We start from the raw sequence: 52,928 nt of genomic DNA, 5'->3' as shown, positions 1-52,928 counted from the left end.
TGTCAGATATCCAAATGAATAAATCCTTATAACATAAACATTATTCTCTTGGACTTACCCTATAAACATCAATGAAATGGCTCATTTTTCTATACAAACCTTTCCTCCCAAAACATCAATGAAGTGGAATTGATCAAAGTGGACCGAAATAAACTGAATGGACTGAACTAGACCGAAATATAGCAAATGGGCCAAATAGATCGAAGTAGACCGAAAAGGACTGAGGTGGACTGAAATGCTAAATTGATGTTGCTTAATAGAAGCGTACATAGGCGGCTTCACATAGAGTTCAAGATGGTCACTAGACCACCCTGACCTCGAAAAAAAAATTATTATGTATAAATTTTAAAAATATATAATTTTTTTATCCTTAAAAAAATTGTGACCACCCTAATTTTTTTTTTTAGGCCCGACATAATTAAAATTTGGACAAAATTTGGCAACAAACTTAGTTGTAGACTAAGGCTACAACTTTATTTAATATTTTTTTATTAGATGTGGATTTTGATAAATCCACTATTTAATTATATTTTCTTCTTATATCCTCCATAACTGCAAAATTTTAAAAAAATTAAAAATTAATAACTATGTCATCAATCAAATGTTTAAATTTTAAATTTTTGTAGTCTAAAATTATACATAAAAAATAAGTTTATGAATCGAATAATAAATAATATCCAATTAGCATAAAATTTGACTCGTGTTTTAAGAACATAAAGAATTAATATGCAATTCAACAGTTAGATTTTCAAAATATATTACAATGTTAATTTGTTTAATGAGAGTTGTAACATTAGGCTACAACTAAGTTTGTCCTTATACTTTGGTTCCCTTAACAATATATTATGTTCTTACAAACAAAAAGAAAAAGTTCAAGAAAAATTTTATTTGATTAAAATTTTGAAAGAGATGCAGCTTTCAACATTAATAACGAGATTATCATGTAACGATTTTAAAATAAGAAAATTCGTAAAAGGAAATTGTAAGACTTTATGTGTTTGTTTGTGTGTATTTTTTTTTTTATTTTTGTCACCAATATATGAAGTTTTCTTTTTTATTTGATTTTGTATAATTTAAGTCTCTTAATGACCACTCTCAAAAAATTTCCTAGAGCTGCCACTGGGTGTATAACAAGTTAGTAACAATAATCACCACACTTCGGTTTTTAGATATTTATAAATTATATATATATATATTTAAGTAAATGATTTATAATATAGGAGTATCAAAATTGAATGTCTTATTATATAGATCATATTGTACATAATACGGCGATACCGATATTGCCCTTAATAGTTTAACTACACACGCTTTGTCAAACCGTGTATTTCATAGCATGATCGATCCCTCCATAGTTAGCAGAACCTAAACCTTTATGGCATGTTTGGATGTTTAAAAAAGGAGGGAGAGTAGAGTAGAGGGAGGGGGAGTAATCTAATTATCTTGTTTGGAAGTTTTTTAAAGAATGAGGGAGAGGGATTTGGAGGGGTTTCAACCCCCTCTAACCCCTCATTTTTAATTCCCCCAAATTGGAGAGATTTGGAGGGAGAGTAGAGTAGATAAATTATTGTCCAAGTAAATTCTCTAATTTACCCTTTCTAAATTAACAAAATTACACAAAGATTATTCTTTGTTTGTTTCCTGAGAAAATTTAAGTTGAATGAGAAAAAAAGACTTGAGATTAATCAATGTTCCGTGCTTGCTTATGCTGTAGATTTAAGAGAAACCAAACAGAAAGCAAAAAAAAAAAAAAAAAAAAAAGATTATAAAAGCAAAAAGAAATAATGGGTCCTTTCAACGAACTGGTTGTCTTTCTCACTGTCTCCGATGGAAATGCTGAGGTCCTCTGAGTCTCAGTTCATGAGCTATGAGAACTCCTCCACTGACTCTCCTCACTACCTGATCGATAACTTCTATACCAACGGTAAAAATCCCGACTTTTTTTGTTTCAGTATTTATAAGAAAGAAACTTATGTCCTGTTTAGTTGCTGAGAAGTTGCAGGAAAAGGATATACATGTTGATACTTTTGTGGAAAGTATATACAAAAAAATATGCTTCCTGTTATGGGTTTCGCAAAGTTTTTATTTATTTTTATTTTCTCAATGGTCAAGAGGAACGATTTTCGCAAAATTTAAGGAGTAGTAGCCATTATTTTTTTTTTTAATTTTATTTATGCTTCACCAAAAAAAAAAAAAAAAAAAAATTCACTAACATATTCCAAGATTTGAACAATGATAATCAAGTTCAAGACTTTATAAAACTAATAAATTAATTATAAACTAATTTTGCAAGTCTTTTTTTTTTTTTTTTTGATGTGGCAAGTTCATTTTCAAATAGGGGTAAATTTGTCTATTTAAATTATTTATTCTCCTCTCCATCCTAATTTATAAAATATCCAAACAAGAGAAAGGGTTAATTACTCCCTTCCCATTTGTTAATTTTAAAAACATCCAAACAAGGTAAAGGGGAATCATTCCCCTCTACTCTCCTTCCCTCTACTCCCCTCCCATCTCCTCTCTCTCTAAACTTCCAAACAGGCCATTAGTTCATTTGGCGGAGTATAGCCATGCCAGTACCATCAAGAGCAGCAGTCTGCAAGAATCCCCAAAAAAGGCTACTTATCTTGGACTGAAATTAGTGTCCATTGGTTTCAAGACCTTAAAAGATTTGCAGCATTATTGTTCCTATAATGAATTATTTGTTGTAGATTGCACCTAAACATAATCAAAGAAATACTTTTTATGGCACTACCTAGTGGAGCCGCAGAAATGAAGACCTTTCTTTTGGATCTACAACTATGAAATAAGAAAAAAAAAAAAAAGATTTGAATTAGTAGAAAGGTTGCAAACGTCCGTGAATATGTCAAAATTTTGTAAGGTTAAACATTTTGCACGCCAGTTACTTACACCAAAGAAACCTTCAACCCCAAACCAACCAAAATTAAAATAACAGAAAGTAAAAAGGAAGCTTCCAAGTTGCCAATATCATAACCTTATTACGTGAGGCTACAACCACCACTTCAAATAAAATAATGTTGTCCCTTAAAATATGGACTTAGTCGTTGTTCCCATTGCACAAAAATACATTGACTTTGGGCCAAAACACAAAAAAAAAAAACAAAAGAAAAAGAACACAATCATCATTTTAATGATCTATTTTCTCTTTGGAGTGTAATAACCAAACGCACAAAATCTTAAATTGATAAAGATATCCAATTTATTATGAATCTCAACCAACCAAATCAAGCATATTTCATCACACACTTTCAATAATGGAGGAACTATATCCAGTTAAACCATCATAATATCTTGACCAAAGCATCACACCTCCATACTTTGGTGACTTCCTAATCACAGGAAGAATTTGAGAAGTCAACACATCAGGTGGAACATATCCACTTCCAGCTGCCTGAGGAGCCGCAGGTAAGCCTAAAAATAATTTCCCCACCTTTATCGAGGTACTCCATCGGTTCCATGAGCTTATAAGATTAGTGGTATTACCCGAACTATATTGGCATTGAGGATTGTTATAGAATTGAACCCAAACATAGTCAAAATGACATGTGTTAAGTGCAGTACCAAGAAATCTATCAGGAAATGGACATTGTGGAGCTGCTGTCAAGTACACCTTCCTTCTTTTCTTGCAATGTTTCTTCAAGTGCTTTGCTAGGTCTTCCCAATATTTTGTTGAACCAAGCTCAATGTCAAAGTCTATGCCATCCAATATGGCATCCCCTAATGGCCGCGAAGATGACTTTCCACCCAAGAAATTGTGCCATAAATATTTTGCTACTTTTTCTGCATCCTTGGGAGAAGCTAGAGAGTAGTTTCCAACTGCACCTCCAATTGAGAGCATGACCTTAATTCCATGCTTTTGGCAGTACCTTATACCTTCACTAACAATGGTGCACCCATTGGATGCTGGGTTGCAATGACCAGCAAGGTTGATTTCTGGGGTTTGGCCATTGCCAAATACGTTTAGGAAGGCTAAGTTTACATAGGAATATCTTCCTGTAGCACAGGTAGTTGTTAGGTTTCCCTCATTGCCATTTTGACCCCAGTAGATAGCGATGCCTCTAGCATGAGAGGTTTTGATTAAGGTCATAAGGAATAAGAGGGAAAAGACTAAAGGTGTAAGTTGAAGATTTCTAGCCATGATTTTTGCTAGTGTCTCAATCTAAAATACTTGTGTCTCCTGTGCTTTCATAAGACTATAATAAGCTCCTTTTATAGGGTTCAGTCGTTCAGATTTTAGAGTTGAGTTTAAAAACTTGACCAATTCGTTTAAGTTTTAATAAAAAACTTAGTCAAATTTGGTTAAAGGTTCTCTGGTGGACTTGCTCCAAGAAGGTGAAAACAAATGCTCTATTGGGAGCTATAATGAAAACTGAAATTAATTATTCTTCTTAAAAAAATCAGGTTAATTTATGAAAAAAGGCATGGGCATGGAGTAATTTTTAGGTACTCTTGAAGCATGAAAATTGTGCTTATTTCTCTCATACTTATGATGGAGTCCACTCATTAAATTTATAGTGGGGTTTACTGTGAATGTGAGAAAATGAAGCACTATTTCTTCGTGCTTTGAAGTACCTAAGAATTTTCCATGGGCATGTCATTACAAGAAAATTTTCTATTTTCAATGGTTGAAAACGTAAAAAATAAGTATTAGAAACTGTCGAAAAAAGTATTTTCAACAGTTTAAGTGACCGTTGAGAACCGCGACTAAGAATTATGTTAAAAATTTTTTTCTACACCCTATGTGACCGTCAAAAAATGCAATTCACCTTTATCAACAATTATTAAATGTCTAAATATTATTGAAAACTGTTGAAATGTATGTTGGCTTGAGATAAATTTCAACCGTTTGAAACCATTGAAATAAGTATTTTTTTTTAATAAAAAAAACCTAATTTATTTTAGGCCGAGAGAGATGTGAGCTATGAAAGAGAATGGGAGTGAGAGCAAGAGAGAACCTACCTTAACATTTTAAACTCTGAGTTTAAAATGAGCTTTTATACAATACAATAGAGTGTTATTGATTTCCAAAGTTTTACAACCGTTGATACAAAAATTTAATTTATTTTATCCACAGTTGATGAAGTTGTTGATAAAATTATTCTCTTTTTAATATTTTTTAGACCCCTTTTACTACGGTGCCTAAAGAAAAAAACTAAAACCAAATACTTTTTAATATTTTTTTCAATAGTTATAACAACTGCATAAATAAGTTTATAAATTTCCTTATTTTTACTCTACGGTTGTACTCAATCATAGAAAATTCAATTTTTATCTACATTTTTTAGTGACCGTGAATATAAATATGTTGAAAAAACTCAAGTTTATTGTAGTGGGTTAATTTGCAAGATCCAGAGTTTGACTTTTTTATTTTATTTTTAAAAATAATCATTCTATCTCTCTCTCTCAATAATTATCTTTAATCATGCCGGCCATTTTTGTATTCGATAGATACTTTCCTTTTTCCATTTGTTTTTCCTTTTGTACGTAGCACTGTATGTAACGTAGTTGTGCTTCTTTACTCTAATTATGATTCTTTATTATCGAATAGTTAAATAAATAAATATATAAAAATTAATTCGTGCACAAGGCATGGAGTCTCAACTTTTGCGCCATACTTCATGGGGAGGCTCCTTTGATCAAAGCTTAGGTTTGACTAAACCAATAGTGCATCTCTCGGTACGCAACGCCAAAACCTCATCACAATCAACTAAGTTGTTTCATCCTTATCAATTTGCTCTCTTGGATGTTATCTTGTACTAAATTTATCTACAGTATTGACCTAACATGATTACCCAATGTGAGGCCAGAATAATTCAATTATAACATAATTGCCAAATATTCATTTGGAATCAAATCTTGGGCAGATGACTAGCGGTACTGACTGATAAAAGTCTTTCTGGCCTTCCCAAGTTCTAGATCAACCTGGGTGGGTTGATCTTAATCTCTCAGATCCACAGTTCCTTTGAGATTGATGGTGGGTTCTATTCTTTTCCACCTAAAGTAATTGGATTGAGTTCAGGTTGACCACAAACCTGACTCGAGCCGATTTGTGGACACCCCTAAATGTAGCATTGGATTAGTCTAGTCCAATTGGATATTGGGTTAAGGCATGAGTCATTTTGTGCACCAGAAATGATTCTTCATCTTTAATGGATTCCCAAAAAATAAAAATAAAAAACAAGTGAAGGACTTCGATGGATTCTCCATTTCTCCTTGTTCTTGTTTTGTTCCTTGTCCATAATGAATTTTAAGTGGGCCTTATAATAACACCCCAATCACCAATTTTTAAGTGGGCCGTTGATGAAGAAAAAAAAAAAAAAACCCACAGGGCCATCAACAGTGAAAAAATACCAAAATTTTAAAACCCACAGGGCCATGAACAGTGAATAAAATACCAAAATTTTAACAGCGTTCTGTATGTAATTCTAGTTTTAATCTTAAAGAAGCACTAATCCTTTGTAGTCATGTTGTAACTTATAACTATCAAATTATATATACAAAATTAAGTGAAATGTAACATAACATGAATGCAATTGTGGTAATATACATGAAATTTAACGAGGACTCAATAGGAATAGTGTGCTTAATATAGCTTACTAAAAAACGTTCTTAATATAGCACTAATAAATATACTGTCCCTGATAGCGTTGAACTGTACACTTTGTCAAACTGTATTATTTCAATTTCAATAGCTTGACCCCTCCACCTCTTATAGATGGACGAATCTGAGTCTTTAGTAGATTTTTCTGTGTCTATTAGATTTTTCTTTAGGCATAAAGTCTACTCTTGAAAGACTCTTAATTAGCTGGTCATTGTGATGCAAAATTTGGCATAATAAATGTCCTATCTTGTCTTAGTTTTGACTGTGTGGCTGAAAATATAGAACTGCTAAGTTCGTTAGTGTCTGGATTAATTACTGCAATCCAAAATTAACCTGGAGCTTGGAAAACCAAATTAATTCCCTGAGATCAGCTACTTTTGAGAGTTTATTGCTATTAATTTACATTTTGTTTAAATATCGTTGAGTCGGAAGTTCATGAATGAGGTCTATTGTCTGCTTGATGAGTTAATTGAGAGTTTGGAGAAAAGGCAAGGAATGTAAATCTAATAGTGTGGCTGATCACGTCACTTTGATGGCCATGCAGGAAAACTATACAACAGAGGCTGGCATTGTATCAAGGAGTGTGTACTCCTATATATCTACATGCAATTCTCAGAAGATGCTGAAGAGACATTTTCAAATGCCTTAGCTTTGCAACAGGTAAAGGTTTTTACAAGTGGATTCACTTGCACCCTTTGACTTGGGCGGTAATGTAGATGTACTGGTCTGCTCAAATTTAGCTAACAAAGATCAGGATTAAATAGTACGATATAATAATAAATTTCAAACTTCAATGCGTTTTTCTCTTTGAAACCCAAAAATAGATGGGTTGTTGTGCATCCGGCTTTCAGGGTCAGAACTTCAACCTGGGAACAATCCATATATTTAAATAGGATATACATTATATAATAACCTTTGGTTTGGCTTTCATCAAATGCTCATGTGCACTAGACGTAAAATATTCTCTACGTACTATAGTATCCAATATCCACTATGATCTTAACAATGTTCCAAGTTTTCGGATGGGCACGTATCAAATTGAAGGAAATATCCAACCACATCCGTACTTTGTGCTTGTTTTCCAAAAAAGAAAAAAGAAAAAAGAAAAAGGGCATACATGAAATCACAACACCGTGACTGAAAAAATAGTCCAAGCCAAGAAAGTCAAGCTCAACATTCAAATCTACATATAGATCGAATCATACCAAATAATTAATCCTTACTAGCTTAAAATTTCCAATTTATTTTATTTATTCTCCCCTCCGTGGCTATTCGACCACATCCACATCTATAATGTCAAACAAATAAAATGAAAAGAATATTCACTGTTGTGTAAATTTTTTGGGCAGAGACATATTTAGTACCCTCAGACACTCCTCTTAATTGATGAAGGAGCTACAACCATCACTTTAAATAAAAATAATATTGTCCCTGGACTTTATCTTTGTTTCCATCCACGTGCATGCAAAAAATTACTTTGACTCTGGGCCAAAACACAAAAAAATAATAAAAATAAGAAAAAGAAAAAAAAAAAAAAAAAAAGAACACAATCATCATTATAGTGATTATTCTCTCTTTGGAGGGTAATAACCAATTGTACATAATCTTAAATTGGTAATAAAGATACCCAATTTATTATCATTCTCAAACTAACCAAAGCATAATTCATCATACACTTTCAAGAATGGTGGCAAAAAATCGAGTTAACTCATCATAATACCTATTCCAAAGCATCACACCTCCATAATTTGGTGACTTCCTAAGCAAAGGAAGAATTTCAGCATTCAACACTTGAGATGGAACATATCCACTTACAGCAGCCTGAGGAGCCGCAGGTATGCCTAAAAATAATTTCCCCACCTTTAATGAGCTACTCCATTGGTTCCATGAACTTATAAGATTAGTGGTGTTACTGTTACTGAAATCATATTGGCATTGAGGATTGTTATAGAATTGAACCCAAAGATAGTCAAAAAGATTTGTGTTAAGTGCAGTACCAAGAAAGTTATCAGGAAATGGACATTGTGGAGATGCGGATAAGTACACATTGGAATGATTCTTTAAGTTCTTTGCTAGGTCTTGCCAATATTGTGTTGAACCATGCTGAATGTCAAAGTTTATGCCATCCAATATGGCATCCCCAAATGGACGCGAAGAGGAGTTGCCACCCAAGAAATTGTTCCATAAATATGTTGCTACATTTTCTGCGTCATTGGGAGAAGCTAGAAAGTACTTTCCAACTCCACCTCCAATTGAGAGCATGACCTTAAGTCCAAATTTTTGGCAAAACTTTATATCTTCACTAAGAAAGGTGCACCCATTGGATGCTGGGTTGCAATGACCATTAAGGTTGATTTCTGGGGTTTGGCCATTGCCAAATACGTTTAGGAAGGCTAAGTTTACATAGGCATATATTCCAGTGCCACAGGTAGTTGATAGGTTTCCCTCACTGACATTTAGACCCCAGTAGGTGGCGATGCTACCAGCTTGAGAGGTTTTGATTAGGATCATAAGGAATAAGAGGGAAAAGACTAAAGGTGTAAGTTGAAGATTTCTAGCCATATTCGCTTGTCTCAATCTAAAATCTTGCGTCTCATGTGCTTTCTTAAGACAATAAGAGGCTCCTTTTATAGAATTCAAATTTCAGAGTTAAGTTTGGAAACTTGACCAATCGTTTCAGTTTTAATACAAAACTTAGTCAAATAGGGTTGTATACTGTCTCAGTTAAAAGTTGTAGCTTTGTTGACACCTTCTGACGTTTTCAACATAAAGCTTAGGGTTTAAATATTTTCTCTCTTAACTATTGAATTATCAAATAATAAAAAATAATAAAAACAAATAAATAAATGATCTAGGATCCATCGCTACATAGAACCTACAAAAGGACACATGTATAAGCAATTTTTTTTCTTGATATTTTAATCTGTTCTAGTTTAATTTAAGTTTATATTTGTGAAGTTCATTTCTAGAAACTTGAACCCTGACCTTTATCCCCTTCCCTCACATTTCAAAAACATTTATACTTGTGGAGTGATCATCACATCAAGGGAGCGCATTAAAAATTTCTCAATTTTTTTGGAAGCATAAATTTTGGGCTTTTAGACTTAAATCATGGATAATTATTAGGAAATTAAGAGTATATTATTTCCTCAGCCTGAATTATATATATTTCTAATATATATATATATATATATATAAACTAAAACCTCTGAAACTACTACAATTTTCCATGTTACTACTATTTTCTTTTTCTTTTTATTTTATTTTAAGTTTTATATCTTATATATTTATTATTTCTCTTTATTTTAAGTAAAACTCTATTAGATATATATTTCAAGAGCTTGAAAATTCTACTTCAACTAAAATCCTATAACAAAATTTTCAACAAATATAAACTCCTACCAAGGTCGAAACCCTTAATACTCACTCAAATTTTCAGCATTATTTAAATAAAAAAAACAAAAATTTTGATTTTATATTTGTAAAACCATCTTTACTATTTATTTTGAAGAACCTGAGTCCAAATTTTTGAAAACTCAACACACGGTGAAAACCTTAAGTGTCAATTGCCACCTTCCTTCTCTCTCACTCCAATCCAATCTCTTATCTACCCAAAAAACCCAAACGTAACTATTCAGCTTTCAAATAGTTGAAATTAGAACAATATTTAAACTAGAACATTTTAACATTTGATCTAAAAGTTTTCCGTACATCACACGGATTAGCAATTAATTTATTAAAATTTCCTTATCACTAAATTATTACATAATATTGGTTTGGGACAAGAGCTTTGTTGGTTTGTTGGCACCTTTTACATTTTCAACATGATGCTTAGCGATCAAATCTCCTCTCCTAACTATTGAATTATCAAAAAAAAAAAAAAAGGTCTAGGATCCATTTTTGCACCATAATTCATGGGGAGGCTCCTTCGATCAAGCTTAGGTTAAACTAATAATGCATATCTCTACAAGTGCTTTGTAGGTTTGTTGACAACTTATGATGTTTTCAACATGCTTAGGGATCAAATCTTCTTTCTTAACTATTGAATTATAAAAAATAAATGAATAAAAAAATAAATAAATAAATGGTCTAGGATCCACCACTGCATTGACCCTACAAAAGGACACATGTATAGGAAATCTTTTTTTGACTGATATAGAACTCTACTTTAGTTTAATCTAAGTAAATATGTGTGAAACTCATTTCTGGAGACTTGAACTCCGACCTTTGTCTCCCCCACCACAATACCCAACAAATATTTATATTTATGGAGTGACCCTCACGCCAAGGAAGTGTAGTGGTAATTTCTTAATTTTTTGAAGGCATAAACTTTGGGCTTTTAGACTTAAATCATGGATAATTATTTAAGAATAAAAAAAGGATATTAATGCTGCAGCTTGAATTATATATAGTTCTAGTTAATTAAAATTTATTGATTGCTACGTTATTACATAACATTAGTTCGAGACAAGAGCTTTATAAGTTTGTTGGCACGTTTAGACATATTCAACATGATGCTTAGGGTTCAAATATCTTTTCTTTTTTACTATTGAATTATTCAAAAAAAAAAAAAAAATGGTCCAGATCCACCATTGCATTGACCCTACAAAAGGACACAACATGTATAAGCTTTTTTTTTTTTTTTTTTTGTCTGATATAGAATTCTATTATAATTTAATCTAAGTGTATGTTTGTGAAACTCATTTATAGACACTTGAACCTCGGCCTCTGTCCCCCCCCCCCCCTTCGTCATACCCCACAAATATTTATATTTGTAAGATCCAATCAAGAGTTAGCCTTTTTATTTTTTTTAATCTCTTTAAAAAAATTATTTTCAAGCGCTTTCTCAATATTTTTTTAAAAGGACCCAAAATTATCTTTGATCATGCTATCCATTTGTATTCTATAGATACTTCTCTTTTTTCCTTTTGTTGCATTGTAAGTAACGTAGTTGTGGTCCTTTATTCTATTATCATTCTTTTTTTTTTTTTTTTTTTTTTTGATGAGTTCTATTATCATTCTTTGTTGAATACTTAAATAAATGTATAAATAAAAATTAAGTTCGTGCACAAGGCATGTAGTTTCAATTTTTGCGCCATAATTCGTGGGGAGGCTCCTTCAATCAAGCTTAGGTTAAACTAATAATGCATATCTCGGTACACAACCCCAAAACCTCATCAGCCTTCCAAAAAAAAAAAAAAAAACCCCAAAACCTCATCACAATCAACCGAATTATTTCATCCTTATCAATTTGCTTTCTTGGATATGTTATCTTGTACTAAATTTATCTACAATTTTGACCTAACATGATATTACCCAATGTGAGGCCGGAATAATTCAATTAAAATATAACTATATTTTTAGATAAATATACATATTTTTTTTGAAAGGGAAGATAAATATACATATTAAAATATAACATTATTAGTTAAATTGAGCCTACATGTTAACAAATTTTTTTATAAATATATTATTATGTTTAGGTTTGACTTGTTTAATAGTTGAGTTGAGTCTAAACCTGGACTTGATATTGAGTTGCTTGCTAGACAGGTAAATATAAACAAGCTTTATCTTAATCAAAGTCGAGTTATTCTTAAACAACTCAATTCACTTATGGACCCGTCAATTAAGCACGCTTACTTGCGCAAGCTTTGGTTCCTGGTCTCTTTTGGGCCTAGGGGTTAATATAGCATTGAGTATGCCTAGTCTAATCGGGTATTAGGCTGAGACATGGGCCATTTTGTGTACCAGAAATGATTCTTCATCTTTAAGTGACACCCCTCCCTATCTTCTTTATAAGTGTGATTTTGGGTTGGGTTAGGTCGTATTGGGTTCACAGCAACTCGCAACCCAACCTGATAAACAACAAATGAAGGACTTCGATGGATTCCCCTCGTTCTTGTTTAGTTCCTTGTCCATCATGAATTTTAAGTGGGCCTTACAATAACACCTCAATCACCAATTTTCAAGTGGGCCAATGATAAAGAAAAGAAAAAACCCACAGCGCCATAAAAAGTGAATGAAATACAGAAATTTTGACTACTGTATATATATATATATATAGAGGATTTACAAAGTTATCAAGTGGTGGTTGCTGGTCAGATTTTTGAATAATTCCATTCAAAATGATGGATTTATTTTTTAGGGGGCCAGAATAATTTATTCATTAGACTGCTGAGAAAGAAATAGTTTAGTATTTTTTTTAAAGTACATGCAATCATGTAAATTACATGGACGAAGTTTACCTATAAAATTGGTTGTATTACTTAATAAAATAAATATTACTAAATATTTTAAAAATCTAATCGTTGAATTGCATGTTCTTTACTCTCTTAATACACATGTCAAATTTTGTGTAAGCCGGATATTTTTTACTATATAATTTATAACTTTATATTTTATGGATAATTTTAAACTACAAAAACTTACAATTTAAATAACTTATTGATAACATGGTTATTGATCTTTAATTTTCTAGAAATTTTGCAAGTATAGAGGATATAAGAAAAAGATATAATCTAATTGTGGACTTATTAAAATTCACTTCTAATAAAAATATATTGAATAAGGTTATAATTTAAGGTTAAAACCTATTTTGTATCTAAACTTTGTCCATATTAGATTATCAACAAGAAATGTAAAATATTTAAAAATCTTATATCTTAATTGCATAATTTGCTCCTATTAAGATAACCAGAGTTTGAATCTCTCTCAAGTTTTAACTTATAATTTTCGATTTATATATACAAAAATGAACGTGACATAACATGAAGGTAATTATGGTAATATAACACTAATAAATTAAAGATAATGTCCCTGATAGCGTTGAAGTGCCGTACACTTTGTCAAACTAAATTTTTTTCATTTTCAATAGCATGATTCCACCCCATCTTATGCACATGGACGAATCTAGTCTTTAGTGAATTGATCTGGCGAAATATATACAACTCAAGATCTGCAGGAATCCCAAAAAAGATAGCTGCTTGGATTGAATATAATTGGTTCCAAGTGGAAATAAGTAAATACAAATACACATAGCCATACAACCATTTTTTTTTATTGGTATGTAAAAACTAAAAATTATCAAATTGACAGCTTTAACATATTTTTTTTTTTATGCTTGTTTCTGGGTTGTCATTATCATGTCTGTAATTTTCGTGTAATTATTCAATTCTGTCTCTGAGCACGTTAAATGCGTGCTGGTCTTCTTTCTTACATATAATAATGGGTCTTACATTGAATAAATACCATCACCTTGTCGTCTATTATAAATGAACATGGCATTAGAAGACAACTTGTCCCGTTCATGTGGGACTCCAAAGCACAGACAAAGGAAGAAAGATTATAACGTGTCTTTACGTGTAGGACAATAATTTTGGGTGGAAAAATCGAAAAAGTATAATGACTGTTGTAAGTTGTGACATATTTTTGCCTGGGATTCAATTGTGTAAAATTGTGTGTCCCTTAGCTTAGGCTAAGCCAAACCTGGTGTATAATGCAGCGTAAATATTTTGTACAAATTTTTAGGGAAACAGACATTTCCTATTCATCAAATTAACATTTAATTGAACGTTTGTGCTTCAATGGCATATGCTTTTTGAAGTAGCATAAATTCCAAATGCTAGCTCACAATTAAAGATGGCCAACTTTCTGCCACTAGAGAGTAGAGATAGACTTTACTTTCTTTCTTTTTTTCCTGAAATGGGAAGCTTTATTAATTACATACTAAATAGTGTAAGTGTCATTTGATTATGCATAACGAGATTCATTATGTTCATCACATCACACAAAAGTTTACAGTTATATATATATAGAAGAATGAAGGAATTCAAGACACATGAGCTTGTAATTTAAGTAGATTCTAATTTTTTATACGAGTCAAATTCTCCCCCTTTTACGCTTTTTGTAATAATTGAATTATGAAGAAACTTTTAATTTTAATTTTTTTTAAAAAGATTATGAATAAAAAATATGAGATATCATAAAAAAAATGTTATTACCACTAAATTATCACTTCAAATATTAACATTGATATGACACTAAATATAATATGAGTGACATAATTAAGGAGGTCCAGAACTAAAAAAAAGTTCGCAGGAGGTTGATAGTGGATCCGTTGACTTCTTCCTAGACTATATATACACATAGTACATCAAAAGTCTGGGCGGCAATATAAATAGGAATAATATAATTTTAATTTAGGCCCAAATATAATACTACTAACTAGAAGGTGTACTGCCCTTTGGGTCCATTTAGAAGCCGAAGCCAAAGCTTTGGAGGAGGCTGTGGACTTTGCTTGAGACATTGGTATAAGGGATGTTCATTTTGAATGTGATTCAAAATTGATTGTAGACGCCGTGCTCGGTGTTAGCAGTCCAAGTGTTCATCTATGACATCATCGCAAGTATTTATCAGAAGTTACAAGCATTCCGAATTTCACAGATCACATGTTAAGCGAACAGAGAATCGGTCGGCTCACGTCTTGGCTTAGCATGCCAAGAGTATTGAGAATTATGTTACTTTGATAGAAGAAAATCTAACTTTTATTGAGTCCATTTTGGCTCAAGATGTAATGAATTCATTTTCTTTTTAATAAAGTTGTAGTCTTTTCATCAAAAATAAAAAATAAATAAACAATGGCCAAGTGAGGAGTTTAGGAGTAGGGACTAGGGAGATGAATTGCTTTGCGGGTGATATATAAGACCCGCCTCATTTAAAAATTAAAACCGTCGTCAATTTTTTTTTTTAAAAAAAATGGTATTTGATATTAGATTAATAGAGAAGGGGCTTAGCTCCTGAATCCTATGGGAATAATTCAACTTCCACTTGAGCTAGTTGTTGAATTAGTTCGACAACTGGTTTATCGTTGTGTTGTGTTTTCGTTGTAGTTGTTATTATTATTATTATTTATTATAGGTGAGGGAGGTCAACTCTGCATAGAAGAATAAGATGATATCATTGAGAATAAGATAACATATCACTGAATTGTAATGTTTTTGATGTAGCGCATGATTGGTACACCATACATAGATTATATAAAAAATAGTAACAACCAACTTATGAATAGAAACAATGAATCTACTAAATCTTTTATTTCCGGTCATAAGGATTAATATTATTCCTAATATTGTCTTTATTCTGTGCATCAAACATTCATTTTCCTAAATCAAAAGCATTACAACTTAGTAAAGATTATCTTGTTTTATTTCTGTGGGGGTAAAAGACCAGTAGGCCCATGTTGATGTCTACATTGGGCTAAAGGCCCAACCCAAGGGAAAAATCCCTCCTCGATTGCGGGGAGAAAAAGCCCCTTCTCGGCCATAGGGAGAATCCTCCTCGGCACGGTGTAGCTGAGGATGAAGGAGGCAACCTGCCACTGGTAGTGACACTCTCTATCACCCCACGGAGTAGGAAAAATACTAAAGCAGAAAAGGAAAACGAAAGTGTCTAAAGGAAAGGCTGCCATTATTGCATTCAGTGTCTTGTGCCTAACACAGCCATACTTCTCTGTCCTTACAACCACTCCCAACAACTGGAAGGAAGGGCTGATGGGATAAGTACCTACTCTAGGGACCCTATTCAGGAGGAAGAAAACTACTATAAAAAGGGAGTAAAGAGAGACAAAGAGGGCGGGGCGAAGACCCCTCAACACACGAGAGGCCCCAAAAAAAGGGCTCCCTAGGCCGGGCCGAGGATCAGTCCTCTCAGATGAACCCAGCCCGTCTCAACGTAACGTAAAGAACGCCGTGACGACCGCTGTCCATACTCTAAAGCCTAACTCTTTGGCCAACTCTCTACAAATTCATTGTATCGGGTTCATTGGTTTAAGGTCCTATGCATATTGGGCTTGGCCTGAAAAACGTGACCCTACAATTTCTTTTTACTTGGATTTAATGCTTGAATATGATAGATATCAAATGTCACATTATTTTCTGCTATATGCACCAAAATTATGAAGTACATGCAACCATGCTTTATTGTCATAGATATTTGTTACAGTTCATAGGTATTGAACCTATTGATGAGTAGCTTATTCAGCATGCCATATTGTTTGCAAGTTTAGGCAATGACCTAGACAGCGCTCTTTATGGATGCACTATACCCATTATCAAAATTTTTGTTCCAAACCATAACCCCTCCGTACTTGGGAGAAGTCTTAATAGATGGAAGGACCTGAGATTTGAGCACATCAGCTGGGATAAATCCACCACTTGGAGCCGCCGCGGTAGCCGCTGGTAGTCCCAAGAACACTTGCTTAGCTTGAATAGCAGTCCATGTTTTCCACGAATTCAAAAGGTTGTTTGCATTGCCTGAGTATTGACATCCAGGGTTGTTGTAGAATTGAACCCAAACATAATCAAACAGACCGGTTTTGATGGCGGCATCTAGATGAGCATCTGGGGATGGACATTGTGGAGCTGCGGCTAAGTACACCTTTTTTTGTTGGCTAAATCCATTAAGTGATCTAGCAAGCTCATCGTAGTGTTGGGTTGAACCCAACTCGATGTCAAAATCAATGCCATCCAAAACTGCGTCGCCCAGTGGACGTGAATTGGACTTACCTCCTAGATAGGTATTCCAAAGGTAATTTGCAACTTGCTTTGCGTCATCAGCTGAAGAAAGAGAGTAGCTTCCAGCACCGCCTCCAATTGAAAGAAGGACTTTGATGCCTCGCCCTTGGCAAGCTTTGATTTCAGAGCTTAAACGGGTACAAGTATTGGCACTGGGGTTACAGTGCCCAGCTAGGTTTAGCACTGCGGTTTGGCCATTACCGAATGTGGATAGGAAAGCTATGTTCACATATTGGTAGTTCCCTGTGGCACAAGTTTCAGCCAAGGAGCCTTCATTGGAGTTTTGGCCCCAATATATGGCAATCCCAGCAGCCTGTGAGGATTTGCATAAAGAGATGATTAAGAGGGACAATAAAAGGAATGATGATTGTTTATGGGCGGCCATGTTGGGATCCTTTTGGGTTCTTTTTTGGCTCAAGAATGGTTGAGGGGGTGCAAATTTATAGCTGTTTGAGTGGAGTCTATTATGTACACTATTAAATCCAAAAAATGAAAAAAAAAAAAAATTATAAAATTGATTGCCAAGAGTCTTTCACTTCAATTGTTCAACCATCATATTATGGCGTCTTCAATGAAAACATTCAAAGTTCAAATCTTCTACCTATAATTATATTTAAAAAACTATAATATATATATATATATATATATGTAGGGACACGTCGTGCAACCTAAGCCCAAGGTGTATGGGATCTTGGACCAGTGAGCCCAGTACAATAAAGTTTGTAGAGAGTGGGTCAAAGAGCTAGGCTTTAGTGCATGGATAACAGTTAATATGGTGTTCATGACAATCAAACAGAGATGAACTGAGTTTACCAAAGAAAGTTTGTTCTTGGCCCAATCCGAGGAGTTTTGTTCTAGTAAATATTGAATGAGAATGGTTCCAGGAGTTCTTGAGATTGCTACAGTGCTTTCTCTTCTCCTTTCTCCCTCTCCATCTCTAGGGTCTCTACTCTTATTTATACTACATATTTTCCTTCATCTCTACCCTACACATGGATAGATGATGGTTTCTCCCGATACTTGTCCCATCAGCCCCCTCTAGAAGTCTTCTGGGGTGGTTGTAAGGCTGCAATAATACTGTGTAGTGGTCACTTCCTCATTAATGCGGCCAAGGAGCTAGCTGGGGTGCATTCAATGCGGTGACAGCAGCTTTTCCCAAGATATTTTGGGATTCTTCTCTGTCTTTTGTTCCTACAAGGCTTATCCATATTTCTAGAATTTCATGGATCGCACCTCTAGATGGCAGGCATCCTTTACGGACCTCGGCCTTGACTAGCCGAGGACAAATTCATCCTCGGCACAAACTCCTAGGCCATTATATTCAATATTGTCTTCCTTATCCACTAGCATGGGTTTCCTTGACTATACTTACCCATCCTCGGACGGCCCCTTATCCTCGGCTAGGACCTTTGGCCCAAAGCCCAATTGTATGATCTGGGCCCACAACCCCACAATATATATATATATTTTAAATTTAAAATAAGGTCATGTGAAGTAAATGGTTATAAGTGTTATGTTTTATTTTGTGTTGCCATATTCCATGTCAAAATTTGCTTGTATTTATCATTAAAATTAAGAGAGTCAATTTCGTACCGGAAGCCGTTTTGGTTTGGCCAAAAGAATGATATATATTTCGATAGCAGTTAATACCGATGTACTGTTTTGAAATTACCGCTAAATATATATATATATATATATAATTAAATAGTGTTCAAAGTCAATATATATAAATTCATAGATTAGACTAATTTGTAATCTTAAACCCGACCCAAGCCCAAGGCTAAACATCTATATCTATGAAAAGAATTAAAAATTAATTTAAATTTAAAATACTAAGCTTACCTTTCACACGTGAACTAAATGAGGGCTTAAAAATTCATCAAAAAAAAAAAAAAAAGTGGAATAACTGGCATTTAAGAGGACTTTTGACAGTTTTTAGGGGCTAGAAAATAATAAAAGAATGAAAAAAAAATCTGACACATGAAAGTTTCTTTTGACTTTAAACATAACTTTTGTAAGCTCTCAAATTTATTGGGCATTTAAAGAAGCTGAAATTCAAGCTATTCGACTTAAGTTGTACGCAACCAAGAAAGAGGAAAGAGAATGTAAATCTGAAAGAGAGAAAGATGCTGAACCGGCTGGTACGGTGTGGAATTAACTTTCTTTATTAAAAACAAAATACCTTTTTTGTGTGGGTCCATTTGTATTTAGGTTGACGATTTAAGACTTAAAATTTTGAAGTCTTAAAATAATAATAATAATAATAATAATAATAATAATGATAATAATGATAAAAATGGGTGTGTTCCAATTATACCGACAGCTCCAATCAACTCTCATATATCAACATTGAATGGTTTTTGTTAGGGGACCACAATTTGATCCCTTATAACCATTCTAAAAACAGGTCGCACATCATGATGTTGAATACCATAAAAGATTTGAGTGTGTCTTCCTCATCATCAATTGGTTTTGAGATAGAATGGCACAGCTCACGGTTCGATAAATGGTATCAGAGCCAAGGTCATGGGTTCGAATCACGGGAGTGTCATTGTGAGGAAGGGATTGTTGGGGGGACCACAATTTGACTTCCTACAACCACTCTAAAAACAGGTCTACGTAACATGATGTTAAATGCCATAAACGATTTGGGTGTGTCTTCCTTATCCCCAATTGGTTTTGAGGTAAAATGGCACAGCTCACAACGCAACAGTATTGATGAGTGTGATGGAAATGATCACCTCTTAAGGATTTGGCTACAGTGAGAGTTGAGAAAGTAGAGAGAATTGATAAATAGGTGTTTGGCTATCAAAGTTCATTGGGTTTCTCTCAACTTTCAGATGTGATTTAGGGGTTAATTTTGTGGGAAATGACTAAATGAGGCTTATAAAGGATGGGTAAAGGTTGGAATAGCAAGAGAGTTCATGATTTCTCTCATGTTCTATCTAGTGTAGCCTCTGCTTTAAAGTAATATTATGTTTGTATGACATGTTTGTATAATCTCAATGATTTAAGGATTTATTTATTTATTTATTTTTATTTTTTTTAAGGATAAGAATTTACATTGCAAATGTTACTTTTAAAGAAAATGACAAAACTTAGGTACAGTACCTTATGTGCTGTTTCTTAAGTTCCCCTTTTAAGATTCAGTCATGTGGCTACTTAACTAAAAAATACATTTCCTTTCCATGAGAAAAAATTCACATGGTAAAATCTTAAAAGGAGAATCTAAGAAACAGTATATAAATACTGTACCTAAGTTTTGCTCGAAAAATGGTTATAGGCTACAGTACAGGTGCATTTTTATTTATAATGGACCAACTCCCATCACATATTGTCACCAAATTCAAGAACAAGCTATGTCTAATTGGTTTTCGATCGAACTTTGAAGCCACCAATCTTGAAAAAGAGCTTACTATCTGATAGCCATGAAAGTGAAACATGACCTCTTACGTGGCAAATAGACACCTGCCTAATTACTTTATCTAATTGGCAGTTTGTAAAGCTTCAATGGCATATGCTTCATGAAGGGACATAAATTTCGAATTGTCTTCCAGAAGATGCCAATATGATGACTGCTTTAGCTTATCTTTTTTTTGTTTAGCTTATCCTTTTTAATTTTTATCCCACTACAAAAAAAAGGGTCTAAAGCTGCGTTTGAAAAACGCAGCTTAAGACCCCAAAAACGTGGCTATAGGCTTTTAGCCGCGTTTCCTATGGCCGCGTTTATAAACGCGGCCTAAAGTCCGCAGCTCAAAGCCTATAGCCGCGTTTTTTGAAAACGCGGCTAAAACTGGACCTGGAGTCGCGTTTTCTAACCGCGGCTATAGGATTCGGCCTATAGCCGCGTTTACTAAAAACGCGGCTCCAGGACAGCTTCGAGCTGCGTTTCAAACGTGGCTATGGCTGCGGACCTATAGCCGCGTTTTTAAAAACGCGGCTATAGGTATTCCAAACAAGCTGAATACGACGTCTGTAGCTGCGTTTTCAACGCAGCTGAAACGGAACCTATAGCGGGGTTTCTAAGAAACGCGGCTATAGACCCAGCGGGAGCGGCGTTTCAAACGCAGCTATAGCTATTTCCCAGCAACATTGATCACGCTATAGCCGCGTTTTAAAAAACGCGGCTATAGGTTTTTTTTTTTTTTTTTCTCTGCTTTCTGAACTTCCTGCTATACACACAACTTCCTGCTATACACACAACTCCCTTCTTTCACAACTTATTACATCCCAAGAATCACATATTCCATAAACATCACAAGGGAATTAAACAACTTCCATGCCTACAAGTTCCATATACATCAAACAGAAAATAAACAAGTTCCATAAACGTCATTACATCACAAGGGAATTAAATGATCAGCCATTCCTACATCACAAGTTCCATAAACATCACAAGGGATCTAAACAACTTCCCATTCCTACATCACAAGTTCCATATACATCAAAAAGAAAATAAACAAGTTCCATAAACGTCAATACATCCTTGGGGTCACAAGTTCCGTAAACATCACAAGGGAATTAAACAACTTCCCATTCCTACATCACAAGTTCCATATACATCAAAAAGAAAATAAACAAGTTCCATAAACGTCAATACATCCTTGGGGTCACAAGTTCCGTAAACATCACAAGGGAATTAAACAACTTCCCATTCTTACATCACAAGTTCCATATACATCAAAAAGAAAATAAACAAGTTGCATAAACGTCATTACATCCCGAGATCACAAGTTCCATAATAAACATCACAAGTTTCATGAACATCACAAAGGAAATACACAAGTTCGCATTCCTACATCACAAGGATTTTTGTACATCAAAAAAAATATACCAGAATGATTTTTGTACATTCTAAATTGCTCTCAAACAGCCACAGGCAGCAACCAGTTTGCTTTGTTGTCCACTTCAAAATAAGTCTGCACAAATTATTCTGGCGGGAGTTAAATTTGCCAAATTTTTGCCCCCAATACATAATACTCTAAACATGAATTTGAAATTGTAATTCCGCAATGCTTAGATGCACAGTTGTATCAAAAGGCCTCACAATGGAGCAATTTGGGAGAATAATGTTATGAGGGAGAGAGCTCATTTGGATTAAAAAAAAAAAAATACAAAGAGTAACATGAGAGGAAGACTATGCAATAGTTCAACTATTCATTAAAACAACCTAGTCAAAACTTCGAATTCAATCAAGTTCAGCAATACTTTATCCATCATAGCATGGTATGTTTATATGAAGGCTACTGTTTGTAGAGAAATTTTTAGAGAAATTTTGTTTTACCTCAGGATTCACAGTTCCATTCCCATCAAGCACTGTCATCCTAAAATATATTAAAGGCATCATATTAATATCACATACCAATGCGTGTGCAAGATATTAAGTTCTTGGCTAAATAAAATTTGTTTAGTACCTGAGAATGACCCCAATTATGTATCCCCTGGCTAAGTGAAGCAAACATGGTTTTCATCGACGCCATCATTTCAGCCATCCGTGCTTGGGCCCTCGCCTCAGCTTCAGCCATTTCCTCCCTATGCCTCGCCTCGGATTGAGCTACTTCCCCCCTACAAATTGCTAGTTCCTCCCTAGATTTAGCTAGTGCCTCCCTTAGCTCTTCATGACTCGTCTCCAAGTCTGACATCCTTTCGTGAGTTCTGCTTGACAATGGAGTAGTAGTCGAGGTAAACTGTGATGCGTTTCTGGCACTTCTTCCTGATGGGGTGATCCCAAAGCCTACCCCACGTACACGACCTGGGCGCTCATCAAGACCTATCACCCGAGCATATGCGTCGTCCTTCGACCAGAGGATTCTATTACCAATCTCTTCGTGTAGTCGTATGTCCTGTTCATTCAAAAGTACTGCCATCCTATCTTGTTTTCCCACAAAAACCAAACAACATATTACACACCAGAATTAATACAAACACAAAATACACTAAAATTCAATTCGATTAAATTGTCCTTACCATCTGATGTTGCACACGGTCACTAACAGCAACCCCATCTTTCGTACTGTATACTTTTTGAAATACATCCGCGCGTTTGACTGCCGCCCCTTTATCTTTCGCCTATATGATGAACAAACATAATTACAATAAACCCTAACTATATAATGTTGTTATGCCACAATTAACACAAGTCCACAATGAGATAGTCATAACATAACAAAGTTACTGAAATAAAGATAAAGCTGAGAGAGTAGTAACATAATGAGAGGATTTAGCTACCTTCCAAATACACATGGGGTTGTTAAATGAAGAGATTAAAAATAAAAATGACATGGAGAGTTAGAAAATAGGCATCATAGACTTTCTATAATAACACTCTATTTGAGATAAGATTGAGATGCGCATCTCAAATTACCCATGAGTAACCTAAAATGTTTGGACTTAGTAAAATTACCCATGGGTGATGTATACATTAAGAGGATTAACAACGCCATCTCTATATATTACAAGGATGCATAAAGCTATGTATTGCATTTTTTACTTACCAAAAAACCTATAATTTAATTAACTTATCCTTATTCCTAAAACATATGAAATGAGATTAAGTTGGTAAATTTGACCTCAAAATATCAGGGGACATCATGTAGGCATTTATGAATTCTAAGTTTACTTATTACCATTTCAGCAGAAATTTGAGCAAAACTTTTGGCCCCACATCTTGCTATGTCTTTTTGCTTGTCTCGACTCGCCTTGTTTTTGAGACTTAATGTCTGCAACCACATTACCATCAAAAAAAGAAAATTTAAAAAAATCAAAACATCTCTTCACTAAATTACCATGAACATGAGTAAGATGAAGAAAGTAGCAGTACCTCAGTTTTTTCATTGAACCAATAATCAACCATCTCCTTCCACTGTGCTGGGATAACCCCAGGCGGTTCAATAGCCAATACTTGTTCACGTGACAGCCCAGGTTTTTTGTGATCCTTCTTCAACTTGGTCCTGCGATTCCTCCTTAGTTCTCCTAGCTGACTCATTGCCCATCCCATTTGATTGGGTGGTTTGACAATAGTGGGATCAATTATATACCGTTGCTGAAATAAGACAGTGGAGTTAGCAAAATGTAGTATTTTAATTAGGACAGCAGGTGTAAATAAAAATAACTAATATTTCATTTTCATACTACCTTAATCTCCGTCCAACAATCATTTTTAAACTTTTGAGGGACACTTGGCCACCCAGCAGGCGTAAGCGGGCATAATAGGCCATTCTCGCAAAACGAGCCCAACCATCGAACGAACAATTCCCCGTCATCGCCAATCGGTTGGCCTTCATCATTTAACGGCAACTGAATTTTGTACTCACCAGTCATTGCCCATATGTCAGCCAACCTTGTTTTCCCACGTTTTCCAAGCCTATTTTCTGATGCTCGATTTTGTTCCGGTGCTGGATTTTGTACCGGTGTTTGGGTTTGAACATAATCATCTGTATCTACAAGACCAGCAATATTAGAACTGATTTAACAAAGCTTAGAACTAGTGAAAAATGTCACACCACGCAAAAATTATGCATCTACCAATTGAAATAATAAAAGGTTTACGATTTCATGGTTACAAAACATAAGTAAATTTAGGCCTTTCTCCCACGCATTCATGTAACCCACTTACGTAGCTTTCTGAAAAGACGAGCAACCATGCTTCGTCACGGGTTGCCTTCAATTATCCTTAATAAATTTGGATTTAGAATATATAATTTCAACCCGATCTTCTCTTTGATCATTCAACTTCAGCAAATTTGTTTACCAATTTCCTAAAGTTAACTGGTAATTGGAAATTGCTAGCTTAATTAAGCAAGTATAACAATAATCTACAAGAACATATCACATTTTTTTTTAATCTCTCTCCGGATAGAATGATACCCAAGATGGAATAGATCCTACATACTTGGAATTGATAATCAAGGTTTTGCATTTTTCCACACTTTGTTAATTTGGAAATACAGAGGGAATGTCTTGGTTATACTTTACTGCATATAGTTGGCTTCGAGTCAAGTATATAACATGTCAGGAACATCCCAATTGAAAAACCAATGCCATGAAATTGGACTGAAGTGATCGAATGGACCATAGTGGACCTAAAGGACCGAGGTAGACACTGTAGGACCAAAATAGACTGAGCAGAAATGAATGGACTGAGCAGACCAAATTGGACCAAATAGACTAGAATCGACTGAATTGGACCCAAAGGAAATTAATGGACCAAACGGACCAAAGTCAGCAGAATATACTCAATATACCTTGATATTTTAATTATATTATGAAATGATGTAAACCACCAACTCATAATTGAAATTGCAAAACATAAATTAATCCTACAATATTAAAAAACTGTGAACCAAATGAATTCCTATATGTATTAGCTAGAATTGATCTAAGCATCCAATAATAAACATCAAACCTTACATTCGAAAACATGACCAATACCTGGAGCTAGTGTCTCATCATCGTCACTTGCCACCGGTGTTGCTACCGGTCTTGCATCCTCAGAAATGTGGGGTTCCTCATCAGCTGCCTCCACCCGTTGTCGTGACTGTGATGATCCTTGCCCAACGTAAACAAGTCGCAACTGACGTTTCCTCCCCATTGTTGCGTCCAACACCTTTTACAACACAAAGAGGAAAAATGGTTAAGAAGCACGGCCAATAATTGTTAACTGTAGTAAAGATAATTATGTATGTTAAAACTATTATTTCTTAACAACACGAAAATATAACAGTTATAACATATATATGCAACAGCATGAAGAAGTAACAGTTTCACCTAATAATTATATATGAGTATCAATCCGATTCTTAAGTCATGAGGACACATATATCCTATAACAAAGACACAAGTGTAACTAGAGTCTTCATTTCAAAGTAAGAAAAAAAAAAAGACAACTCAACCCCATACCAAAACCATGTTGAATGTTTTTCCCTACAATTTTCTCTTTTAGTATAGGTAAAGATTTAGTCTCGTTTGTAGCAACTTTGTTATGTAAATGAAGTAAGTTTTATTTTAGCCTATTAATTTCCTACTAAAATTATGTTCACACTTCCCACTTTGTTTGAGTTAGCTTAATCACATATTAGTTATGCTCAATCACAATTAAATCATGTACATACTACATACATTCGTAGGCAAATTGTGAAAGAGGATAGGGTCATAGACTGATAGGGAGGAATTCACAATAACAACCCTTTCAAACGTCTAAATCCTTCTAGGTTGTGCTTTTCAAGTCATACGCAGAGTCATAGTGACTCCAGAGCCCTGAACGAACCGGAAAGATATGTCTATGTTATTAGTGATTATATGTTCAAACTTTTATTTTTTAACAATTTTGACAAAATAACAGTTTGTACATATATATGCAACAATGTCAAACTTTGCACGCAATATGCCTTTACAAATGAGAACTTATAATTTCAATAATAATTAACTATAACACAATTACGCATACCACAACAATATCCTATTACACTACTCATCATCACTGTAATCGACTTCGTTGTCATCTTCATCGTTGGAGTCATCATCAATGAACTCACACTCATCCAAGTCGTCCATTTCAGGAAGATCTCTTGGGCCAATGATAAAGGCATCAATTGTCATTCCCTTCACATCATCTCGACCCCAACGAAGGTCATCCCTACCAACATCAGGACTAGTGACAGAGTACGAGATGTTCTCAAGAAACTCATCCGTGTCATCCTCATTACAATGGGGCCCAATACCTGCATCAAATACATCTCTGGCTTTCATTTTAACGACAACATACCAATCTTTCTACCTTTTATCTTCAACATAAAAAACTTGTGTAGCTTGAGACGCCAACACATATGGTTCATGCACCATTTCCTCCCCACCATGTACGGAATGATTAAAATTCACCATAGGAAACCCAAACTCATCAGTCTTATATCCCCTCCTATTTTGATCATCAACCCATTTACACTTGAATAACATATGTTTGATATTGCCAGAATAATTCAACTCAATGATATCTGTCAACACACCATAGTACATATTGCCACCTTCAGTGGCAACACTAACTCCACTATTTTGCATTTTTCTATTTCCCTCGACATTCGAACTCCTAAATTTTAACCCATTTATGACATAATGTTTCAGCCGATTTACTGAAGTATATGACCCTTTCGAAAGCGTGACAAGTGTATCACTAAGTCCAGTTCTTTCCCTATCAGCAGCAGTCATTGACATCACCTAATATAATCAAACAAATTAACTGAATCTAATTAGTACCGTCCTTCTACTTATGGGAAAGTTACAATGTTAAAAAGTTGAATATATGACACGTACGTGAGATCTAAACCAGCCACAAAAGTTCTCCATGTGGTGCTTATGAATAGTAGTATTGGATATACGACAGTGGCCCTTTTGAAGTTCATCCTTCGTCAAACTTTTGTGCATCCTACATGAGATGGCAATTGTATTAGTGTTAATACACGGAGCGCACATTGGATTCTCGTGCAATTATATTGATGTCCATAATACTTACTCACGAAACTGGTAAATGTTCTCGGAATTGAATAGCACATAGCGATGAGCTTGGGTCAATTCCATACTTTCTAGTGCCACACTTGAAACCACCCCTGTTGACTCCTCCATCGTCCTTGTGGGTCGTGAGAATATAGTTTCGACTCCTTCCATATACCATGAACAAAACGTTAAACATTCCTCCACTATGTAGCCTTCGGCAATACACCTTTCTGGAGCAGCCCTGTTTCTTACATAAGACTTAAGGCGTGAGAGGTACCTATAATACGCATGACAAGGTTAGTAATTGACACTAGCTATTACAAAGCACACATGAAACCTCATACTGTACATGTATTACCTATGACTTACCTCTCAATGGGGTACATCCAACGGTACTGAACTGGACCACCAATCTTGGCTTCAGTAGCCAAGTGCATGACCAAATGTACCATCACAGTGAAGAAAGATGGAGGAAATATCTTTTCCAATTCACACAACGTCACTGAAATGTCAGCCTCAGCACTCGCAATATCAAACACCGTAAGGGTTTTCGAACAAATTTTCCTAAAGAAACAAGCTAACTTTATCAAAGGCCGAATAACATGCGATGGCAAAGATCCTCGTAAAGCAATTGGAAGGAGTTGTTGCATCAAGATGTGATTATCGTGACTCTTTAAACCAGAAATCTTATGTTCTTTGAGGTTGACACGGCGGGAGATGTTGGAAGCATATCCATCGGGCACTTTTACATCTCGCAAAACTTGCAAGAAACCATCTTTCTCCAATGTAGTCATATGAAAACACGCAGGCGGTATCATATACTTATCATCACCTTTTCGCTGTAGGTGGAGTTCTCTCCTTATTCTCATTTCCGCCAAGTCAAGGCGTGCCTTGTAATTGTCCTTTGTCCAGTCCTTCACGTTCAGCAAAGTGCCAAGTATATTGTCCATCACATTCTTCTCTATATGCATCACATCAAGATTGTGTCGCAACTTGTGATCCTTCCAATAAGGCAATGTGAAAAAAATACTTCTCTTCTTCCAAACACACTGGTTTGCCTCACCTCTCTTTCTTTTGTTGTATTTTTCTTGACATTTCTTTCCCAGACAACGTGTAAGTAAAGTTTCAGTGTCCACAATTATGTCTGACGCAACTGGTGGCACAGGAGCCACTCGCATATCAGTGAATCCTTCAAATAAAGTATCTTCTTTCCGAAATTCGTGGTCACTACCCAACCATCGCCTATGTCCCATGTAACAGAATTTGCGGCCATTTTTTAAATATTTGGAGTCGGTCTCTGAGGCACAACAAGGACACGCAAACTTACCCTTCGTACTCCAACCCGACACATCTGCGTATGCAGGAAAGTCATGTACTGTCCACATCAATGCTGCATGCAATTGGAATACATTTTTTGAAGATGCATCGTACGCTTCTACTCCAACATCCCATAATTCCCTCAATTCTTCTACTAAGGGTTGCAAGTACACATCTATTGCAATCCCTGGCGATTTAGGTCCAGGAATAACTAGTGATAAAATCAAAGATGACCGTTTCATGCACAACCAAGGCGGGAGATTGTAAGGGACTAGCATGACAGGCCAAGTGCTGTGAGTAGTACTCAGCATTCCAAAGGGGTTGAATCCATCCGCAGCTAATCCAAGTCTGACATTACGAGGCTCAGACGAGAATTGTAAATGCGTAGTGTCAAACATTTTCCATGCATCCGAGTCAGCAGGATGCCGCATTACCCCGTCCTCTGTACGACCATTAGCATGCCATTTCATAGAACTAGCCAAGTCGGGTGACAAAAATAATCGCTGCAATCTTGGCTTTAAGGGAAACTAGCGTAGGATCTTTGCAGCTTTCTTCTTTCCCTTATTAGATGAGGCATTATTATTTGTAACAGATGCCTCATTCAGTTTCCACCTACTTTCTTCGCAACAAGGACATGCCTCGAGGTTAACATTCTCCTTCCAAAATAGCATACAATCATTGGGACAAGCATGGATCTTCTCATACCCCAAACCCAAATCTCGAACTATTTTCTTAGCCTCATAATGGTCCTTTGGCAACTTAGCGTCAGAAGGGAGCATATCCATCAAGAGTTGAAGCAACATAGTAAATGACTTGTTCGTCCAACCACAAAGAGTCTTCAACTGGAACAACACAACGATGGCTGAGAATATGCTAAATTTTGTACACCCAGCATATAAAGGTTTGTCCACATCATCTATCATTTTGTAAAACTTTTGTGCACCATCATTTGGACCTTGAGTCGGTTGTTGCACAGTTTCCCCTTCGTCCATTGGTTCAGGTGGCATTCCATGCGTGGGGCACAAATCATGCAACATCCCACGAAAGTCACCGTATTGTTCTAAGGACTCTTGGACATGACTACTCCCACATTCAGTGGCAGTTGGCACAGCCGCCGATTCCCCATGCCATTTCCAAAGTGTGTAATTTTGAAGCATCCCCTTACTCCAAAGATGTTCACGTGCCACCCCTGGCAGTACCAAATTCATATTCACACATTTGGTACAAGGACAAAAGATTTTCCCATCGCTTGCATGTTTTGATGCAAATTCCACAAATTTAAGTACACCTTCAATATATTCCCTTGAACCCCTCTGCTTCTTCATCCAACTTTTATCCATGACTATACAAGATAAACAATATTTGACCTACAACAACATTTGGTAATGCATAGCCAATAAACCGTCAAATTAGATTCAGAGGTGATCTGAGGCCTATTACTGATTTGTAAAGAACAAACATACCCAACTATGCATAGATTTTCATAGAACATATATATATCACTACATCAAGAATAACCTATACTTTCAATTTTCTAAATAGTAATACTAAATGAAGCATAACTTAATGTGATATGTTTGGAATATTTTAAGCATAATTGTTGGAATAAGATATTAACAAATCACATATGCATGCAATTGTAATAATTATAACCTCCAGAATACCAAGATAACTATGTCCAACAAAGAAGTCGTCTCCTACATGTGATAATCTAAGCTAAAATCATTTTCCTGTTTGTATGTTTCTCAATATGTACCGAATAACCCCTGTGGATTCAATAGTGGTGATTCAACCTAAAATGGCTAATTACTATAATACTACTTTCACTTGCATCTGTAAATATGACATTTACACAAATATTAAATACTGTTATTATGGAAAGAGGAAGAAAACATTTACTGACATATATAGGAACTATGAAGTGTTGTCATGTTCATAAATTACAAGTAGGTTGTTAAGAAGGTTGTGCATTCCTCACAAGTCACAACATACATGTAGCAATAATGCAAATGTAATAACTATTTCCATTAAGAGTAATGTATCATAATTTTTTTTTTCTTTCTATTAAATTATACAACGAAATTAAGATTTTGTGTTGTGAATCTTCAAAATTTATAAATTAAATACAAAGATTGACTGTGTTGGGTGATTTAAAGTTTTTAAAGCCTTACTTATTGTAACTATAGTCGTATTTGTAACATACAGAGAAGACAGTCAAAATGAATGCAGCTATGATCATGTGAAACTTTGTACTTCTTACAAAGGATACCTATAGATACGTTTTTAAAAACACTGGTATTTGTGGTGGGTTTTAGCTACATTTATAAGGAACGCGACTATAGGGCAACTATGGCTAAATTAGGGAATAAGTATTAATTGTAATCAAATATTACACCCAGGTGCATTTCCCAGAAGGCAAGTAATGAAAAGAAAGCTACCTTATCTTCAGCAAGCTGTGGAAGATGAAAAATCACAGATGACTCAGTGTCTTCCTACCTGAAACCCCCATTACGAAGCAAAAATGAAGCTCAAGAATTCTTAACATGATAGAAGATTGGACCACATGTACACAATGTAGTACAATCATGTAAACATGTAAGATGTATAAGAAAGCTATATATTATATTACACACCAACTATGAGTACTTTTATTTTTGTTTGTAAGAAAAATCTGTAACTACATACTTATGTCACCGCTGACCTCAAGGACTTCATTTTAATTGTTATTTTATTCGAACTCATTTTCAGGGAACTGATGTTTGGTTAATGACAAAATATAATAGAAAAACGATTATCTTGCTTACACAATTGATTTTCTATAGAATTGTAATAGAGCGCATATACTAAATGCTATGTATGATGATATTGTAAGTCCAAAATAGAATATATTGTTGCCCACTCCTTTGAGGTTCCAAGAGTTGGTCTAAGTGAATTGTTACGAACAAATCGATATGATTTGTTGATTCTATATTAGCAGGAAAGAACCGAATGCATCCATGTAATTAGGTATTACTTGTTGGGAGTCGATTGTCACATTTTGTTATGGAGTTTAAAGTTTATTTAATTTATGAAAAGCGTTAGTCAAGAAGAAAGTTGTATGAAGGGTTGAAAATAATTTAATTTATGAAAATTTATTTCATTTATGAAATAAGTTAGTCAAAAGAGAAGATGTATGAAGTGATAATATCTATATTTAGGTACTTCCCAACTTATTAAATTAAGAGGAAATTGAAGTTAATTGCATATACACACACACACACACTCAGGCATCTCTTCATGCAATTAATATGAAGAGCGAGATATTCACCCATTAAAATATAAAACCACTTCCCTTCCCAATACAATACTACACGTTGGGTATGTTCCAACTGTGTTTGTTTTACAAGTATCTTTTCAAAATTTGTATCATACAGCTACGTATGTCTCAGATACAGCCCTATGATACAAATCTTAATCTATATAATTAAAAGAAAAGAACAATTACAACAAAAAGAGTTACAAAGATGCAAGGACGCATCAAATTAAGAAAGATAGTAAGCACAACGAAGAAAAGGCGTGGGAATTGGGCGGGTACCAAGATAAAATGAAAGAAAATGAAGGTGAATGACTTTTGAGAGGCGTTTGGATTTTCTTGCACAGTGACCAGAATTTTTTGTGAACTTTGTGCCTCTGACTATAATTTCAAATCTTTGCGAACAACATCACCTGTGAAAGACATGTAAGGAACATGTTAATTAATAGATACATGTACACGTGCTCAACAATAGTAGCTGCTTATCAGTTGCAGTTTCATGCAAATTAGAGTGGATTGTGCATACAAGTACATAGTTAGAAACCTTTCTCAAAGCTAAACAAGTCCATTTGGCAAAGCATTTTTCCTTTAGTTTTGAACTTATTAAGTATAGATTTTTAAAACCTCTTTCTTTTTTTTTTTTTTTTTTTTTTTTTTTTTTTTTTTTTTTCTGGATATAAATTAACAATACTTTATCCAACTTTCATAAAAAAAAGATTTTAGTAAATAACTACATCCAAATGCACAAATGTGTTTGACATGAAATTAGACGTTGGATCAGCTAAAAAGGGCAGAACCCAATTATTACGTTATTGAGAGAAAGCAATGCCTAATGTGATCAATATGGGCACTAATAATTCTACCTAATCAGAATTATTATATATTTATTATTTTGTTTTGAAGATCACTAGCTATAATAGTCAAAATAGCTACAAGTTACAAGTTTTGTTTTTGTAATGAAAAAAGTTCTACTTGAACTTGGATGCAAATAAGATATTGAAACCTCGACAGTAATACATAGTTAAAGCAAATCAAACATACTGAAATCTCCTTTCTTTCCCTCTATCAGCTTCACAAACACCCAATTTCGTAAATAAATATATACACAAAAACTTATTAATATCGTAGGTTTCCTGTTTTTTGGCAACATTGAATAGATATCTTCTAATGTTTTTGTGCCACAACCTAGCCATATCCTGATGTGGTAAATATGTCAACATTGTTTGCGCTTCATAAAAGTTCCCAACTCATTTACGTAGCCAAGACAGTCAAGAAGCATCACTGCTACACCCATCACTACAATGTAGACATTCTTATTCTAAGAACTTCCTAAACTATATCTTCAAACCCAACACCAAGTAACAGGTTGTGATGGCAGTCAAGCACACTTTGTTTTACACCTTTTTTTTAAGACACAAAAACTGACTATGCACGCAATAAAGAGGCTAGAGGTTTTAATAAAAATAAAATAAAATTGTTTTATTCTTTATATTGAGTTTGGTTTTTTTATATATAAAAAAAATTATTAACTTATCTATATAAAGCCTTTTAAAGCATCCGTTGTTTCTATGTACAACTACATTTATACACCCATTTTTAATAAATCAACAACGCAACAAATAAGTCAATCCAAACACACATATTTTAACAAGAGAATTGGTACCATATATGTAATTATGAATATTAAGAAATTCTAACTCCTTCGATAGAAGAACATATTCCTAGAACATTAAAACCTCAATATATATATATATATATATGTATGTATGTATGTATGTATATAATTAAAAATAAATAAATGATTTGTTACCTCCTTCAAGAATTAAAAAATAAAGTACTAACAAAATCCCTTGAAAAAATATAAGAATATCTTACTGAAATTCACACATATATTGCTAAAAAAAAAATAATGACAAATCACATATAAATAGTCATCTTAACTAATCACGAAAGAGAAATTGATACAACAGGCACTACAAGTGAGATATGCCCTTCATCCAAAACACGATACATCTAGATGTGAGCTTTCATGAGTACCAAAAAGATAGGTGCTTTCGTCTTGGAACAATTGTTGCGATGCTTACTTAATTTTATTTTGTAACATAGCAATGAGATTTATTCCTTTCTTTTAGATTATTTTAATATATTTTATACCAACATAGAAAATATAATATAAAGTATATTGTTAACCTTATCAACTGAACCAACTCCGTAAACAAACACTATCAAATTTCACAACTAACATAAGACATCAATAATCATAGTAAAATAAGACAAACTAGTCAGTAAAATTTTCATAATTAAAATAAAAAAAAAAAAAATCCACTTCAGGGTCCACCAATAGTTGTACCATCTAGAAACTTAACAAAAATTTTTCCTACTTTGTAGTTTGTACCAAACCAATCTAATACGATTAATCGATCACTATGCATTTCATAAACAAATGGACTTAAACTGTTGGCCATTCTTTACCAAACCACAGTTTGCAGTTCAACCAACTGCCACTCTCTACAATAATACCTTCAAAATCAAAACCAATCTAAAACAAAGTCACAAATAAAAATCTGATTTCCTTAGGCCCCAAATTTTGTTGGGCCAACCCTATTTCATTCCCTTTTCACTCAAACCAAACAAAAAAAAAAAAATTAAATTTTTTCTCGTATTTCCCAATCAAACATCAAGAATAAAGTGTGTGTTTCGCAAAATAAAAAATTAAAATTAGAAAAAGAAAGAAAAAAAAAAGGACTAGAGGGTGAAAAGGCATAAGGAAATGACATAAAATAGTTCTAAATGACTTTTTTTTCATTGACCATGTATAACATTTGTTATTGGATAACATGAGTTTAAAAATTAAATTAGTGCACTTTACCTCCCTAATGGATTGGTTATTATCATAACTAGTTGTAGGTCTATGCAATGCATGAGGCATTTACAATTTTTTGTATCGATATATATATATGTTCAATAAAAAGTCTGTGCTTCTTCCAACCACATAACAAGAGTCTTGAACATAAAAAGCTACTTTGTATGGCTTTGTTTTATCATATTAACTAGTTTGTGTGATTGTATGAAAATATTAACGGCGTTTATTGTTAGAGAATGAAGAGGGCAATAAATTTATTTACAGATGAATTTCTGCCATGATATGTTATATAATTTATACATTGTAAGATGAGCTTCACAATCTTCATATGAAATAGAATTCCATTGAATAACTTATGCATTACAAGATTGTAGATTATGATACTAAATTTAATACCATAATCTTTAAATTTCTTACCCCTATAAAAAAAAAAAATAATAATATCATGTAGGGGGAACATAAACAAAGATAATAAATAATACCACAAATAATTAAATTAAACAATTAAAAATAATTATATTACTTTTTGTCATTTTCGATTGAACTGGACCAATTAGATCGAGTGGATCAAAGGGCCAAATTGGACCGAAAGGACTGAAGTGGACTAAAAGGACCGAATTGGACCAAAATAGACTGAATGGACCAAAATGACCGAAGTGAACTGAATGGACCGAAAGGACTGAAGTGGACTAAAAGGACTGAATTGGACCGAAATAGACTGAATGGATCGAAGTGGACCGAAAGGACTAAGGTAGACTGAATAGACCGACATGGACCAAATTGGACAAATTATCAATAATTCTGAAATGTCATTATTAGTTTATTACCATCTGCATATTATGTGACAAAATATGTACTTTAATAATAATAAAAATTCTAACAAAGCATTTGAGTTATCACACCTAACATAAATGAGATAAGTTGTTCAAATCAAGGTTCTAAAACTTGTTTAGCAAAAGAAAAAAAAAAGTTATTCCCGCAATAGTTATTCCTTGAAACCTTGGTGATTTAAAGTTTTTACCCTAAAACTTTTGAAAGCTTCAACCAGCTTTAAAGTGGTAATAATATCATTGTCAATAGGTTTAACGGTATAGTGGGCGGAGATTATCTCTGAAGTTAGAAATATGTCTGATAATGACAGTGATGCAGAAGAAGATGATTTCTGGATGCCTCCAGTGGGAGATCGTTGGGATTTTGATGATGGAGCACACACACAGCAGCACACACACAACAGTAGCAGCGCACACACACACACACAGCAGCAACAACAACAACAACACACACACACACACACACACACACACACAGAGCAGCAACAGCAGCAACACACACACACACACACACAGCAGCAACAAACACACAGACACACACAGCAGCAGTAGCAGCAACACACACACACACACACAGAGCAGCAGCACAAGCAACACACACACACACACACACACACACAGAGCAACATCACACACACACACACAGCAGCAGCAGCAACACCAACACACACACACACACACACAGCAGCACCAGCAACACACACACACACACACAGCAGCAGCACACACACAAACACAGAGCAGCACCAGTAACAACACACACACACACAGAGCAGCAGCAGCAGCAACAGCAACATACACACACACACAGAGCAGCAGCAGCAGCAACAGCAACATACACACACACACACACACAGCAGCAGCAGCAACACACACACACACACACACACACACAGAGCAGCAGCAGCAGCAACACACACACACACACACACACACACACACACACACACAGAGCAGCACCACACACACACACACACAGATATCAAAAACCCACCAAGCAAAAATGACAAACATGAATAAACCCAATATGAATTCATCGATCAAACATCTCCAAAACCAAATATTGAAATATTGAAATATAAAACCAAATATTGAAATTGAACATTTATACCCAAAATCAAAACCCTAGATCGACGGCCGAAACCCTAAACCTAAAATCGAAACCGTAAAGCAAAAATAGGAACCCCAAAACAGGAATCAAAACAAAAAATTTTGAAAAACTTATTGCTAGTCGGCCTTGCGAGAATGGGTGTGTGCCAGCGATCGATGAGAAGGAAACGAAGAGGAGGAAGAGCAGAGGGAAGAAGGGGATTCACATAGGGTGGAAGTGAGGTAGCTTGAGATCGGTGAGAGTGGGCTGAGATCGGTGAGGGGAGTGTGAGATCGGTGAGAGTTGTCTCAGATCGGTGAGGGGAGTGTGTTGGAGCGGTGAGAGTTGTTTGCAATCGGTGAGGGGATGTGCGAGCGGTGAGGGGACTGTGTTGGAGCGGTGAGGGGAGTGTACGATCGGTGAGGGGAGTGTGGGCGATCGGTGAGGGTTTTGTGCGATCGGAGAGCCAGTTTTCTGTTTCGATGGTGAGGGGTTTCACGTTTCTTTTTTTTTTTGTTTTTATACTGAAACTTGAAGCTGCGTTTTAAACGCAAATCGCAGCTTCAGACTTGTACTGAAACTTCAAGCATTTCTGAAGCTGCGTTTTTTAAACGCAGCTCAAGCTACAATTAAAAAAAAAAAAAAAAAAAAAAAAAAAAAAAAAAAAAAAAAAAAAAATTTAGCCGGACTGGCCTGAAGCCGCGTTATTGAGCCGCGTTTTTGGAAAACGCGGCTCCAAAACGCGGCTGCAGATCGCGTTTTTTTGTAGTGTCCACACAATGGATGGTGGTCTTTCTTCCCTTAAAGTCCTCTTCTTTTTGCTTGACTTGTGTTGGGTACTATAATTTCACTCCCTCTACAACTACGCTAAAAACAAGTCTACAAAATATTAGTATATCAAATGTCATAAAAGATTTAAGTGTGATATAACTCATGGTTTGACAAGTGGTATTAGAGTTAAGGTTATGAGTTTGAGTTGCGGGAGCGTTATTTTGAGAGAGAAATTGGCGGGATCACAATTCAACTTCTAAGAATCACTCTAAAAACAGGCTCGTGAGGCACAATATCAAATGCATAAAAAATATAAATGTGTCATTTTTTATCACCAATTAGTTTTAAGTTAGAATAACATAACTCACGGCCTGAATGCAATTCATATTTCCTTATAAGGGAAGAGATGAACCAATTCACTGCAAAAACCAATTAATGATAATTATTTAGTTTATCTTACTATATATATATATATAATTTATCTTACATTTAAATAAAAAAAATTACTGTATGGAGTCTATATAAATTTTAAGGATGATATTATTTTATTACATTACATTTAAAAAGTTTTGATTAAAGATGGCAGCACTTCAGAGTATTTCTATATATAACACAAGGATGCAGAGCCAAAATGACGAAACAACCCACGCTTTTTCACTCTTCAACCCACGCTTTGGGATTCCCTTCGTTCTTGTTTAGTTCCTTGTCCATCATGAATTTTAAGAGGGCCTTACAATAACACCTCAATCACCAATTTTCAAGTAGGCCAATGATGAAGAAAAGAAAAAACCACAGCGCCATAAAAAGTGAATGAAATACAGAAATTTTAACAGCTGTATATATATAGGATTTACAAAGTTATCAAGTGGTGGTTGCTGGTCAGATTTTTGAATAATTCCATTCAAAATGATGGACTTATTTTTTAGGGGGCCAGAATAATTTATTCATTAGACTGCTGAAAAAGAAACAGTTTAGTATTTTTTTTTTTAAAGTACATGCAAACATGTAATCATAATAGATTATGAAAAGGAAATGTAAAATATTTAAAAATCTTATATCTTAATGGCATAATTTGCTCATGTTAAGAGAACCAGAGTTTGAATCCCTCTCAGGTTTTAACTTATAATTATCAAATTATATATACAAAAATGAACGTGACATAACATGAAGGTAATTATGCTAATATAGCACTAATAAATTACAGATACTGTCCCTGATAGCGTTGGAGTACTGTACACTTTGTCAAACTAAATTTTTTTTCATTTTCAATGGCATGATTCCTCCCCATCTTATGTACATGGACGAATCTGAGACTTTAGTAAATTGATCAGGCGAAATATATCCAACTCAAGATCTGTAGGAATCCCAAAAAAGATATAGCTGCTTGGATTGAATATAATTGGTTCCAAGTGCTTGAAAGATTTGCAGCATTGTTCGTATAATGACACTTTCAGTTTGTTGTAGAATTGAAATTTGAAACTAAAATAATCAAAGTGGCCATTTTCGATAGAACAAATCTAGATTCTCATTAGGAATTGGGTCTTGTGGAACCGCAGATAAGTAGACATTTCCTTGTTTTGCCTAGGTCCAAGGGATAGGAAGATTTGGCAGCATCTGGGTATTTAACCCCGTCGTTTGGGCCAATATAGGTGAAGGTGGCACTGAAAGATACAGGTGCATGTCGGTCTCCAAAGTCACAAGGGAATTATAGCATGGTAGTATAAATTAAAAAAAAAAAAAAAAAAAAAAAATTTATAGATAAATCTTACAGATCTTTTTGTAGTTTTATTGGCTCTCATTAAAAAAAAAAAAAAAAAGAAAAGAAAAAAAAAGAAGAAGAAGAGGAAATAGAGGCAATTTTTTTCTCTTTAAGAATGAGGAAATAAGTCAATACAAACTACAACCATTTTTTCTTATTGACAGCTCTAACATATTTTTGTATTCTTGTTTCCGAGTTGTCATTATCATGTCTGTAATTTTCGTGTAATTATTCAATTCTCTCTCAAAGCACAATACATTAATGCCTGCTTTTCTTCTTACATAGGAGTAACGGGTCTTACACTGAATAAATACCATCACCTTGTCGTCTATTATAAATGAACATGGCATTAGAAGACAACTTGTCCCGTTCATGTGGGGCTCCAAAGCAAAGACAAAGGAAGAAAAATTATAACGTGTCTTTCCGTGTATAAGACAATATTTTTGTGTGGAAAAATCGAATAAGTATAAGGGTTATATTAACGGGCACCGCACGGTGCTTGTTAAGCACTCCTTTTTCTGAAAAAAATTGTGTCTTCTGTCTCAATTTATGTTACTTTTTCAGTTTACAGGTATTATTTTAAGATATTTTTTACTTTTTCTGACAGATATTTTTTGTTTTTTCTGCCCTTAACTAGCACCATGCGGTGTTGGTTAACATTCTCCTAAGTATAATGACTGTCGTAACTTGTAAGTTGTGACATATTTTTGCCTGGGATTCAATTGTGTGTTTCCTTAGCTTAGGCTAAGCCAAACCTGGTGTATAATGCATAGATATTTTGTACAAATTTTTAGGGATACAGGAATTTCCTATTCATCAAACATTTAATTGGACGTTTGTGCTTCAATGGCATATGCTTTTTGAATTAGCATAAATTCCAAATGCAAGCTCACAATTAAAGATGGCCAACTTTCTGCCACTAGAGAGTAGAGATAGACTAACTTTTTTTCTTTTTAATTTCCTGAAATGGGAAGCTTTATAAATTACATACGAAATAGTATAAGTGTTAAGTGTCATTTGATTATACATAACGAGATTCATCATGTTCATCACATCACACAAAAGTTTCCAGTTATATACAGGAGAATGAAGGATTGTCAAGACTCAAGAGCTTGTAATTTAAGTAGATTCTAATTTTTTATACGAGCCAAATTCTCTCCCTTTTACGCTTATGGTAACAATTGAATTATAAAGAAACTCTTAACTTTAATTTAAAAAAAAAAAAAAAAATAGATAACGAGAAGGGAAGTATGAAGTTAGAATAAAAAATATGAGATATCAAACAAAAATGTCATTACTACTAAACTATCATTTCAAATATCAGCATTTTTTTTGAAACCGGAACCAAATGACTTTCATTAAATCAAAAGACTAGAATCCAAATACAGAGCATCCACAGCAGGGGGAGGATCCTCCTCCATCCATACAATATCATTATTAGATAACCTAGCAAATTTTGCCAAAGCATGAGCAACACCATTGGCACTACGCCTAACACAGCTAGTTGAGATGGATCTAAAACCTGCAGCCAAGCACCAAATATCTTCATAGATCAATCCAAGCAGAGAGAAGTTTGGTTGAGCCTGTGAAACTGTCTTCATAACCAGGGCATTATCACCTTCTAGTATCACCTCCATAAAACCAGCGTTTATAGCAAATTCCAAAGCTTTGCGACAAGCCATCACCTCCAATTCTTCACTATCCCTCACAGCACCTCCCTTGGTAGATACAGCAGCCATAACTTCACCATTCCTATTGCGAATAACAGCACCATATCCCAAAGTCGCACCATTATCAAAACTGGCTCCATCAAAATTCAGCTTGAAGAACTCTCCTTGTGGTGGCTGCCATGCTTGACTTGCAGGGATGTGGACTGATACAGGTACACTCAGTTGGTCTTGAGCCTCAACAAACTCTTTCAAATAATCTGATGCACGTTGGTGAGACCGTGATGGGTGTTGGAAAACACCCCCATGCAACACCGTGTTCCTCTGTAGCTAAATTTGCCAACAAATCACCCAAAATAAATCCCATTCCTCCAATGACAGCTTCGGCATGAGACCAGCTACTAGCTGTCTAAAATCCACTTGCTCAGTCCCAAATTTTTGAAATCTGATAGCACTACTCGCCCACACATCTTGTGCAGCCCCACACTCCCAAAGCACATGCAATACCGTTTCTGTAGCTCTATGACAGAAGCAACAACTCGCATCCTCCACCACCCTTCTCCGAACCAAATTATCCCGTGTAGGCAATATATTTTGACATGCTCTCCAAGAAAAGAGTTTTACCTTATTGGGGACCCTTGCTTTCCAAACCCGTAACCATAAGGAAGTGCTTGCTCTTTGCACTGAAGTCTCTCCTGAGGAACTCTCTGCCATCTTCAATAGCTTAGCGACATGGTACCTGGACTTCACACTATAGCTGCCCTTCTTTGTAAACAATCATACCAAGGAATCTTGCACAACCCGCTTGCTCAAAGGAACCTGAAGAATAGCTTCAGCGTCAAACTGATGGAATAAAGCCTGAATCCGTTCTCTATCCCACTGGTGGGTCTGCCAATCTATTAAGTCTGAAACCCTCCACTCCCAAATATCCTCCTCGGGTTGGAACAAAATTTTTCTAGCTGGCTGATTAGGTAACCAACAATCCTTCAGAACATGGATGGAAGCACCATTACCCACTCTCCAATAACACCCTCTCCTCAAAACCGGTTGGGCAGCCAGCAAGCTCTTCCAAACGTAAGAGCTATTTTGACAATCCTTCGCCTCAAGGAACTCACACCGCGGAAAATATTTTGCCTTAAAACAATTATACAAAAGAGAGTTTTTATCTTGCAACAACCACCATCCTTGCTTTGCTAGCATAGCTAAATTAAAGGATCTAATATCTCGGAAGCCCATCCCACCCTCTTTCTTTGACTGTGTTAAAAAGCTCCAGCTTTTCCAGTGAATTTTCCTCTCTTCACCAACTTGGCCCCACCAAAATCTGGCACACATAGCATCCAACTCATCACATAATTTTCCAGGCAATTGAAACACCCCTATCGTATAGGTGGGAATAGATTGAGCCACTGCTTTTATCAGAATCTCTTTCCCCGCCCTAGAAAGCAACTTCCCTTTCCAACCTTGCATCTTTTTCCAAACTCGTTCCTTAAGGAAAGCAAAAGAATCATATTTCCTCCGTCCAATCAAAGTAGGCAGCCCCAAATAAGAATCAAACCTTTCCACGGCCTTCACCTTCAGTTTATCAATAATCCATGCTTTTTGCTCCACAAATACATTGCTGCTAAAGTAAGCAGAAGACTTCTCTAGGTTAATGCATTGGCCAGAAGCATTAGCATAAAGCTGTAGAGTATCTAAAACAACCTGCACTTCATCTTTATTAGCCTGACAAAAAATCAAAGAGTCATCAGCAAAAAGCAAATTAGTTATACGAGGAGCATTTCTACAGACTAAATATCAGCATTGATATAACACTAAATATAATATGAGTGACATAATTAAGGAGGTACGGAACTAAAAAAAAGTCCGCATGAGGTTCAGAGTGGATCCGTTGACTTCTTCCTAGACTATATTTACACATAATACATCTAAAGCATGGGAGGCAATATAAATAGGAATAATATAATTTTAATTTAGGCCCAAATATAATACTTCTAACTAGAAGGTGTACTGCCCGTCGGGTCCATTAGAAGCCAAAGCCAAAGCTTTGGAGGAAGCCGTGGACTTCGCTTGGGACGTTGGTTTTCATTTTGAATGTGATTCAAAACTGATTGTAGCCGCCATGTTTGGTGTTAGTAGTCCTTTGAGTGTCTGTCTATAACATCATCGCAAGCATTTGTCAGAAGTTACAAGCATTCAAGACTTCACAGATCTCACATGTTCAGGGAACCGACTAGTTCACATCTTGGCTTAGCATGTCAAGAGTATTGAAAATTATGTAACTTGGATAAAGGAAAATTCAGCTTTTATTGAGTCTGTTTTGGTTCAAGATGTACTAAATTTATCTTCTTCTTAATAAAGTTGCAGTCTTTTAATAAAAGAATAAAAATAAATAAACAATGGCCAAGTGAGGAGTTTAGGAGTAAGGAGATGAGGAGCTTTGCGGGTGATAAGATCCGCCTCATTTAAAAATTAAAACCGACTTCAAATATATATATATTGTTGGGAAAAATTCTATATAACTGTGAATAAATTTTAACAAGTACAGCGGAAGCACAACCACACAAGAACTCAAAAATTTACGTGGAAACCCTTTTCCCTTGAAGGGAAAAACCACGGGACAAACTTCGAATAATTTCACCATATTAAATAGAGATTACAACACTTAGAAATACAACTTGAGTAAAAAAAACTTTATTTTTCTTTTCACTTATTGCTCTCATTCTCATTGTATATTTTCTCTTACTCTATATTTTTCTTTTTTCTTTTGCTTATTGCTCTCACTCATGCAGTTCTTCAAGATTGCACCCAGTCCTCACCACACTCTGGGATTCACTTCTTTTTCCCCTCTGCACAAATGGCCGAATGGCCTCTCCATTTAATTCTTCATCTTTTCCTTCTTTTCTCTGTTTCACACTTTTCACATCAAGTCACAATAAATGCAAGCCAACCTATCTTGACTTTGCTTCAACCAATTTTTTTTCTTCAACTCTCCCTTAGCCGAATGACCTTGCCTTTTACTCCTTTCTTTTCTTTCTTCCTTCAGCGTGTCCAACATGCCTAAGCCAACCAACCCATGTTGACTTTGTATATAATGAAGAAAAGTTAAGAACCATGAATGACATGCTCATTAAATGAGCATGTCTATTACGTGGGCTGGACTCATGGTGCAGTGCACCCAACATATATATATTTTTTAAATGATATTTGATATTAGATTAATAGAGAAGTGGTTTAGAGCCTGATTGGTTTAGCTGTTTCCGTAACTCAATTCTCAGTTTCCATAACTCATAACTCAAAAATGGTGGGACCCATAGTAAAAAGGTTGTTTGGCTAAACGATAACTCTGTTTCCATCACTCAATTCTTTGATTTTTGAGTTATGAGTTATGGAAACTGAAAACAACCAAAGGTTGTTTTCAGTTTCCATAACTTATAACTCAATGGCATTTCCATAAATAAACACACATGAGGGACCCACAGCCATAACTTTTGACCACCTTTAATTTTGACCTTTTTTTTTTTTTTTTTTTTTTTTTTCACTGGTTCGGTCTTCAGTTCTGTTTTTATTTTTTTATTTTTAGCTTCGGTGAGTTTGGGTACTGGGAAAAAAAAAGAAAAAGAAAAAAAGAAAAAAAAAAAAGAAAAGCTGCACCGGCTGACAGGTATGGACCCACAAATAGTGTAAAAAATATTGAGTAATGGAAATTTGGTGATGATGCCAAACGGGTGTGAAAAATTGAGTGATGAGTTATGAGTTATGAGTGATATGTGATGGAAATTGAGTGATGAAAAATGGTTGGCCAAAGACGCTCTTAGCTCCTAAATCCTATGAGAATAATTCAACTTCCACTTGAGCTAGTTGTTGAATTAGTTCGACAACTGGTTTATCGTCGTGTTGTGTTTTCGTTGTTATTATTATTATTATTATAGGTGAGGAAGATCAACTCTGCATAGAAGAATAAGATAATATCATTGAATTGTAATGATTTTGTAGCGCATGTTTGGTATACCATACCATACGGAGATTATATAAAAAATAGTAACAACCAACTTATGAAGAGAAACTACGAATCTACTGAATCTTTCATTTCCGACCATAAGGATTAATATTATTTCTAATATTATCTTCATTAAGTGCATCAAACATTCAAAGTTTCCTAAATCAAAAGCATTACAACTCAGTAAGGATTATCTTGTTTTATTTCTTTTTACTTGGTTTAATGCATGAATATGATAGATATCAAATGTCACATTATAGTCTGCTATATGCATCAAAATTATGAAGTACATGCAACCATGCTTTATTGTCATAGATATTTGTTACAGTTCATAGGTAGTGACCTATTGATGAGTAGCTTATTCAGCATGCCATATTGTTTGCAAGTTAGGCAATGACCTAGACAGCGCTCTTTATGGATGCACTATACCCATTATCAAAATTTTTGTTCCAAATCATAACCCCTCCATACTTGGGAGAAGTCTTAATAGATGGAAGGACCTGAGATTTGAGCACATCAGCTGGGATAAATCCACCACTTGGAGCCGCCGCGGTAGCCGCTGGTAGTCCCAAGAACACTTGCTTAGCTTGAACAGCAGTCCATGTTTTCCACGAATTCAAAAGGTTGTTTGCATTGCCTGAGTACTGACATCCAGGGTTGTTGTAGAATTGAACCCAAACATAATCAAACAGACCGGTTTTGATGGCGGCATCTAGATGAGCATCTGGGTATGGACATTGTGGAGCTGCGGCTAAGTACACCTTTTTTTGTTGGCTAAATCCATTAAGTGATCTAGCAAGTTCATCGTAGTGTTGGGTTGAATCCAACTCGATGTCAAAATCAATGCCATCCAAAACAGCATCGCCCAGTGGACGTGAATTGGACTTACCTCCTAGATAGGTATTCCAAAGGTAATTTGCAACTTGCTTTGCATCATCAGCTGTAGAAAGTGTGTAGCTGCCATCAGAGCCTCCAAGTGAAAGGAAGACTTTGATGCCTTGCCCTTGGCAAGCTTTGATTTCAGAGCTGAAACGGGTACAAGTATTGGCACTGGGGTCACAGTGCCCAGCTAGGTTTAGCTTTGGGGTTTGACCATTACCGAATGTGTATAAGAAAGCTATGTTCACATATTGGTAGTTCCCTGTGGCACAAGTGTCAGCCAAGGAGCCTTCATTGGAGTTTTGGCCCCAATATATGGCAATCCCAGCAGCCTGTGAGGATTTGCATAAAGAGATGATTAAGAGGGACAATAAAAGGAATGATGATTGTTTATGGGCGGCCATGTTGGGATCCTTTTGGGTTCTTTTTTGGCTCAAGAATGGTCGAGGGGGTGCAAATTTATAGCTGTTTAAGTCTATTATGTACACTATTAAATCCAAAAAAAAAAAACTATATAGTTTTTTTTTTTTTAATTTAATTTTTAATTTTTAATTTATAATGGACCCACTCCCATCACCTGTCACCCAAATTCAAGAACAAGCTATGTCTAATTGGTTTTCGAACTCTGAAGCCACCAATCTTGAAAAAGAGCTTACTATCCGATAGCCATGAAAGTGACATATGACCTCGTACGTGGCAAAAAGACACCTGCCAAATTACTTCATCTAATTGGAAGTTTGTAAGGCTTCAATGGCATATGCTTCATGAAGGTATATAAATTTCCAACTGTCTTCCAAAAGATGCCAATATGATGACTGCTTAGCTTATCCTTTTTAATTTTTATCCACACAATAGATGGTCTTTCTTCCCTTAAAGTCCTTCTTTTTGCTTGCCTTGTGTTGGGGGCACAATTTCACCCTAAAAACTGCTCCACAAAACATTATATCAAATGTTATAAAAGATTTGAATGTGATATAGCTTATGGTTTGACAAGTCCACACAATAGATGGTCTTTCTTTCCTTACCGTCCTCTTCATTTTGCTTGCCTTGTGTTGGGGGCACAATTTCAACCCCCACAATTGCTCTAAAAATTGGTCCACAAAACATTATATCAAATGTCATAAAAGATTTGAATGTGATATAGTTTATGGTTTGACAAGTGATATCAGAGCTAAAGTTATGAGTTTGAGTTGCGAGGACGTTATTTTGAGGGAGGGATTGGGAGGACCATAATTCGACTTTCAACAACTACTCTAAAAATAGGTTCGTGGGACATGATATCAAATGCATAAAAGATTTGAGTGTATTTTTTTTATTGCCAATTAATTTTAAGGTAGAATGACATAGCTCATGGTTTAATGTCTTGAATGCAATTCATATTTCCTTATAAGAGAAGAGATGCACCAATTCACTGAAAAAACTAATTAATGATGATTATATATATAATTTATCTTACATTTAAAAAAAATTACTGTATGGAATCTATATAATTTTTAAGGATGACATTATTTTATTACATTACATTTAAAAAGTATTGATTAAAGATGTCAGCACTACAGAGTATTCTATGTATAACATAATACTGAACACAACAGAATATTATTTGGATAAACTATATTTTAAAATCTTACATTTTCAGAAATTTCAAATTAAGCCCAACACTTTCCAAAAAAATCAACATAAATCTTTAAGCTATTGCTTGGAGTGAAAAATCATACAATTTACGAATGCAAAGGCTCAAAACAAACTTGAATATGATAGGTGTCAATTGCAACATTATATTCAATATTTTTCCAAATGAAGTGCATGCAAGCAAGTTTTATTGTCATAAATCTCTGTTACAATCCATAGGTAGTGAAAATACTACTATGCATTCCTTATTCAGGAGGGCATTGAGTGGTTTAGGCATTGACTTAGACTTAGACTGCACTCTTTATGGATGCACTATACCCCTTATCAAAATTTTGTTCCAAATCATAACCCCTCCATACTTGGGAGAAGTCTCCTAATAGATGGAAGGACCTGATTTTAATTTTATCACATCAGCTGTGATAACTCCACCATTTTCAGCAGCCTCTGGAGCCGAGATGGTATCCCCAAGAACACTTGCTTTGCTTGAACCGTAGTTCATGTTTTCCATGAATTCAAAAGGTCATTAGCATTGCCTGCGAACTGACAATCACGGTTGTTGTAGAATTGAACCCAAACATAATCAAACAAACCGGTTTTGATATCGGTATCTAGATGAGTATCTGGGAATGGATATTGTGGGGCTGCTGCTAAGTACACCTTTTTTTGTTGGCTAATTCCATTTAAATGTCCTAGCAAGTTCATCATTGTGTTGGGTTGAACCAATCTCAATGCCAAAATCAATGCCATCCAAAACTGCATCACCTAGGACTCACCTCCTAGATAGTTTTTCCAAAGGTAATTTGCTACTTGCTTTGCATCATCAGCTGTAGAAAGTGTGTAGCTGCCATCAGAGCCTCCAAGTGAAAGGAAGACTTTGATGCCTTGCCCTTGGCAAGCTTTGATTTCAGAGCTGAAACGGGTACAAGTATTGGCACTGGGGTCACAGTGCCCAGCTAGGTTTAGCATTGGGGTTTGACCATTACCGAATGTTTAAGAAAGCTAAGTTCACATATTGGTAGTTCGTTGTAGCACAATTGTCAGCCAAGGAGACTTCATTGGAGTTTTAGGCCCAATATATGGCAATCCCAGCAGCCTGTAAGGATTTACATAAAGAGATGATTAAGAGGGACAATAAGATTAATGATGCTTGTTTATGGGCAGCCATATTGGGATCCTCTTAGGTTATTTATTTATTTATTATTATTTTTTTAAATTTTATTTTATTATTATTATTATTTTTTTTTTTTTGGGATCAAGAATAGTGGAGTGGGTACAAATTTATTGTGAATTAGTTTGATTTTATTATGTACATTATTAAATCCAAAAAAAAAAAAAAAAAACTTAACTATAAAATGGATTTCATATGAAAATTTGAAGTAGGGTCATGCCACAAGGTTTATAAGGGTAGAAAAGTATGACAGCCGTGTCTTGCAGTTAACGAATTATATTCTAGCCCAAAGTTCATTTAACAATTCAAGCATCCCATCAATCAAGCTACGACAACCTGGTCCCTCCCTCAGAGAAAGAGTTAAAAAGCAAAGTTGAACTTGTGCATGGGTACATATGCTCCGGTGTAGTCTCTGCTTTAAAGAAATATTATGCATGTATGACTTGTTTGTATATTAATCTTAATGATTTGAGGATTTTATTTAAGGAAACAAATTTACTTTGCAATTTTTTTAAAAAATAAGATAAATATTACAAAATAGTTAGGAAGGATATGAATTCTGAATGTTTTCGTTAAAAACATTAAGAAGTAAAAACTTGTTGAACAATAAGCTCTTAGCTAGAAAATCGGTTATAAGTTGCAGTACAAGTATATTTTTATTTATTATGGACCTATTCCCATCAGATATTGTCACCCAAATTCAAGAACAAGCTACGTCTAATTGGTTTTCGAACTTTAAAGCCATCAATCTTGAAAAGGATGCGCATACTATCCGATAGTCAAGAATGTGAAACAAGACCTAGTACGTGGCATATGCTTCATGATAGGGACAAAAATTTCCAATAGTCTTCCAGAAGATGCCAATCTGATTAATTACTGCTTAGCTTATACCTTTTTGTTTAGCTTATCCGTTTTATCCACACAATGGATGGTAGCCTTTCTTCTCTCAAAGTCCTCCTCGTCCTTGCCTTGAATGCAATTCATATTTCTTTTTAAGGGAAGACAGGCACCATTTGACTGCAAGAACCAATTATGATTATTTAGTTTATCTTATATATATATAGAAAGTTTTATCTTACATTTAAAAAATGACTGTGGACTATGGAGTCTAAATGTTTTTTGAGGATGATGTTATTTTATTACCTTGCATTTAAAAATTATTGAGCACTTCAGAGTACTCCATAGCACATTACTGAACACATCAAAATATTATTAATTTGGATATATATACTATATTTTAAATTAACCCTATAGTTTTGGGTTTTTTTTTTTTTTTTGCTAAACATATCATGAAGTAATATTGTTCATACAATAAACACATGTATTAAAATAACCAAATGCTGTCATTTTGTTTAACTTTTTTTTAAAGATGTCACTATCAATAATGGGCTTATGGTTCGAGTTGAAACTTTATTTTTTTTTCTAAGTATAAGCCTTAATTTTAAAAGTACCGCATTTAATTTGAAACCACGCCTATAAATTAGAGGGATTAAAATATAGTTTATCCAAATTATTTTAAAGGATCAACTATAGAATTTATTCAATCAAATCACTCTAAATCCTCTGCATTAACATTCTCAAAAAAAAAAAAAAAATTATATATATATATATATCCTATGCATTAATCTTCTTTTAACTTGACCCATCATTTCTGTTTTAGATTATGGTATTGTCCTCCTATAAGAGATTTTTTTTTCCCCGTATAAAAAGATATTATTGGAAGATTTGGAGAAGCAATTATTGGAGTAGTACATACTGAACTCCTCAACGTCCCCTTCCCCTCAACGTCATTTAGTGCGCTTTTCTAAGATCTAGATTTAGCACCATATTGCTAATTTAACCTGAAAATTATTTAATAAATGTTCCCTCTTTTTTATGAATGGTTAGATTCATAAAAAATAAAAAAATAAAAAAATTTATCCCACTATGAGTGTTTTGCTTTATACTTCACTAATTACAGAATACTAAGTATTTGATTTTTGATTTTTCGTTTATGCTTTGTTTAATTTGTAAGGAACTCTAAAAAAAAAAAGGTAAGAAAAAAAATGACAAATGGTAGGCTACAATTGGTGGAACATAGAGTATAGCATGTAGGTTGGGACAAATGATTTTTATCTGGGTCAGTCTCACCATATTTTTAATTAGTAAAACATAGTATTATGACAAAGAATGAAGCAATATTATTCCCACAATATTAAATAATTACTCAATTGACCCATGCATGTTGATCAATATTTTCATTGAGTTGACAAATCAATAATTTGCAAATCATAGCCAAGAAAAATCTACTATCAAAGATTTTAATTATTAAAATAATAATGAAACTTATTTTTATTATTTTTAAATTTGAATTTCCCAACCTCCACTCCTTAATTATTTGATTGCTATACTTTAACCTAGCTTGCCACAACGTTGAGACACCTACGAGTCACTAATGCTACCTCAACTTTATGCCTTTCCCTTTCATGATTTCCAATATTTAATTCAAATTACAATACACAAAGGGGACCTTTAGCTTTTCCATTTAACAATCCTCCAATCGACTGTTAATTTAAGGTAACAGAATTTGTTCCACACATTGAACTTTATCAATTTCCTCTCAGTGTCACATTGATTTGGTCAGATTACAAAATATATGCATCTTTGCCAAGATCTTAAGAAAAATTAAAACCATCAAATAAACTAATTGATATTACCCCATTTCCAACTTCTTTTCATCAAGTGCACAAATTTCGAATGCAAATATAATCTATAAAGGCTCAAAGATTCAATAACCATGGACCATGACTATATTCATATATATAGCATATTCACCGGCCATGACCAAACATTTAATCCTTCGCAGTGCTCAATTAGGAAACATTAATGGAAAGCCACATGTAAATTAGGAGACGGTATCTCTAGCACGTATCCTAAAACTGTGATAATTATTCCTAAGCTAGGGAGCCTATGCCCAAAAGTTTAGGGGTCATTTGGTATATGTGTTTAAACAAATGTTTTCAGTTTTTAAACAACATTACACGTATTTTCACACACTCTTTCAATCATATATATTTTCAAAAAAATACAAATAACGTTACTAGAACAATGTTACCAAACGTCCCCTATGTTCTTTGAAATACACGTGATTTTCCTATAATAATTAATATTCAGAATTTTCTTTTGAGAATCATTATTATTATTATTATTATTATTATTATACAATATAGAAATTATATTATAATATAATCTAAGTGTATATGTGTGTGAAGCTCTTTTCTGGAGACTTGAATCCTGACTTTTACCCATCACACTCCACAAGTACGACTATCGCGCCAAGAGTGCGCTGTTGTTATTCAAATATTAAATATGTGCATCACTAATGAATATTATTAAAACTTTTGGAAAATTACATGCATTCCCCCTCTCTTGATGTTTATGAAAATGATATTCCCTCCCAAAAATTTGTATAAATAATACTCACTCATTAAGCTTTGTATGAATGCAATGGTTTAACTAATACTCTTTTAAACTGTGATTAAACTAACATAATGTTTCATTTTTAAAAAAGATTCTTACCCAATGAAATGACACTCTATTCTCTTGCGATTTGTGGATGCATGATGCCCTCCCCCTTCGGTATGTATAAATTAATAGGAATTTAAAATAAAATAAATTATTATGTTAGTGAAAATTAAGTATTTCATTTATACAAACCTCAAAAGAGGAGTATCATTTCATAAAATCGCAAGAGAGGTTGCTGTCTTGTCATATAAAAAGCTATTATGATTTTAAATTTTTTAAAATTTCTTAAGAACTATCATTAGTACAACACTATTGAAACTGAATGTTTGAGGAGCTTATTATCTTAATTTCCTCAGTGATCGATTTTTTATAATTTATATAGCAAACATTCCACGTTTATATTTTTCTAAATTAAAAGTGGAAAAAAATCATAATTATTAAAGCTCTATCTTTCTAGCCTCCTTCATTTTTGTATGCTTATTTT

General features: G+C 34.6%; 7 protein-coding genes and 1 pseudogene across 7 annotated transcripts; all 8 read right to left on the bottom strand.

The window, feature by feature from the left end:
- Positions 1-3,113: 3,113 nt before the first annotated feature.
- LOC126699895 (hevamine-A-like) lies at positions 3,114-4,214 on the bottom strand. Its single transcript, XM_050397865.1, has one exon. It carries the CDS (start codon positions 4,154-4,156, stop codon positions 3,257-3,259), a length of 900 nt encoding a protein of 299 aa, XP_050253822.1. The 5' UTR covers positions 4,157-4,214; the 3' UTR covers positions 3,114-3,256.
- Positions 4,215-8,161: 3,947 nt separating this feature from the next.
- Positions 8,162-9,203, bottom strand: LOC126699333 (hevamine-A-like). Its single transcript, XM_050397087.1, has one exon. It carries the CDS (start codon positions 9,179-9,181, stop codon positions 8,288-8,290), a length of 894 nt encoding a protein of 297 aa, XP_050253044.1. The 5' UTR covers positions 9,182-9,203; the 3' UTR covers positions 8,162-8,287.
- Positions 9,204-16,566: 7,363 nt separating this feature from the next.
- On the bottom strand, positions 16,567-17,626 carry LOC126698718 (acidic endochitinase-like). Its single transcript, XM_050396117.1, has one exon. The coding sequence runs from the start codon at positions 17,573-17,575 to the stop codon at positions 16,691-16,693; it is 885 nt and encodes a 294-aa protein (XP_050252074.1). The 5' UTR covers positions 17,576-17,626; the 3' UTR covers positions 16,567-16,690.
- On the bottom strand, positions 16,567-46,595 carry LOC126698719 (acidic endochitinase-like). The gene is made up of 2 exons (XM_050396118.1): positions 45,605-46,595; positions 16,567-16,634 (listed from the first exon to the last, which is right to left on the bottom strand). The coding sequence occupies exon 1, from the start codon at positions 46,542-46,544 to the stop codon at positions 45,660-45,662; it is 885 nt and encodes a 294-aa protein (XP_050252075.1). The 5' UTR covers positions 46,545-46,595; the 3' UTR covers positions 16,567-16,634; positions 45,605-45,659.
- On the bottom strand, positions 22,500-25,780 carry LOC126700724 (uncharacterized). Its single transcript, XM_050398918.1, has 7 exons — positions 25,621-25,780; positions 24,325-24,629; positions 24,011-24,232; positions 23,817-23,909; positions 23,158-23,259; positions 22,605-23,033; positions 22,500-22,514 (listed from the first exon to the last, which is right to left on the bottom strand). Exons 1-7 carry the CDS (start codon positions 25,778-25,780, stop codon positions 22,500-22,502), a joined length of 1,326 nt encoding a protein of 441 aa, XP_050254875.1.
- On the bottom strand, positions 26,962-29,423 carry LOC126700722 (uncharacterized). The gene is made up of 4 exons (XM_050398917.1): positions 28,045-29,423; positions 27,695-27,952; positions 27,496-27,607; positions 26,962-27,399 (listed from the first exon to the last, which is right to left on the bottom strand). Exons 1-4 carry the CDS (start codon positions 29,421-29,423, stop codon positions 26,962-26,964), a joined length of 2,187 nt encoding a protein of 728 aa, XP_050254874.1.
- LOC126700721 (uncharacterized) lies at positions 29,520-30,332 on the bottom strand. The gene has a single exon (XM_050398916.1). The coding sequence runs from the start codon at positions 30,330-30,332 to the stop codon at positions 29,520-29,522; it is 813 nt and encodes a 270-aa protein (XP_050254873.1).
- A 1,565-nt stretch (positions 46,596-48,160) lies between the features above and the next one.
- Positions 48,161-48,772, bottom strand: LOC126699274 (acidic endochitinase-like; annotated as a pseudogene).
- Positions 48,773-52,928: the final 4,156 nt, after the last annotated feature.

This window comes from Quercus robur, chromosome 9, assembly GCF_932294415.1.
Source record: "Quercus robur chromosome 9, dhQueRobu3.1, whole genome shotgun sequence".
Taxonomy (NCBI): Eukaryota; Viridiplantae; Streptophyta; class Magnoliopsida; order Fagales; family Fagaceae; genus Quercus; species Quercus robur.
Note: the sequence above shows the minus strand (reverse complement) of the source record. Positions and strands in the feature narration are given on the sequence as shown.

Bases quoted from the DNA above. Each gene is read 5' to 3' on its own strand.
- LOC126700721 (XM_050398916.1), bottom strand. From the start codon at position 30,332: ATGGATAAAAGTTGGATGAAGAAGCAGAGGGGTTCAAGGGAATATATT.
- LOC126698718 (XM_050396117.1), bottom strand. From the start codon at position 17,575: ATGGCCGCCCATAAACAATCATCATTCCTTTTATTGTCCCTCTTAATC.
- LOC126699895 (XM_050397865.1), bottom strand. From the start codon at position 4,156: ATGGCTAGAAATCTTCAACTTACACCTTTAGTCTTTTCCCTCTTATTC.
- LOC126700722 (XM_050398917.1), bottom strand. From the start codon at position 29,423: ATGCGGCATCCTGCTGACTCGGATGCATGGAAAATGTTTGACACTACG. The intron at 27,953-28,044 runs GTAAGTCATAGG...TGCGTATTATAG, and splicing joins TGGATGTACCCCATTGAGAG to GTACCTCTCACGCCTTAAGT. The intron at 27,400-27,495 runs GTACGTGTCATA...TGATTATATTAG, and splicing joins GTGGCTGGTTTAGATCTCAC to GTGATGTCAATGACTGCTGC.
- LOC126699333 (XM_050397087.1), bottom strand. From the start codon at position 9,181: ATGGCTAGAAATCTTCAACTTACACCTTTAGTCTTTTCCCTCTTATTC.
- LOC126700724 (XM_050398918.1), bottom strand. From the start codon at position 25,780: ATGGGGAGGAAACGTCAGTTGCGACTTGTTTACGTTGGGCAAGGATCA. The intron at 24,233-24,324 runs GTAGTATGAAAA...GTCTTATTTCAG, and splicing joins ATTGTTGGACGGAGATTAAG to CAACGGTATATAATTGATCC. The intron at 23,260-23,816 runs GTAATAAGTAAA...TTCATCATATAG, and splicing joins CTCAAATTTCTGCTGAAATG to GCGAAAGATAAAGGGGCGGC.
- LOC126698719 (XM_050396118.1), bottom strand. From the start codon at position 46,544: ATGGCCGCCCATAAACAATCATCATTCCTTTTATTGTCCCTCTTAATC.